The following is a 72,089-nucleotide window of genomic DNA, read 5'->3' on the forward strand; positions in this document are numbered from 1 at the left end:
CTCTGGAATGCACTGCATCTATTCTCCTCTGAAACCTCATCTTTGTTCCTAGTAATTACCATCTGTTTCTAATTTCTGACATTCTGTGTCAGTTTCGAAGTCTATTCAACCTCTGTACACAATATGAGCTAAAATAAATATATTCTCATATAGTGAGGACATACTGTAAGTAATAAATAAAATTCATCCTGTGAAGCAGAATATAACGTACCCCTGCTTGATGTCAGCTTAAACAAAATTAGGAACTGGGGGCCATTTACAGATCTTGCTTTGAGCAGCCTATACATTCTGCTTAAGGAATTGAACTTTGTTGTAAGAGCAAAATAAAGCAAAAATACCAGTATCAATACATTTTTTTTCCATTCTTGCAATTAGTTAGTGTGAATAGAATCCTAGAATAAAGGAATCAAGTTATGTTTCACTTTATGATCTTCAATATTTGGAGGAAAAAAAAAAAAAAAAAGAAGAAGGCACTCTATTAGTTCTATCAAAATTAGATTGCTAAAGGATCGCACTGTAACAGTTCTGAGACAGAAGTTTCTTTCTTCCCTGCATGTTATTTCAACTCTTGCAAGGCCTGGAACCCTGCAAAGTTTTTTTTTGAAAAATAGAATAGTGACCAACAGGTGACCTTATCCTGCTTGAGAGTTATTTGGCTTGTGTGTTTCAACCCCAGTGAAGAAAATCTGCATAACACGTCCCAAATACCATGTGACCAACTTACAATCACTTCTCGCTGATTACTAAGTAACTGACATCACCTACCAAGAAACAGATGTAAATTACCTGGACCTTTCCATATTCTGTTACATGTTGTTGCTGTGTGACATGGCAGCGGAGAGGCAGTCTGTCTACTTGATGCCTGTCATAGAACTGCGAATGAAGCCAAGGTTTGCCACCGAATTCCTCCCTGCAGAAAAAATAGCACTCACTGACATTCATTGATGCTTGCCGAAGGTTTATGGAGACCAAACAGTAGATGTGAGCACAGTAGGTGGTGCATTTCAGCAGTGGCAACAGCCACATAAAAGACAAGCCATGTTCCGGATGGCCATGCACAGCTGTCACACCACGAAATGAAGAGTGTCTCCATCTGCTCATCCACACAAATCATGGATTACAACCAGAGAACTGTGTTTGTAGCTGAATAACAATTTCAATGCACTGGGACACAATGGTGGCAACATTGGAATATTGCAAACTTTGCTCCAGGTTAGTGCCATGGATACTCACACACTGAACCCATATGAGGCTGAAGGTGACAATTTCTTGGATGAAATCATTACTGGTGATGAGACATTGTGTCACCATTGTGAGCAGGAGTCAAAACAGCAATCTATGGAGTGATGACAGGTGAACTCTCCATTGAAAAAGTTCAAGACACAGCCCTCAACGGGTATGGTGATGTGCAGTATGTTTTTGTATAGGAAGAGAGTGATCCTTCTCAATTCTCTGGAACCTGGATAAATCATCAACTCTGACTGCTATATCATGCCACTGACTAAGCTGTGGACTTGATCTTCCAGAGTCAGGCCACAGAAGAATACAGTACAGTCTTTATCTTGCAACATGATAACATCAGTTCCCATATCAGTTTGAGGACTGTGGAACATATTTCCAGTGCTGGCTTGGCTGTCCTATCATACTAACTGTATAGTTTGAATTTGATGCCTTCTGATTTCCATCTGTCCTGGCCGATGAAAGGAAAATTTCACAGGCAACATTTTCATTGCAGTGATGACACCACCATAGCTGTGAAACAGTGGGTCACCTCCTCTGGTGCAGGTTTTTATAAGCACAGCATACAGGTTCTTGTTCATCACTGGTGAAACCTCAGAGCCAACGGTGGTCACTGTGCTGAAAAATAGTGTTCTGTAGCTGATAATTTGCTCTTTCAAATAGTGTTATTGTGCTTTTTGTATCTGTTGTAGTTTTCATAGAAATAAATAGGAGGCATTGTTTTTGGAGTGATATATGTAGTTGTTTGTTTTGTTCTTTTAATTACTTACTATGAATACATCAAGAGATTAAGCACTGTGGAAGGGGAAAGGATGTTAAAGAACAATGTTGGCAGAAAGGCCATCACGCATGAACAAGCCAGGAACTTTATCTGGAAATCATAATATTTCAAATAATCAAATCAGTGCTATGCTGTAATTACTTTCCTGGAGCTATACTATGGGCAGAAATTGAAACAATTTTAAGATAAATCTGTGTACAGGGTTTCTGAAATAGTGAGGGACTCGAGTCAAAGACACAATAAGTACTTTCCAGTGCTGAATCATAAGATCGCAAATTAAACTACTGCTGCTCTACTTCTCTTCTTGAAGTAGTAGAATGGAGCAAGAAATTAATTTCATGTCTCCATAGTCAATTCTCTGTTATCTAATATGTTACAAGATTGAGTTATCCTGGATAATAGAAGTGGAACATGCTGGCCAGGCCAGATTAAGGCTGAGTCTGGCAGAAACTTGGTGAGCTTCTTGCTTCTATATACCAGATAAATTGTGACAGACCAGAGCTCAGTCCTGAAGCTCTTAGCTATTCCTGTTGAGCTTCTGAATATTCCAGGCTTTGGGGAAATTTTTTACTTATATTGGGAAAAACAGTTTGCAAAGGCATAAAACCATGACTTGAGTGTATGCACTGCCATGCTTGAAGATGCTTGGAAGCTTGATTCAAAGATCCAGCTAGCTCAACAGGACTCAGCTCCATCCTGATCAAGCTTCTTAGCTCTGGCTTAATGCCAGCCATATGAGACCCTGCTGAGTCAAAAAATGGCAGCCCACCTCTGCCTGTGTTTACCTTTTCCCCTTTTCCTTCTCTGCACACAGAGGAATTTTTTCAGATACTATGCCAAATTTGAAGATCATGAGGAATGAGTGAAGGTTTTTCAATTGATTTTTACTTTATTTATATAAATCAGTACTTTTCTCTAAGTATTTATCATCATCAGTTGAACTGTCTTACTGGATATTTTCTAAAACTATTCAGCCGAAGGTAGATAGCTGAAGAAATTTTCACATAAATAGTTTGTTTACAACATTATAAATCACTAAATATCAGAAAGTTTAGTATGCCAGACAGCCCAATAGTCCTTCCAGATCCTTAATCCCTTAGATGTTTGCTCAGTCTACATCCAAGCAGTGTTAATAAAAATTGAAAATTTTCTTTTCTTGGGAAACCTTTCTACTGTTTTTGTTTCATAGTTTTTAAGATCTTCTCTCTAAAGTAGAAAGAAAACTGTATGAAAAAATATTTCCACGGTATATTTCTGTTCATGTAAGAAGGTGTCTGGAAACTTGGAGCACCCTTGGCTATGGGACCAGATGGTAGATGCTGGAAGCATAGAAATCCCCACCTCCTCTGTATGGTAGAATTTCTTGTGAAATGTGAATCTTGGAAATTAGAGTTCCTGAACACGATCTGACAAAATAAGAAGTTTTACCAGCAGAAATCCTAGCTGATTCATTTTTATGAGCAATACAAAGCACACATCTGAAATGTCCAAGACTGCAGGTGACTGGAGATCAGTTCTCCAGTTAATTTATTTAAATCTTTAAATACATGAGATTCCAACTGAAAAGCAGATCTGCATTTCTCTCCATTGGAAAGTACATGTTTAGAGGTAATCGTCTGGAAATGCTAGGCAAAAACAGAAGCTGGATGCCTGGAGCTGGGCATTATCTTCTGAAGAAGTGAATATAGGGTCCTGTTTTGTTTAATAGCTTCATGGTTAAGCCCATCACTCAAAGGTCAGATCTGATATATTTTTGAGAGATTCAGTCTCAGAGCTCTTATTTCCCAAGGAAATAAGCTAGGCTACAATCATCATTACAGAGGAGAGGACAGATCCAGTCATTATCTAACACTAAAGGAATAAACAACTGGATGAGGAAGAGGGCAGTCTTGTACAATGAGAAGAGCAGCTGTAACTCTCTTTTGCCCCTGCTCAGCATGGCTCTCCTACATCATTTTATGCAGTCACTTCCAGCTGGGGCAAGTCAAAAACCCTGAGTGTGTTTCCAAGGCTAGCAAATGCCTGATGTAATATAAAACTGTGACTATTCAGATGTAGGTAAGCTTTAGTTGTCTTGAGTCCCAAAAGCAGATTTTAACTCCACAAAAGAACAAAATTTTGAATAAATAGGTATATTAACTAATGAAAGCCTACATTTATTTATCTGGTTAGGATGTGAATGGTGCATCTGTGAATGTAAATGACTTATCAATTAAGGCTTCTCCAACTAGGTAAATGATATGATAGTGAATCTAAAATTCTCTAAATAAACCTGTCACATTTTTATACATCTCCACCATCAGGAATTTGAATGTGTGCTTAATGCTTCATCTTTGGTAACTCATGAAAAATGATTGGTAGATGGTTAACAGTTAGAGCTGTGCCAGAATCAACATTCTTTCTTTTCCTAGAAGCTGAAGATTTAAAGATTTTCCCATCAGAAAGATTTATGCAAGGATTTATGGATCCTGCAAAAGTTGGCTTACACTACATTATTCCTTTAACTTTTGGAAATATTATTTCTGAAAACCTACTTTTTAAAGTACAAAAATAGGGAACACTTCTTCATGAAGTCCAGGAGATCACATTCTAAGTATGCTTAATACATTTTCCTTTTATTTAGCAGTTTTGCAGAGTTGTTACAATGCTTATCACTGTAAAAGCTACAAATTAACACAAACTGCTTACCATAATAATATTTCTTTGATCAGCGATGAAACTTAATTTAACAAAATACATGCTTTCAGAGCTCTGGGAATTCTTACTCAGATTAGTTTATTTCCTCTGATACGTCTTTCTGCCTTCTCCCACTTTAACAGCAATTACTTGAAAAGCACACCTCCTGATTTAGTCTGTTGTAAATGACATTAGAATGGATCAATTTATTCATAAAACAGTTATGTTTTGTTATCTCTTCCAAGACATTTGAAGGAGAGGTAAACACTGTGAAAAATTTATTAATGGTGGCAGCTTTGTCATTCAAAAATTAACTGTGGTCAGAACGGTGTTGCAAATAATATTGGTAATAAAAAGATAGGAGTTGTATAATTGATGGATATCAAGATGTTACAATCACAACATAATCAAGAGAGTTAGGTGAAGTGGACTATGATAACAAGAGAGAATAAATGGAAGGCTTACCCTTATGCTAGGCTCACCACAAAACACCAGAAGGAGGGATCTCCAGGCAAGATCCTTCCCCACTGGTAGCCAGCTCTTAAATAGGTCTAGGAGGAGTGGAGCCTGGCTCCACCCCTTCCAGCAGCACAGGTGAATTGCCTTCACCTGTGCTCCTCTGGCTGACTCATGGCTCACCTCAGGTGATCAATCAGAGGTTCAGCCTGTGACTCAGTAGTTCCCATACAGGAGTTCAACAACAAATAGGAAAAAGAAATTGAAGAACACTCATGCAACTAAGATGTTGTCAAATTAACTGTCCCTGCTGTAATTTACCTAAGGCCACTTATAAAATTGGTTAAAATAATTTCCAAGCTACTAGTAGTTGTCTTGTTAACCCACCAGGAAAATGGTGAAGTTTTGAGAGCCTGGAAAATAGTAAATACAGAGCCTATCTTCAGAAATGAGAAAAAGAAAGAGTCAGGGATTGCAGAGGAGTCATCTTAACTTCAGTTCCTGGAAAAAGTTCTGGAACAATAATCAACTGAACTATTTGTAAGCACTTGGAAGATAACAAGGAGGGGAGTAAAAGCCAACATGATTTTGTTGAGAATAAGCCTCTCCAAAATAGCTTTACTTCTACTTATGACAGATTAGAGGCCTTGTGGACGATAGCTGCCAGATATCTCTCAGCTGTAGTCAGAATTTTGACACCTTCTCATATAACATAAGCAGTTTTAAGAAATGTGGTCTTAGCGAACTATAGTAAAATCAGTGCAAGACTAAGTGGTTATTGTAAGTAGTGTTTTGATTCGGATAGATATTATTCTTTTTCACAGACACCAAAGCATGAACACCCTCAAGCACAACGGAAGGCAGTAGTACAAACCTCACAAATTGGAAACACAGTCAAAAAATTAGGATGTAGTCCAGTAGACATACTAAGGTAGGTAAAATATTCTGTGCAAATGACGTGATCAACCTGTTGAGTAGCAATTCTTCAGGAAAAACTCAGAGGGTTACAATAGTTTACAAACTGTGTATGAAACAGAAGTGCCATTTAGCTGGGGAAAAGGGCAATTACAAATAGAAATTTCATCTGTAATGTATGTCTGCTCAGTATGATAAGACCACAGGAGGAACACAGTGGTATGTTTCTGAGGTCTTTTGTTTCAAGGAATACATAAACCAGTTAGAAAAAGATACAAAGAAGAATTGCTAACGGTGTAGAAGGCATGATGAAAATGTACACTGAAGGAATTTGGCGTGTTTAGACTGGAAGAGGGGTGGCTGGTACGGGTGATAACACTCTTTAAATATGTAAAAAGTAATAAATTGTACAAACTGTCCCCTCTGTCTTTTGCATAGTTTGTTGGTGCTGTAGCTGATACCCAAGAAACAAAAGTGTCAGAAAGCAGAAGGAGGACTAGAACCACCTGTCCCAGGACACTGTGGACTCTGTCACTGGGTACTTTGAAGACCAACATTAGACAATCATAGAATGTTCTGCATATAGTTTGTCTTCTTGTGATTAAGGATTCAGTGACAACAATGTTTTCTTCCACTCTATTTTCTATGGGGTGTGGTAAATATATCAATGAAACACTGTTCTTTGGCTCTTTTCCTTGTCTTTGTGGACAATTTCTCTGAAATAAGAGATTTTCCTAATATCTTGTTGCTAAAGAAACCACATTTCAGGCAAGGAAAATGGGGCAGTTGAAAACATCCAAAATGTGCTTGATACCTGCTATGTTACACTCACAAAGAAAACAAAATGTTCCCAAACTAAAGAGTACAGCACATAGTTTGGTTAGTCACTTTGGATGTGATTTTGAATGAAAAGTCAAGAATCACATACTTAGTGGTATCTTCTTATAAACTTCTGGGTATTTATTAACCACCAGCAGTAATTGAGCTGTGTTGTTCAGGTAAACTTCTGTAGCAAGGATACATCATTCCAAGATCATACAGTGCCATAAAAGATGGTATTTGATAGGAGGGAGTAAAGAAGATGGAGCCATTTCTGTGGTTCCCAATGGGCAAAAACAGAAACACAGCTGGTTCCCTCTGAATATCAGGAAACACTTTATTGTGAAGAAGTGTGTGATTGTAATATGGAAGAATGTAGACTTTTCCAGTAATTCCTCTCCTTTTGGTCTCGATATCTGAAATACTAGCATTTGTGTTAGTCTCTACTTGGTTGTTTAGTCAGACTAATACATTTTTCAGTTAATTTGCACTATGCTATTCACCAAATGTAAGTTCCATTCTTGCAAGAACAATATTTTCCTTTTTTACGTCCATGCGATAATTTGAACGCTATTTAGTATGCTCCTCCTGCTGATTCAGAGCCATAGTCCAAGTTCTGGCATCATTTTCATCTGCTATCATGTCTCTCATTTTCCTGTGGAATGGAACACTTCTGGTTTGTTTGAGGTACCACAATAATTTTTTATCCAATAACATAACAGATGTACTCACTGACAAATGCAAAAATATACAAATATAAAAATTGGAAACACAGTGTTTACAAAAGAGGGAGAGTCATATTCTGCAACCAGCTGAACAGAAGATAATGATCTGAGTCACACAGAGGCACATAACATTCTTCATAGCGGGTGGAAAGATTTTGAACTACGTGAGTCCCTGGCTGACATATTCAGGTACTAGCTCCCCATTCATCCCTTGGATGCATTATGAAATCTGATAAGTGGCAAAGACACATCACAACATCTGCATGAGTAAAGGCATTTCTCTGAAAGGGCTGAAAGAGTTTCACAAGAACCTTGATGCATATTCAGATACGCTAAGGAGGAGTTTTCAAAAGGAGGATTGTGAGGCTCTGAAACAAGTTGCCCTGAGACGTTCCGGATACTCCGTCATGGATAATGTTTAAAGATGATTTGGAGAGACTTTGAGCAAAATGACTTAGTGAAAGACATCCTTTCTCATGGCAGGGTGTTTGGAATAGATATTTATGGGTTCTTTCCAATCCAAACCGTTCCGTAATTATTGAAGAAAATATGGAAGCAACTGATAAGTATTATGCTTGAGATGCAATGCACTAAAACCTTTCGTGGCTTTGACACAAGGAAGACGTGTTGTGTAGTGGGGATATTTGAGAATAAGGGCACTTAACCTTGGTAACAAAATCAGAATCTAAATCTGGACCCGTTATTCAAAATCTTATCCCTATGCTGTACCTATATAAATACTGTTATTGGTTTTTTTGCTTTCATATTCTAGTTTGTTTGGTATTAACACCAGATTTTCTCCTTACTGAAAAAGGTTTAAATAAGTGACCAGAGCATTGTTAAACTACAATCAGTCAAAACCTATTCAATAGCATTTAAGAATACAACAGTTCTCATATTTTTCACAAACTCATCCCCAACAATATCTACCTTTACTTTCCTGAACTTTTGTTTGTTTAACATATAATCAGAACAAATTTCACAGTTCTCCTTCATACTTCACTAGCACTATTTGCCAATTCTGCCCCAATGAAGTTATAGTATGACTGCCAAGCCTGTCAGTTACTGGCATATTTTTTAATGCACTAGACCTGACCTCACCAGTATTGTCATACAGATGCACTGACAGGATTTCTGGGAATGTTTCCTGTATTGTTATGCTGAACCACTGTTACTTTCCCAGTGAACTGTGGGAGGAGTTGGTCTGTTCTGGAAATTCTAAGAAAATTTTGTAGACTTAGCATTTGTTTAATTTAGTGCATCCACAATAGAATGCATTAACAGCTTTACCAAAACCAACAGCACTCAGCTTGGATATCTATCCTGGTCTGAGGAACAGTTTGATTTTGAGACTTGTTTATGTAGAAAAAGCAAGGTTAAAGAACACTGTTAGTGCACACTACAACATCTGCTTTGAATGCATAATGTAGAGAAAAGAAAACTCTAAAATTTTTGCCCATCATTAGATGTCATATCTTTCTCTCCTCTCTTTCTCCCCCTATCCAAATTCCTGACAAACTCCTTTTCATCCTAGAAGCCACATAATGCCATTGTTGAAACATCTTCAATCCCTTTGGATTACATCAGCCTCATGCTTTTACAAGCCATATACCTGGGAACTTTCTTTCCACCTTTCGCTTAGCTTTGGTATGTTACTTTGGCAGCAGTTTGTTAGTCAAGCTGAGGCTATGAAAAATATCAATGAATTTGTTCTGATGGTTTTCATTCGCTGCTCTTTGAAGGTGAACTACAAATGTATATCTGACTAGATGCATACACATATTCAAGCAAAAATTTTAAAAAATACATCTTTTATAGTCTGAGGTAACTGCAAAGCTATCTAGAGAATGAGAAGATAAACTGTAGCCATTAATAACTAATTGACCATAGTTCATTAACCATGCACAGAAAAATTGTGCACAGTACTTGTAGTTCCTTTTCTCTGTCTCCTAAACACAGAAATCCAGACAGCGATAAAGTCAGTGACATGCTCAGAAATGCCCATTTGCACCGTTGCAGGCTGCAACGGCCTAAAACTGGAGCATAGGAAGTTCCATATTGATATGCAGAACTTCTTTGTGGTAAGAGTGACAGGTTGCCCGGAGACTTTGTGGAGCCTCTTTCAATGGAGATATTCAAGACCTGTCTGGATGCCTACCTGTGTGTAGGGTACCTGATTCAGCAGAGGAGTTGGATTCAGTGATCTCTTGAGGTCCCTTCCAACCCCTGCAATTCTGTGATTATGGACATACCACATGATGTTAACAAAAAACAGCAGATACTTTGTGGGTATCAACTTGTAAGCAGCAGTATTTCCCATTCCAAAAATACCCTGATGCTGTTTAAAAGTTTTTCCTTAACAAAAATAAATTTTATGTAAGTCATAAAATTTTTCATTAATACCACAATGATGGCCTGAAAGCAATAATTTACTTAAATCTGGTACTCAGTTCCAGCAACAGATCTATGTTAATGACTATGAGAAACTTTCATCCATTAATGTCAGCAAGTGTGCCCACTGACTAGATCACCTGATGGGAGAGCAGCTGCAGAGCTTTCCTGTTTATTCACAGCTGCATCCAGGCTCACTGGATAAAAGCTCTGATTTATAAGAGTAGCACTCATCTATTAATTTAGTGCTAGGCTGTTATTCTAGCCAATTTGCTTTTTGAGTTCTACCAGTGTTCTACTGTTGAAGTGACATAATTCACTTAAAATACATCAGTACTAGTTGGATAAATGGATAAACTGACAGTTTTTTCTTTAGATTAACCAAAGTAAGACACACAACTTATTTAGGATATCCCCGGATAAATAAAGAAAGGGGATTATTTGTGATCATTTGTAACAAGATAAAACTGAATTCTATGACATAGCAAAACCCATTCTATTCAAAGTTACAGTGAGATAAAAATTAATGAAATTTATAAAATAGTTAAAAGGAGTGTACCTCTAAAAGGAGTTGTCAAAATTCTCAAAAAGTGTCTGAAAACTAGCATTCTATATATTCTTGCTCCATCATTACTTCTAAGTAATGTGAATATTTACAGCTTTTCAATCTTGCCACTTACAGTTCATGCATGAAACTCTTGACTTCAGCAAGGGTAGAGTTTCACTCCGTATTCTTAATGTTCTGTAAGCAAATCCAAGGTATACCACAGAGCTGTTAGGCAAAATTATTTCTATTTTCTAAATTTTCCCAAGTAAAATATTTATGTTGGTAATTTCTGAAGTTCACATAAAACTGATTAATAGAAAGAGTGCTTATTTTAAAAATCCAGCTCCAATCGGAAGATATCACTTCATAATACTTGGCTGACATTTCACAGCAAAGAGTGAGGTTTCTGCAATGGAGAAACCACGTCAAATGTGTGTTTTGTAGTCTTGTCAACAGAAATGATTTTACTAATTGTATCGTGATCAGACACTTATAGTACATTTGGGCAATGTTTTTTCCAAGTGCCAAGTTTCTTAGTCTCTAGCATAGGAGATCTGGTCTTTCAGAACACCATCCAAAATTTGAGAGCTGTTAAAATTAGAGGAAAAACCTCAAGTTGGAGACCATTTTTCAGGACACTAGCTCTTAGCAAAGACACAGAAAAATGTAGTAGATCTAAATGTCCTAATGTAGCAATACATAGAGACATCGGTTTGGAAGTCAGAAGTTGCAAAACTGTTAGGTAGCACCAAACAAAAACTAATGTGGCTGAGCAGTCTGAGAAAACTGTCCCACAAACAGAATCTTGCTCCTTCATCCTGAACCGCTGTGAGTTTAGATAGCAGAGCCAACATGAGGTGCAAGGGCACCTTTAGAGACATTGTCCAAGCCTCTGCTCACACCAGGATCAGCTACAGCATGTTGCCCAGGACTGTATTCTAAATATTTCCGAGGCTGGAGACTCCATAACCTCTCTGAACAACCTCTGACAATGCTCAGTCACCCTCACAGTGAAAGACAAAAGTTTTCAAAGTGGAATTCCCTGCATCTCAGTGCCGAATGCCTTCTCTCCAGTCAGTGGAAAATCCAGAGAAGAGCCTGTCTCCATCTTCTCCTCCACTATCACAGTGAGGAAACCCCCTTAAGCCTCCTCTTCTGCAGGCTGAACAGTCCCAGCTCTGTCAGCTCCTCAGATCTCTGCTCTGCGCAGTACTTCATAGCATATTTCTGCCCTGAAGGAGAATTTTAAAACTCCATCTTACAAGAATCTTAATTTTGAATCTACATATGTTTTTGTTGTTAGGATCCGTGTACAAGAATATCAATCCTTATTCTTAAAATATCAGAAGAACATCATGAGAACAGGAAGTAGAGGTTCAGGGCTCTTATATCTAACAGACCAATATCAGGGGTCATGCTAGAAGTTAGTGATTTCCTAAGAAATGTCTGCCTGAAGCTATGTTTTCATCCCGTACACATCTGTAGAGTCTTTAGTCCCATATGTAAATTAGACTTTCTTCTTAACTGATGTTCTGAAAAATCCTTCTCTCTCCATCCTTTTTCATTTCGTGGGCACTTTCTTCAAGACATGTCTGGCTGTGTCTTCTGGATAGACTTCAGAGACTGAGAAAAGAACCAGCTATGCTGGTTGGTTAAATCCTTACTGTTGTCCCTCCTGGTTTCAAGACCATGTTACAGAGGCCTTGAAATGCATTATATGTATACATACTGTATGTGAATGAATGAAGCTGAGTGGGCAGTTATCCAACAATGACTTTGCCTAAATGAAATTCTGACCCCAACCACTCAGCTACAATGTTGTAATAGAACAGCATCCTGCTGATGGTGTTCCAAGACTTAAAAACATAAGTCTGCCTTCAGCCCTTGTGGGATTTACAATTCATACCAAACTTTATACACTAGATGTCAGAGGACTTCTGGCAGCACTCATCCTTACTAAAATATTGTGGTTCTGTAGTTCAGCATACTGTGGGCATTTCCTATCTGCTCAGGGCCCCAAAATGAATGGGCAGAGTATGGTGGTGAGTGTTATCATTGTAAAGTTTTTTCTTTTTTTATACGAGTACATGAATAATTTAAGTGTCTTCACAGTAAGATTTCACTTTTAAACACAGTACTTAATATCATTAACTGACTAAAGAAAGTCATTGCAAATATTGAGCTTTTTGCTGCAACATGCCTCGGTAGCAGTAGCGGCTCTGGCACTGTGCACTCTGAGGCGGTTATCCTCAACCCAGAGTTTGCCTATGTTATGAGGCCTCTCTGTAGCATTGAATTCCCACTAAATTTAGCCTTGTGCCAGGACAGAAGCCTGTCCTTCGGCCTCTTCTTGATCACTAAGAGGGTCTGGTGTAACAGCCTGGCTCTAGCAGCCTTGTGGCTGACACAAGGGAGGTGTCATATGACCTTGCAAATCTCAGGCTACCCTTCAGTAGCATGTTACTTTTGCACAGAAGGCAGCTAGCACACAGCCTGTCCAGTGAATGCAGAAGGGATTGGAAACTCCTTCTAAGCTGTGAATCATGTCACCATGGGATCTCCTGGATTCTGTACTCACAATCTGTGTTTATGACTCCATCCTGATTCAGAGGTGGACACAGCCTGTTCCCTGGCACTGCAGGCACTATGCCATCCCTGAGAAAAGCTGAGTTGTTCCTTCAAAAGCTGTTCCATCCTATTCTTACAGGCAGAGGATAGTCTGCCTGTAGATCAGTAGTTTCTAATCCTCTAATCCTACTTTAGAAAGTTGATCCTTTTTCCCTTGATTGTTGTTATAATTTTATTACCATTTGGTCCTAATATTATCCTAAAATCACAGATACAATCTGTGTATGTGTTTACCATTAATATATTTTAATTGCTCAAAACATTATTAAATTTTATAGCAGTTTTGTTTCCACACATTCAAGCTTATGATCCCCCTTAAAAAAAGCTTAAACTAATATCCAGATATTCAAGCAGGATTGCCTTCTATGACATCATAACTGGCTGAATAGATAAGGGGAGAGCAGTAGATGTTATCTGTCTTGACTTCAGCAGGCCTTTTGACACTGTCTGACTGAATGGGGATCTCATCACTGTTATAAATAACTGAAGTGTGGGAGTCAAATGGATGGGGCCAGACTCATTTCAGTGTTGTGCAGCAACACAGAACAAGTGGCAGTGGGCACAAACTGGAACATAGGAAGTTCCACACATGAATCAGAAATTTACTGTGAGGGTGGCAGAGCACAGGAACAGGTTGCCCAGAAACGTTGTAGAGTCTCCTTCTCTGGAGATATTTAAGACCCATCTGGATGCTTTTCTGTGTAACCTACTGTAGGGAACTTGCTTTAGCAGGAAGTTGGACTAGATCTCCAGAGGTCAATTTCAAACCCTACAGTTCTGTGATTCTGTGATTCGTGCATTTGTTAAGGAGGAGTTGGAGCACACTATCAAATGAATTTCATATGGACAACTAAGCAAGTAGAACATTTCCCACATTTGTAAAAACTGACAGTGACTGAGGTATAGAAACTTTCAAAAGGTGTTGTCATTCTCTTATTCTGTATATATTTACACACACACAGACAGCCAGATAGCTATATGGACACAATCTATACAAACCCTCAAAGTCAGCATATGTTAAGTGTTCCTACGTTAAAACATTTGAGAATTGACTTTTTTTATATGACATTAACAAAAATAGCTAAAGAAGCTATAAATAATAGTATACAAAGAAGTACTGAGGATTTAAAATACATAAACCAGAAACTTTATAATAGACAGATATGTTTGTAAAAGTCTCTGAAATTTGGAACTGTAAATGCAGCCATAGGACCTTATGGGACTGTCATCACTGCGCATAGGCTTCCCTTCCCTCTCTAGCACATGTGTTCCTAATTGCTGTGTTGGCAAGACCATTTAACTGGATTCTTCATGAACTGGCTGTAGCATTGGCAGACATTTACTCATCCACTGCTAATAGTTTTTAATGGAAAATCTGTATCCATTCATGCTAGAAAAATGCTTATGTTAGAACAGAGGAAAATTAAGGAGATATAACCAGATATCAGTAGCTTTTCCAGCTGCCAGTAGTAAATATGCTACTACTTCATTAGCATATATTGTATGAAATTTGAGGACAAAGTAATGAAAGTGATCAGACATTAAAAAATATCTTGCAGAACTGTACATAATTTGGAACGTATCTCTGATTCTGCATATGCTACTACTTGAGTATTATACAGCACGTGATTATAAATTCAAAAATACCTGTCTGAAAGTTCACGCCGGAAGTAAATTTATTGTTGCAGAATGGCAGCTGCCACCCAGGATAGCTAAGGCACATATCCTTGGAAATGTATAAGTACTGCACTCATAGTCATTCCACATAACTTATGGCTGTTTGAGTAGTGGAATATTCAGCCTGTTAGGGGCCCTGCTTGCCTTTGCAGCAGTTCTCTTGCATTTCACAGTTCTAAACACTCTCCTGGAATTAAACACTGGCTCCATCATCCCATCTTAGACAGATATGTAAAAATAAGAGGAAGGGAAGTATGAAGTGCAATTAATAACCTTCCAGGTATACTACTGTGATGTGGGAGATCACATCCAAATCTCTAATAGCAACCTGAAGCAAAGCCTTCTAGTTTACCATTTCCATCCAAGCAATAGGATTCATCTCAGCTGTGAATCTTTCTTTCCCTCCGAACCGTCTCACCTTGCTCAAATAAAGAATTACAACTGTGACAGAGATAGATAGAGCCTGTAGCCCAGCATAAAAATAAGTAAGACTCATGCAGAAAACTTTGTTGGTGCGTGCAAATGCAAGTAGCATGTGTTAAAAAGGGAGATGGGGCTGAAAAGAATTTATGAGTGGATCTCCTGAAGGATCAGTCTCCAGCCAAAATTATTTAACATTTTTAGTATTGAACCTGGCACTTGTAAAAGTGGTCTAATTAAATGTGTTGATGACACAAGGTATCATCAAATACAGGTGAATATATACATTAATGGAAAAAGCAAATGAGTTGAAAATTGAAGTAATAGAAATGGGATTAAATTTGACAGTTGAAAATTGGGGCACAGATTTACACAGCTGAAGCAGAAGACTTTTTCCACCTTTCCAGAGCAATGGAGGAACCACTGTCAAGGTTAAAGTAAAGATTAAGGCCCATCAACAGACCAACAGGTTGTGTACAGACTCAGAACAACCATGGTTTACTATGTTGGGAAAAGCTAAGAGATTCTGAAACCCATAGATTCTCAACCTAGAGAATCATTAATGCACTTAATACATTAATGTGCAGTGGGAAAAAAAAACATATTGAAATGCGTGTGAAGAAGCAGCATTGGAATTCACGACAGAAAGAAACTTCATTTACGAAGAGAGAGTAAAAGAGATTTATATTCTAACCTAGTAAGAGCAAAGCTTAGTGTGGGTGTGATTGCTAGCTCTGGATACATCAGGTGCACCAAATCTGTGAAGAAAGAAGCTACTTAAACCAAAAGACAACACTGTCAATTGAGTGTAAAATTGTAAATTAACATCTTTATATTAATGTATAAAAAAGGCCAACTGGCAGTCGAATCAGTGAGATTCTGGAGTCTTATGGGCTAATGTGTAAAACAGCTTTAAAAGGTAGTTTAATTTTCTGGTAAAAAGATCAGAAGACACAGTTGCCAGCTATGTCAAGGTGCTCAATTAGATAACCCAGAGTCTGCAGGGCTGGGAATGTTGTGAACTTGAATCTTGGTTGCCCACATGCTCTCAAGCAACTTCTGCCATCAGGACTCAGTCACAGTATATTTGTTCCCATCACTGCTAAATGTGCAAATGCCAAGCTGTTATCTTATCCACTGATGGTCTGTAGTTGATGCTTACATATTGTGTTTTGGCATTCTCTGTCCTCTTTTATAAGATTAGATTATGCAGTCAAACTGGAAAAAATGTGCATACGTAGTGGGCTTAGACATTCAACTACTTTAAATAATCTGGCCTGAAGATAACGTGGAAAGTCATTTGCAGAGTAGGAAATCAAGTCTAAATCTAGTGGTCATCCTTCCATGGGAATTCATTAGGGACCCAGAACAACTAAGCTCAGATCTCTTTGTAAGGACACTTGTTTCTTTGATGATAAATGTTGCCCTAGGTCTGAAAATTGTTTCGACAGCATTGCCATAAATGGATTTGCTTTCCACTTTAATGAACTGTTGTTTTCCAGAAAAATACACTTTAGAGAAAATCTTCCAAACAGGTTTATTCCAAAATTCTAACCATGGGGATGTGGACTGTTTTGGAGAACAGGCAAGACCGTCTCTTGTATTTTAAATGTAATATTTCAAAAGATGTAGATTTTATTCTATGATAAAATGAAACCAAATGTTCAATTTTTTCTATTTTTTTTTTTTTTTCAATCAGCATTCTAACTTTCCACCTAGGAGCATTCCAGATTCCAGATTCCATTTGATTCACTAGGCCATTCTTAGAAGATAAAAAGAAGTGAATTAAAAAATCATGGTAAATTATTCAGTATTTCTATAGCTTTTTTTTTTTTTTTTTTTTTGTGTGTGTGTGTGTGTGTGTGAGCAAGTTTTTTCAGCACTGGTTTCCTAGCAAAGTTTAATTGTTCATTTAGGTTATAGGAAATACAGTATTTTGTACTGAATATTCTTTTAAACTCTATTACTTTAAGTATTAAGTATTAAAGTATTAGTTTAAAACTCTTCATTTTAGTCACAATTTTTTACTTTTCCGAGGATCAAATCCAAATATAAAAAGTTAGAAGCATAATAAAAGTCTTCAGAGTTCACAGAAGAAAAACTTTCTGAGTTCTCTGTCTCTCTTCAATTGTACTCCTGGCTTTTGTCTCCTTATAAATTTATTTTCAGCCATCAACTTTTTTTCCAAAAAAAAAAAAAAAAAAGAAGAGGAGAAAGCATTCTTACTAGTGAAGCAATTCCATCAGTGCTTAAGGAGAAAACTATAGAAACACCGAGTGCTTTCTTTTGTAATACTTAAACATCAATGTCTGGTGAGTCTCCAGCTGCTGAAACCCCATGGGATAAAGACAAAGATAGTTTTATTCTATTCTATGCAGTAACAGCTTTTACAGTGAGTACTGAGTTGCTAGATGGTTGTTAGAGGACCAAATTTTTGAATCATGAAGATTTCGTCCTTTGTTTATACAGACAGATCTATTCTTTAATCAAATAAGTAATTGTTGCTGTTCAGTAGTTTATTAGATAGTTAATGAATTTTCTCATTAAGATATGGCCCCTACCTGTCAACTCATCTATTAGAAATTATGCTGCAAACAATATTGCCTTTTCAATGCCTGCAATAGCATCACCTTGCCTTAATCTCAAAAACACTTTGCAATAAATTCTACATGGAAGCTATAATGTTACCTGATTATCTAACAACACATTTCTGCAATCTTGAAATATTTACTACTATTAAATTTAATTTAAATATATTCTTCATTATTAAGTTACTGCCTTTTTAATAGCATGCTTTATTTCTACATTTTTTGTGTGCATTTTACCCTCCAATATTTGATAAACACTTTCACCCCCAGTTCTGTTTCATTATTTCTATTTTCTTCCACACTACATGCTTAGGATGTTCCATGAACTTTGAGAGGGCAATAAAGGCTTTTTCCGAGAATCTGAGATTATTTGAGCAAAATAAAGTTATCATGGTCAATACTGAGGTTATGCTTTTCAAGCCAAACATTTTCTGAAGTCTGCCTAAGAAGATATTCCTATATGTTCAACACTTGATCTCTAGAGGTTCCTTCCAAACTCTACAATTCTGTGATTTTGTGATTCAACACAGAATATTGAATGACTGGCTATTATACAGGACAAAAGTGCTAGATGAGAGATGGCATCTTCTCTAGAAGCTCAGGAAGCAGTGCTGTGTCAGTGAAATGCTCTGTACAAGCACTTTAAGCCCAAAAGACAACAGCCATCTTGTCTGCTTGCTGTGGTCATCTATTTTTTGAGGGTCATAGGCGTGTATCCCCTAGCTTCTATTTCAGAAGCTTAATTCTTCAAGGGAACCAGCAGAAAAATGGTGCTTATACTGAAAGCCCATGGTAAAGTTTGGAAGTTTGAAAGATTGTAGATGATGTGCCTTGTTACATTTGAGGTTATCTCAGAAGAAGAGGGTGACCAGAGTATGCACCTCTTTGACATGTTGCTAAGTCTGGACCAGTAGGAATTATAAATGTATGTGCACCAGTAATTGGGATAACAAAATCCTACCAGAAAGGCAGCTTTTGTAGATTCATTACATACACAATATCTCCTTAAAGTACTACTGCAGAGTGATGCTGGGAATTAAAGAATCAAAACCAAAACACCTTAATTCTTATGTTCCCTGCCCACTAATGAAAAAGAAGAAGGAACCTACATACTAGCTGCCCATCTTGTTCAATCTTGGAATTGCTGCTTGGTAGTCTTCAGTGATACGCAATGTTTTGTATAACACATTTGATTATATGGATTATTATTTTTTTTCCCCTTGTAAGATTATTCTTTTATATCATTGCCTCAACGCTTGCTGGGGACATAGATGAACAAGTCCAAAGAAATCCACGCAAGTCCTGGCCAAGGGTTGTGAAATCCTTTGTCTGAGGGACACAGAAGGTCAAGGCCAGTGGCAACAAGAGAGAGTTAAGCTGCACGGTAATGGCTGGGAAGCAGTCTTTTGTGTGGGCTTATCTCAAGGAAGATGGCCATCTCAGGAGGTGATGCACATGACTGTTACCCAAGCACCCAGGGATGTCACATACACAGGAAAAAAGGACGATAAAAGAGGGACAAAAAACCACGAAGTTAGGTTTTTCTGGCAACAGATTCCTCAAGAAGAAGAAGGGTTTTTTTTGAATATGAGAAGCCTCACGTCCTGCCCCTCTTCCTCCTGGACCTACTCTGTCGCTGTACCTTCTTGCTGCCTAAGGTCAGCCATGCTGCTGCTGCTCTCCCCCAAAAGGCTTTTCTGGCAACAGATTCCTCATGAAGAAGAAGGGGGTTTTTCAGACATGAGAAGCCTCACGACCTGCCCCTCTCCCCCCCTCCTGGACTTGCTCTGTGCTCTACCTGCTTGCTTGCTGCCTGAGGTTGGCCATGCTGCTGCTACTCTCCCCTGAAAGATTTTCTGAAAACAGATTCCTTATGACCTGAGACCTGCATGCTGAAGAACAAAGGTGTCTACCATCAGATCCCTCACTACGGAATGCCTGCATGCTGATGGACTCTCCTGGTCCTGCTGCCTGAGTGCTGCTGCTTCCTCCCAGATTTATCCTGCTGATTCTTCCTGCTACCTGCTTGCTGCCCAAGGCTGGCCATGCTGCTGCTGCTGCTCTCCCCCTGCACTTTTACCTCAGATCATCAAAACGTCATGCAATGGGACCGCTGCTGATCCTGGTGGTGACTATCCCCACTTTACGTAATTTTTGATTCTTTCCTATCTTTTCTATCGCCTTCCTTCCTTTCCCCATCACCATAATTCATAATAGTTGCCATCCTTCCCTTCCCCATCTCCCTGATTAAGATTTCTAATAGACTAGTCAGACCAACATTTGAACCATTGCTTCTTAATCTCATGCCAGGTATACATATATTAAAGAACCTCCTCTCCCTCCTGTAAATTGGAGAGAAACACCCCGCTAACAGAGAAACCCCACACAGATAGAAAGCATCCTCATGGAAGAGTAAAAAAAAATAGGATTAAGAAATTGCCTTCAGTCATAACAGCTCTGATGGAAGCTTCCTAAGCCTTCTTTCTCTTCTATTTGTTTTTGTTGAAATCACCATAAGCAGAATGCTTCAAACTTAGATAAAGTACTTTCCAAAATACAGCCTGTCTGTGGAATACAATCAGTCACACTGCTAAAAAATGGGTAATGTCTGTGGTTAAGAGAGAATCTGAGTAGTTAACACCAGTCAGCTTCAACTAGGATCTAACACTTATGCCTTCTACCCTGAGAACTTGGCCTTGCAAACAGTTGGATATCTTCATCAGTGCAGTAGGGTTGTGCTGAGTAAGTTATACAATGGTTTGTTAGCACGGCCTAGTATTAAGACTTCAAACATTTCCTGTTATAAGACCTACTTGCTTATAGTTTTGCCAAACTAACTGTTTAGGTTGAAATTTTCCATGCACAGCATCTGCCTCATGAAGAAATCTTTTGGAAATTTTCAGCCAAAATGTTTCTGCTGGGAAGCAAGAGAAGATCACAATATTTTTCCTGCTAAAAAACCAATCTTGTAATCTTTACTTCAGCAGCTATTGTGCCTTTATACATTAGAGCAAAAACTTGACATCTGGCAAAAAGTCAGTCCTTGTGTCCCTGATATGCTTTTTGCTATTCATATAAGAAACTACCTAGAATGTGAATCTTCCAGTAGTTCGACTTGCATGAATTCATTGGAAGTTTGCTAAAGTGTGACCAAAAAATCCCAGAAGTTTCTGTTTTTACTTAGAACACTCAGACTTACTCCCTTTCCTGAAGCTACTTGTCTATATATAATTTCCACAAATTATTGGATAGCACTGTTTGTTCTCTTATTTGAATGGTTTGTTCATTAACCCCAGCATGGGACTGTGCTGATTTGGAGCATATTTGGAGTGTATTTGGAGGATTTTAAACTTTGCTTAACATGGTTATTTCCAGACAGGGGTAGGTTCAAACAGCAGAAGAGACAAAGAGAAGCTCTAGTCTATGAATGATCCATTAGTGACACCCAGCAAACATCAAAGGACGAGCTACATTATTTAAGGGCAGACAGAACAGGGGAAGAATATAAGACATGCAATATAAAACAAGGAACAAGTTATAGAGGCAGATACTGGTGCAGAATAGAGACTGATAGAAAAGGGAACTTGGGCTGGCCGATCAAAAAAAAACAAACCAACCAACCAAAAAAAAAAATAAATGAACAACCAACACGATAACATGGAACTACTGAAGTAAATATAGAAACAAAAAAAATTCCATATGAAATGCTGGGTAAAAGGGTCTGAATTGGATTGCTTGTGACTGCACATTAGCAGGACAAATTGAAGGATATTTGGGTCACGACACAGAAGTTTATGAATACAAAAGATTAGGTGAAAATCTTAAAAAAGACTCAGACTTCTGAAGAAAACAGCATATCTAGGTTGTCAGTAGCTCAGTGTCTGGATGGAAATCAGTGATGAGTGGGGTCCGCCAAGGGTCACTGCTGGGACCAATCTTTAATATCTTCATCCATGCATTGACAGTGGGGTCGAGTGCACCTTCTGCAAGTCTGCTGATGACACCAAGCTGTGGGGTGTGGTTGACATACAAAAGGGATGGGATGCCATCCAGAGGGACCTAGACAGGCTTGAGCAGTGGGCCCAGAACAACTTCATGAGGTTCAAAAAAGCCGAATGCAAGGTCTTGCACCTAAGTCAAGGGAACATCTACCACCAATACAAGCTGGGGGATGAAAGAATTTAGTACAGCCCTGAAGGAAAATACCTGGGTGTACTGCTGGATGGGAAGCTGGACATGAGCCAGCAGTGTGCCCTTGCAGTCCAGAAAGCCAACCCTGTCCTGGACTGCATCAAAAGAAGCATGGCCAGAAGTGTTATAGAGGTTATCCTGCCCCTCTTTGCTGGTGACTCCTCACCTGGAATACTGTGTCTAGATGTGGAGACCTCAGTACAGGAGAGACTGGAGTGCATCCGAAGGAGGGCCACAAAAACGATCCAAGGGGTGGAACACCTCTCCTATGAGAACAAGCTGAGACATTTAGGGTTGTTCAGCCTGTAGAAAAGAAGGCTCTGGGGAGACATGAGAGCAGCTTTTCAGTATCTGAACGGGAGCTACAGGAAAGAAGTGTCTGCTGTGATAGGACAAGGGGAAATCGTTTCAAGCTTAAAGAGGGTAGATTTAGGTTACATATAAGGAAAAGGTCTTTTACAGTGGTGAGGTGGTGAGGCACTGGAGGTGGTGAGGCTCTGGAACAGGTTGCTCAGAGATGTGGATGCCCCATCCCTGCTGACTTTCAAGGCAAGGCTGGATCAGGCTCTGGGCAACCTAATGTAACTGTGAATGTCCGTGTTCATTGCAGGGGAGTTGGAAAAGATAACCTATAAAGGTCACTTTGAAATCTAAGGATTCTATGATTTTATGATATCTGAGGAAAAAATATGAGAGCTACTCCAAAAGTAATACCAGCTATTTAATTATGTTGACCCACAATGGCAGAGGCAAATGTTGGTGGTATGTTGGTGGTATGGCAGTAGAGGTTGAACCTTCCCAGTAATATTCTATTACATTTTGTTGCCATGTGACAGATGGTGGCAGAGGGACAGTCTGGCAACATGACCTCTGACATGGAAGTGTGTATGAAGCAAAGGTGTGGCATTGAATTCCTCCCTGCAGAAAAAAATGGCACCCACTGACATTCATTGATTCTTGCTGAATGTTTTTGGAGACTGACCAGTGGATGTGAGCACAGTGAGATGGCAACAACAATGGGTCACCTCCACTGAAGCAGATTTCTAGAAGCGCGGCACATAGGCTTTTGTTCATTGCTTGTGAATATGCATAGCTAATGGTGGTGACTGTGTTGAAAAATAGTTCTTTGTAGCTGAGAATTTTCTCTATCAAATAGTGCTATTATGCTAATCTTGTATAAGTTGTCATTTCCATGGAAATAAATAAGAGGCATTACTTTCAGAGACACCAACATTTCTTTATGCTGATTCACCTTAAGAGCATGGAATAAGATGTCTTACAGTGATCTGTAAAGGTCACTGCCATTGTATCTTGTGTTTCTATACCTCTGGTCCCTACTTAGGTAAGCAGAGAAGAATTGCTATCCCTGTCTTCATGATCATCAACCTGAGAGGCAGATTTACAGGTGACATGGAAAAGCAAAAGTATGCTAACCACCTCTATCATTATTATTTCACTTATCCATTTGTGTCAGCGTTCTTTATGGATTAACCGAGAAAGTGATTCTATACGAAAAATAGTAAACGATGATTGAATCAGTCATCTTCTTCTGATAAATTATCATGAGCTGGGAAAATATTTAATAATTTATTTTCGCGAATTAATGATGCATAATTAATAAATAATTTAATTTCATAAGTTACAGGATTTTTTAAATTAAATGAAAATTTTAAGGCTCTTTATTAGCTTTATCTTTTCATCTCTCTATCCTAGTAATAGACCTCTAGAGTTACCAGGTTAAAAACACACATCAGAAATATTTAAAGATTAAACTGAATGCAAGACCTGACTCTGCCATATTCTGCATAAAAAGCACAATGGTGTTGTTTTTCCACTTAGCAAATATTGCTTTCAGATATTATGTGATAGTTTAATATTTCCATGGCCAAATGCACATAGAGTCTGAGGCTTTTATTTCTTTTCTTCTAGTAATTTACTTGACCTTCCTAATTATTCATTTCAACATGTACTATTCATGAATTTCTAAGAACACTCTTATCCTTCGAAATTCTTGATTTGACCCTGTAACAAAACTTCTAAAACAGCTTTGGGTGTTTTTACCTTTAATTGTTTTGTAGGATAGTAATTCTGTGTGTTTGTAAAGTGTGTTTACTCTGCAAATATTCAAGACTGAAGTGAAAAAATTTTGTAGATTCAACCAAGTTAAATATTCTTAAAAATTTACTATTCCTTTTTAATAATATATTTGGAGAGAAAAGGTGTTTTAGCATTTTAAACTTATTTTTAAAACAGTTTCTGCTTGAAGCTTACTTACTGCTTAAAGCATTTTAACAAGGTTTTTGTAAGCTAGCCTTTTGCCTGCAATAATTTTTTAATGTCCAAGCACGCAAAATTTTGAATAGTAGAAAGCCAGATGGAAATGTTACTGCATCCTAAAAAACTGCATTCACAGGGTCTCTGCTTTCTAGAATAACAGCAGTCACCACGTAAGTGCTTAAACATCACTATTTCTTAAATTGTATACTGAAATCTCATAAATTACGCCTGTATGTTCCCACTATTATGTAGACACAGAAAACCATTTCTGACTGAAATGTAAATATTTTAATACTTGGGTTGCTGCCCAAAAACACTGTAAGCAGGTGTGGCCACAAAGTATTCTGAATACAAAGCATGTGCTTCTCCATCTCCTCTTGACACCCTCAAAATTTATTTTACTTGAAATTTTAAAATAACATCAAGAAAACTGGCAGCCTCCACCTTCCTATGAACCTCTTTCCTGAAAATTTTATATACTGCTCTTTCCATATGACCTTGTTTTAATTGTTTTCAAGAGACATTTAATCTTTTACTCTCCAGAATTTAATCTCGTCATTTTTCTAGTCTGTCAGTCAGCCCACAAAGAAGAAAAGAAGGCTGTACAGCAGAGCTCATGCTTCTATCACATAGTCTGAGAAAAGAAGTGGGACATCCTACTTGGGGATAAGAAAAAGAAAGAGAAAGCTGTAGAATAATTGTGTTTAAAGCATTTCAATTTCACAGTCTTCTGAGGTAATTAACACACTGAAGGAGATGCAGAAGAATGTCTGATCTTTAGGAGTAATGACCAAAAACTTGAACATGGGAAATTCCCTACTAACGTGGGAGAACTTTATGGTAAGGACAACAGAGGCCTGGAACAGGTTGCTCAGAGAGGCTGTAGAGTGTCCTCCTGTGAGATATTCAAGACACATCTGGACGCCTACCTGTGCAACCTGCTGTAGGGTACCTGCTTTAGCAGGACAATTGGCCTCGATGATTTGTAATTCCGTGATTAAACACAAAGAGGTTTTTTTGTCTAAATTGACTTTAGAACTGTCAAAACTGAAGCCCATTTTTCATTCTGAGCGCAATAAAAACAATCTTATGGTTTATCTGCATTCTAGTCTCATCTGGTAATAAAGTGATCTAACAAAGATCTAACAAAGGCAAGAAATATGTTACTTTGAGAATGGTGAATGAATCAACGGAGATAACAGCAAAGTTTTGGTGAACTTTTTGAACTGGGGATCTGTAGTCAACCTCCGTGCATGCACTGATGTAGGAAACTTGATGTTCGTATTTACCACTGTACTTTGCTGTTGCAGTACGAGTGATAATCAGGATCTGTCTGGCAATAAGCAAAAGAGATGTGGGTATGGCTTCTGCCACAGACAACACACGTTGCCATCAATTCATCAATCTTTGCTTGGATTTTGCTGACCTTCTGTAACCTTCAGTAACAAAATGTTGCTTAAACAAAATAACACTCTAAAAGAGGTTTCACAACTTGATTACCTGCTATATCTTAGCAGATGACACTCAAAGAATTTCTCCTGCACTGTCTTTCTTATACTACCCACTCTTTCCTGTTGCTATTGCTATTGTAATTCCTGTATTTATGTAAAAACAGTGAGCCAACTCTAAGTTTGTTCTGGTTAGTAGTCCCAGTAGGAAGCATCTTGCCTATACTGACAGGTGCAGAAATCACCAGGAGCACTGAATCACTCCTACAGAGGAATAGAGCTCAAACTGTGCTGTAAACAATTTATACACAATAGCACAGGACTGGCTTTCTTGTCCCTATCCTTATTCCTCAGAGAAAGCAAGTATCAACACAACTACATGGCAATGTGTCTGAACATCTTCCAAACCAAAGGTGGCTTGCAGCCACCAGACCAACCTCTGGAAGTGCTGGCCTGTATTTCTTTCCACTGGACTGTAGCTCCTAGCTTCAGAAAAACTGGATTTTGAGTGACTGGAGAGGTAGCTGAGTTTTCTCCAGTAAATATCTATTATTCTTTGTTGCTGTATCAAGCAGCATATCAACTTACCGTTCCAGGCATCCACCTCAATGGGCATGGGTAACCAGATACAGAGCATGTATCTGTGAGTGCATAGAAAAATGTTTAACTTGTCAACAAGCAGTCATAAAAATAATTGCAGTTCAAACCCTTTTAATGAAGACATATGTGAAAAGTGATCTCACGGGTCCTTCATAATGACTTTGGCATTTTTCTTCTGTCTGAGCTTCTTGACTTTACAAATTAGATGCTATTTATATGTGGTGTTTGATGGAAAAGCCATGTGGAAGCTCTTTGCTTTTGTGTGGGCCTGTAAGGTAAAGCCATCGTCTCTCCAAGGAAATAAAAGGCCGAATGCTCACTTAGCTAGAGAAAGTGCTAGTTGCAATGGCAAGATGATGACTGGCATTAACTGGCATAACATAACTCATGTTTCCTACATTTCTAACCTACTTGGTTTCAGAAATACATGCTTTGCGCCCAGGACTGGACACACTTGGTGTTCAAGGAACCTCTTTGTTAGTTGTAATAGCCATAGGATCTCACACTGTATCTCATGGATTCTCAATAATGGGAGCAGTACTCCTCTCCTTGCACACTAAATAGAGAAAAAGTCCAGATGAAAAATAAATGTATGATAACAGTATCCAAAAGCAGCCTCTAAAAGTACATAGAGATTTAACTGAAGTTGCATAAGCAAACCTGACTCAAAACTGACTATTTTTTTGTAACTTTTTAATGCCTGACTTTGCAATGATATTCTTTTCAAGTTTTAATTTTTGAGCAGTTGGACATTTACCATGAGTCATCACAAATAGATTTCTTTTAAACCATAGAATAATCATGAGGGCTATGTGTAACTGTGTTAGTACTTAGTATATATATGTGGTTTTGCAATATTTACAGAGTAGATGCCATTGCTGTTACATAAACCAGAAACTGTTTGCATTTGTAACATGACTTGTATACATTTAATCCAACATGGTATTTAGTGGGGCTGCCTGCAAAAAGCAACCCTGTATTAAATCCATCTTTTTACATTTTGAAAAGGATTAAAATTATTTCAACAGAAGAGTGGAGTTAAATTGCTTCATGGCTTCTGAAGTAAAAATATTGCCAGCTGAAATACTTGGCAACTCAGCTAAGGTTAAAGAACCAGTACCAACCACAGGCATGCATTTCATCTTCGTCAGGCGCATTGGTGGAGAAGGAAGATTGAGGTTTCTGTTAAGAAAGGCTGTATAGAGTCTTTTCTGATGATTCATTAAAAATAATAATTACTATAGAGTGTCAGCTTTCAGAAAAGGAATTAGTTTCTCAGATGTGTTATGACTTTAGTGGCACCTAGATCATAATGTTCTATTTGTCTCCTGTTCTCCGTGGGTTAGTTTCCAGTTATCCAAAACCCACTGTGGTTTGGGCAGTACCACTTGTCTATACAGCTTCCAAATACATCTGTTGCACAGATATAGATTCTAACAGGAAGATTTCAGACAACTAAAGGAAGAAAACTGATGGAAGAAATGATGAGAGGGGTGAGTCTGGATAAGGAGGAAAACTAATTTATCATAGAAAATCCTTCAGGCTGAACAAGGAAATAAGAGGCATTTGTGGTGATACCACATCAGTCAAGATTTATGTGGGCCTTAAAAGTTGACTAGGCCAGCCATATGAGCTGACAACCGCTTTCCCTCAGTAACATATGCAGAAACGTCGCAGTCTGTACTGGCATATAACTGCTTCCGGCACATCAGATCATCCACTAGGTAGTCATTAATGGTTTGGGTGATGACGGCAAAGATCTGACCTTAGTTCAGAGCACATTCCAAACCTATGTTATGGACCTGCAGCAATGATTATAAACCCTCTGTTACACAATTACAATCTATCTATTTTTTTTCACGTGGTACATGTAAAAGCAGAGTATCTCTCTGAAGTTGCTTCATATATATTAAACAAAATGATGAATGTAACAGAAACAAACAAAATGAAAATGTAACAGAAGAAGAATTACGTCCTCATCCCTTTTCTCCAAAGTCCAAACAAAATCTTAATTACCTACAAAAGCATGATTTCCTCTAGTTCTTGTCATATTTCTGCTGAAACCACGATGGTTGTAAAATGCAGCCATGGCAGAATGTTCAGAAATCAACTGATAAAAGCTGTTGTTACTTAACTAAAACGAAAAGTGTATGCGCCATACCCTGGAGTTACAGTAATCTGTAACAATATGTTAAAAAAAAAAAAAAAACTGCATAGTTAGTTCAGTGTGTTCTTTGCATACTCCTATGTTAAGTTACAATACTGGCAAACTTTCTTCTTTTAATCTTCATGATTTATGGGGCTGTTGATGTCTGATATGCAAACTATGTCTCAAACTTGTAAGATTTGTGAATTTCCCCAAACGCTCAGTCTTTCTCTTAGACAGGTCTCCTACTGACTTTGGTAAATCTCTTCTCTGGAAAATGCTTACGAGCTTCAAGGCTAGGTAAAACCTGACCTTACTTGTTTACTGCTGGAAGTATCTCTCCCAAGAACAAATGGCATCAAAATAGGATTTTAGTCTTGCAAATCAAATCATGAATGTTTGTCTGGTGGATTTGCTACCATCTGCTGTCTGGATGGCAACATGACCCTCAGGTATATCAGCATCTCCTCCCAGTTTTGTGACATCTGCAAACATGGAGGACACATTCTGTCCCATCATTCAGGTCAAGATTAAGAAGTTAAACAGAAATAGACTCAATATTGACTCCTGGTATACACTGCTAGTCTCTGGCCTCCAAGTAGTCTTCACACAACTGATCATAACCCTCTGGTCCCACCCATTCATTCATTTTTTAATCAACCTTAAGTTGCCTTATCTAACCACCTAACTCTGCTTATCTTGCCTCCAGATTTGAACCTTGATCCTCGCAAAGGAAGTAAAGACTTTTAAAATCTTGCCTTTGCTTTCTTTACTCTTAAATGAACATTTTATCACTCATTTAAAGGAGAACTTCTCCTTTGGGGGAAATGACAAAGTTGACAAGCACCTTTAATTTGATAATTAAACATAAAGTTAGAAGAGAGAGAATTTTGGATCCCAGTTCAAAATGCATTCATGTAACAATGACCTAATCCTGCTCCTTACACAAGAAGTCCCCAGCCATTGGACTGTTTCTTAAAATTTTGACCAAAGAAAATCACTGACATATTAGTGTATCTTAGCAGAGATGCCAAGAAATTTAGTGTGTTGGAACTCAGGAAATAAAAGGAGAGGTTGAGGGAGCTGCTTTTGCTCCACTTTGGGAAGCGACACTGATATCTACAACTGTATAATGATACAAAGAAGATGGAACAATATTTTCTTCAGGGTTGCACAGAGATAGGATAAGAGATAAAATACCCAAGATGGAAAATATGCATTGAATATAAAGGAAAAAAGTCACCACAAGAGGAAGCAGATTCTGGACCAGGCTGCTTGGAGACAAATTCTTGCCTTGAAGATATTCAAAATCCATCTGAACATGGCCCTCAGCAGCCTCAGAAGAGCTTGGATGAGATGACCTCCATAGATCCCTTTCAACCATTCTGATTCTATGGTTCTGTGCAAAAAAGTAGATCTGAAAAAAAAAAAAAAAAAATCTGATGAAAAAAATGACTCACTAAGGTATTCCCAGCAAATTTTACTGAGGTATTTTTAAAGGCAGTAAATATCTTCTAACAAAATGGCAAGTATTTCTGTGGGTATAATGTGAGAGTTATATTTGCTACATATTCAGCAATAAAATTCAGAATCTCTCTATTCAGCATAATGCTTTGGATTCAGTGTTATGAAGAGCTCTATCTCTCTGAGTTTTCCTGTAATGAAAAGATCAGCTGCTTTTCAATGAGTGTGACATTGGCTATTGCAAATGAACACTCTGAACTTGATTAATCTAACATCTCAACTAAAGAGTGCTGTTAAAATGGCAAAATTCACTCCCTTTTAAATATGCCAAGAGAGTTATACAACCTACCTTACCCAGGCTGGATGCTATTCATACCTTCAACTTCTTTGAAAAATGAACTTTTTTTTTTTTTCTAAGGGAAAGTGACAAAATACTACATGGTTTGAGACCTTCACATCTAATATTCTGGCACTATGGCAGTCTTCTATGAAGCCAGGTACTTAAATGCTCTGCTGGAAGGACCGGTGCTCCTGTTACAATTAACAGGAACAACCTTCTAGCTCCCTGGTCAGCAGGTGGTTTTGAAGAAAGATTTTATATAAACATGCCATCAAATTTATTTAATTGTATTGAATGCATACATCAGAATTGCATACTCTAAATGCTTGTACAGTGACAAATACTTTCCTACACCTTAACGTAATCTGGAAGCTAAAACTGTGGACTGAGCTCTTCACTTCATTCAATCCAGCATTGTTACTGCTCAACAGTACGAAGCAATGTAGAATACTGCTTCTGCTATATTTTATATATTATAAATATATAAATTGTTCTTGATTTTTTTTCTTTTTTTTTCTTTTTTTTTTTTTTTCAGATGAACCATGAAATATGTAGGTCCTAATCAAGAATTTGTGAATTGCATATTGCACATTACTTTGGTATTTTAGGTCTGCTTTATGTCTTAGACTTTAACATTCTGTTATGTTTGTACACTCAGAATGCCCTTGAACTAAGACATTCCACAACACAGAATATATATCCTTCTTGTCTCTAACTATTTTTGCTCAAGTTGCAATGGCTGTTTCTCCATAGTCAACACAAAGCAGTGTTACTCAAAATGAAATATTTAGGACAAAGCTTTCATCAAGTATCAACAGTTTATTGAGATCAATTTGAAAGTGAACACAGAATTATGAAAAAGGTAGCATTTTTATTGCAGCATGTAAATATATTGAAGCCAACATTCCTCCACATTGGTAGAGGTGGTTTCACTCCCTACTCTTATTTTAGTAACTGATTTTTCATCCAGCAACATTAAAATAGCTCCACACCTCACAAATCCTTTCCAGCATAATTCTCACCCTACTCTTTCCTGGCAACAGTGTTAGACTGCTTTCTCTACTGAGATTGGGATATGCTTAGAAAAAAAAAGAAAAAGAGACTTTGTTCACTCTCTGAGTTTTCACTTGTATCATCCAAATGCTTATTCTGATACTGATTTATACATGCTGAAGCAGAGAAAGCAGATGTTATAATGAATGCAATCAGAGAATGCCTTAAAAACATGCACACAGCATATAAAATCAACAGTGTGTTTGTTGTACAGTAAGCCTCCCCACTGCAAGGCAGTTTGAAGGAAGGAACATGCATAATCACAGTGCAATCACAGATGTGACATAGTCTAGTTCAGTGCGATCTAAACTAGCTTTACATTTACCGGTTTGGACAGTGATAGTAGTTTAGTGATATATCACAGTATGAGTTTTATGTCACAGAGACTAGTCTCCAAAGAAGAGCTTGGGCTTCTTATTACTGGTAAAAGAATTTGCTGCCACAGGTAGAGGGTGCACATTTAGGTTATGAAGGTCAAAGAAAGATGTAATGCTTATTTTAGATCTTAAATCGAATGGTATGTTCAAAGCTCCTATTTTTTTGCTCTTATTTAAAGGAAACCGAGGATACCTAGATGTAGACATTTGCATTTAACTGGATGAACTTCAGTTTAATTTAATGTTGAATACTGTTTAAAGAGGATGCAAAAGCATAGGAAAGCAGATCACTTTTCCTCTTATAATCACGTACAGCCTAGTTGCTAAGCCAATTTCTTGAAAGGAGTTCAAAATTGTAGTAGCTCGACCTATTCTGAGGGAAGTCTAACCTTGAGCCGGTAAATAAAAGGGAAAGGACAGAATAGCAATAGATAGAGGAATTTTTATTTTCTAAATCTGCCTTCTTTGTTCTATTTAAAACATACAAAATGTTTAATCTCAGGCCAAATGCAATGTGTTGTATTGCATTAAACTATTTTTACTTCATTTTCATTTCAGCAAGGACGAGAAACAAAAAATAGTTATAGTTTGATCCAAAGGTTTTTTCCATCTTGGCTGTTAAACAGAGAAAGCATCTACTCAAACCATAAAATGTCGATATTGATCTCATACCAGACTAAATCAGGAATAACTCGAATAAACTTATCTGGGTATGTGGGTATAAAATGATGCTATATAAATGAAAACAGAATCAAGCCTTGATAACAGTCCCCCTGCAGAAGAAACATGTTGAAACTTCATTTAGACAGGAGGAAATGAGTAGCAAATCTCATAGCAATATTGTATTCCAACAGCATTTAACTGTTCCAGATAAGTTCCCATGTGAAAATAATATTTCAGAATAAAAATAGCTTTGCTCCATGTTAAAGCTAAAGCAGCTAAGCTAAGTCCTCACAGGGAGCCATTATGTAATGGTTTCTGTGAAGGAATTATTTCAGAGAGCTACCAGTCAAGGTAACACTTATCTAGTTCACATTCCCTTCCTTTTCCACTGGATGATAATTTACCTTTTCTGTTTTATCTCCTCTTCTCTATATAAATTCTCCCCCACCCTTTCTTGTTTTACCTCTTCAGCTGTCTTATGAATCTTCAACATTGAATTATGTATAACTGATTTTTATTTCATGTTCAGACCAAGTTGTGTAGCCAAGACAAAGAGATTATTTAGATATCTTAATGTATTGTGATGTTGGTGTCAAAAATATGATGCCTAGCTTGACAAAACAATGCTCTAGTTTTGGAGTATTGCACTGAGATATGATTCTTCAGGGAAAAAAATGTAGGAGGGGGGAAGGCATTAAATAGAAGATGTTTTAATGTATTTCAGATGACACAGATGGTCGTAACGCACAATACACTGTTTCTTTTAATTTTAGGCTTCATGTTTTCATCTTCTCCAGAATGAAGGCAACATGGAAAACTACAATGAATGTGAATTACTTTTTGAGATGGTCTTTGAATCCCAATTTGGAAGGAATGATGGAAACACAGATTTGTAAACATCTAAAAACTAAAGTGTTGCTGAGTGACTATCAGCTGAACAGGAATATGAGAAAGGCTGTATTGATTCAGAATAAGGGTCTATTTTACACCGTCTCTGTGATATAGGGGCATGAAGGAAGAGGAACAGAACTGGCACATATAATAGTTCCTCTTAAGGAGGAACTTAAGGAAGAATTTTTTACAATTCCTTAAGATTAATGTGGTCTATAGTAGACCTATATTTCAAGCACATGCCAGATTTCCACCTAAAACTATGCAAGCTTTTTAAATAGGCTTTCTTTCTCATAGAGGTCTCCATTCTTGACCTCAAGCCACCTCCTCTTGCTTGCTTTGACCCTGATTACTACCTAGTACTATTTCTTTCATATCACCAGGGACTTGTAACCAGTGTGCTGCATGATCAGTCACTATCAGGAATTGCCCCTATGGCTACAGATATAAAGTTTCCTTTGGATTTAATGAATTTTCAGACTTGACTTTGTAAATGCTGTTGTCAGCATTATGGGAAGTCAGATACTCCAGTGGAAATCTATTCTCTAGAACAGAAAGTTCCCTGAGTTTTGTTAATCTGCTGGGACCTGAAGAGTTTTACATTGCTGCTTCATTCCTTTGATTTTCATGTTGCCTCAGCACTCTATTACTGATACTTCCAGAATCAATACTGACTAATGGAAGACACTTCTTTCTCACAGACCCTTTTGTTATTGTTTCTGAAGCAGCACTTCTGAGAATATTTCTTGTTCCTCTTTATGATGTGAATTGGAAAAACAGTCACCTAAAGAACATTTGAAATCACTACGTTTTCTGAACATTGTCCTAACAGAATGGCACGCCTTAAAGTTTTGCTAGATGTCTTAAAATCCTTCTTAAAAACCAATACAACAAAGTTAAAGCACATAAAAGCATTAACTTACAGTATATAAAACAAGCTGCACAGTCTCAAAGTTTAAAGGAAAACTGAAGAGGAACAGAAGAAAGTAATTCATCTCTTTAACTAGCACATGGATGAGTTGGCCTCATCCTGTATGGTGGACTGCTGGGATGAAGGATGTGTCTCAGAATTCTCCACTGAAAATACATGTCCTCATGTACTCCTGTTTTTTCATGTTTATAAAATTGACTTGGGGAACCACATTTCCTTTCCTAGTCTCATATTTGAGGGTAGACACAAATTCTGTGAATTGTCTGATGATTCACTGACTCAGTTGAGAGTTGGGCTTTTCTCCCACCAGCCTACTATCCGCTGTCTCCCAGTCTGAAAATGCTAAAGTCCTATGGGAAGGAATCCACATGGTTCTCACCTGCCAAGAAAATGAGTACAGCTGGTCAACCATTGAAAAGTTGTTCACTCACTGTGAGGCACAATGCTCCTCATTGATACGTTATGCAATGTTGAAAACCCATAAAAGAGTAAACAAACAAACAAAAACCACAACAGCGTTATTTATTATATATAAATTACTTATTGAACCTACATTCTACCTCTCAATACAATTTGCTATTTGTAATATTACAGAATTAACAGTGTTGTGGACTCTAATTCTCCATGCTTGGTACAAACAAGGCATCAAATATAGCAGTGGGCAGAAGTGGCTTCCCTCCTCCTTGCATTGCAGTGATGGATACTGTGTAAAAGTGCTTTGAAGGCCATTATTGTCTACTCCTGCAAGCATGGAATAAACACAGTTGTGCTTTCCTTGCAGGAACAGTGAAGGTAGATAGTGGGGTTGCTCCTGGAAAACTTTGCAAAGATATTGCAAGATTGTATGTTTTAACATAAAAGAAAATAATAAATCATTATTAAAAATAGAACTAGTAATTAAGAAAATAGCCAAGGGAATCATAGTTTCTTCTTACACAAGAAATTGTAAATTGAAAATTTTATTTAACAGAAAGGAGAAAATCAAATATTGGCAAAAGCAAATGGGCATTGAGTATCTCTATTTCACAAGGAATCACAGAATCACAGAATCACCCGGGTTGGAAGGGACCTCAAGGATCATGTAGTTCCAACCCCCCTGCCTAGCAGGGCCACCAAACACACACATTCAGATCAGGTTGCCCAGGACCCCGTCCAACCTGGCCTTGAACACGTCCAAGGACGGGGCATCCACAACCAGGATAAGAAGAAAAAACTGATTTAGTTGTAGTTGAGAACAAGTGGAATGGTGCATGCTGTGGATGTGCCAATCCTTTATTCTTGAAGTTTGGAAGAAGTAGCTGTATTTTTACACAGTGTGTGTGTTCAGTGTATGAACATTCAGTTTCTACACATTTTTTTCAGTTGGGAAAGAGCAGTTACTCGATTCAATCATCCAATTTCCTACTCATTTTGGTATTTCCCTTATAAGATAAAATTCTAATAATTTTTTAAAAGGTCATTTCTTTGTTGTCAGAATAAAGAAAGTCATCAGAATCTTTTTCAGGTATTTAACATCAATTAAGATTTCATAATAATTAATTATAAAAAGGAAAATCACAGGAAAGCTATTGTACACACAATTTTTACTTGAAAAGAAAGTTTACAGTGTTCATACAATTTATTTCTTTATTATTATTATCTCCCAGAGCTATCAGATGATGGTAGTATATATTCTATGAGTATACTAAAATCTTACTAATTTACACCAGCTGACTAGGTGGTTGAGTGTTCTGGAAATATAATTCTGCTCATTGTTGTACGCAGGATAGATTTTTCCAGAAAAAAAATACATTTTCTTGACATTTTCTAGGCCTTCAATATAGCTAAAAATAGAGGTAAAATCACACATTGGAGTTTTATGATATTATCTGCTCTTGCAATTTTAAGAAAAATAAGTGTTTATGAATCATTCTCTTCAGTTGCCAACTTGATACTTCATCTACAAATTGCAATATAAACATACCTGATTTACCACCTAATTCTCTCCTGCTATGAAGATTTATGGATATCATTACTTCTAGGAATGTTTCTGTTACATTGTTCTGCAACTGATTTTATACTTTGCCTGCACTAGCAAGAGAAATCTTGAGTTCTTCCATATTAGCTGAGCATTTTAGGGCTTAAAGTAAGCACTGGGAAATAAGTCAAATAAGCGTTTAGACTTTCTGCTGCCTGTATAAACACAGTATTTTCAAAACCTTTTGTTTTCTACAAGAAATGTCTTCCCAGCAAATAGTCTAAGCTCATAGAGTGAAAGAAAGAGAGAACAACAACAACAACAACAAAACAACACAATCCTTTGCTTTGTCATTGTAATCTGTCTTTGGCTTTCATATAGGCTGAGTTGCTGAAAATTCAATTAAACAGCTAGAACTGTCAGAGACTAGTGTTTTCCTAATGAGTATCATCAATTCCTGTTCCAGGCTGTCAGCAGACAACCAAATAGAAGTTATCTCATGCTGGGAACAATGGTGTTTGGTAGGGGTGAGTTGCGTGTAGCCGCCCCATGATTGTGTATTCCATCACAGAACAGACAAGTGAATAACAAAAGCTTATTTAAGCAATGCATTTGTCACTTCAGTGCTCAGCAGCTCCTGTCATCGTTGACCACAGTTTCTGAGTTCAGTTCATGCTTCACTGCAGTGGATCAGCAGGCTATATGCTCACTGCCTGAAATTGTTTTAAAGTGCTTTTTAGAAACCTAAAGGGTTTTTGATGAGTTTGTCTGTAACAGAGAAAGTGTCAGTAGTGCTTTAAAAGTGGAAAATAATTGATTTCTCACATAAAAGGATTCTGGGTTTCTCAGTGAAGTAAAACAACATACTTTGCATAATGGAGTGCACTGCTAAATGAAATATTCAGAGCTTATTCCTAATTAATGTAAACAAGTTCTCATTAAATTATATAATCTCTATTATGCTGACTATATACTAACGAATAAGGTGTGCTTTATTGAATCACGAATTACAAGAGCGTTTTTCTTCACATTAGATTTTCAAAGTCAATTTAGTCAGTTTCAGACTAGTTTCTGTATGAACTAGAATGTAACAGATGTTCTGTTTGGGCTCCATGCTACTGCATCATGTTCAACGGAGTTTACAGGTGGGTTTTCCATCAAAATAACAAAAACCTAATGAAATATATGTATGTACATGGCATTTGAGAATACAGTATAATGGAATGCTTTGTGTTACTGTTTGTCACTCCTGGTTAAATTGGCAGAGCGAATTCAAGCCTCTGAGATAGTATGAGTTTGTAAACAGCCAGAAGATTTTGCTTCACTTCTGTTATCACAGAATCACAGAATTGTAGGGGTTGAAAGGGTCCTCCAGAGATCATCGTGTCCAACCCCCCTGCCAAAGCAGGTTCCCTACACCAGGTAGGGACAAGTAGGCATCCAGGCAGGTCTTGAACATCTCCAGAGAAGGAGACTCCACCACCTCCCTGGGCAGCCTGTTCCAGTGCTCCGTCACCTCACTGTAAAGCAGTTCTTGCACACATTTGTGCAGAACTTCCTATGCTGCAGTTTCCGGCCGTTTCCCCTTGTCCTGTCTCCACTCACCACTGAAAAGAGTCCGGCCTCGCCATTCTGCCCCCCACACCTTAGATATTTATAGACCTGGATCAGGTCCCCTCTCAGTCTTCTTTTCTCAAGGCTGAACAGACCCAGTTCACTCAGCCTTTCTTCATAGGAGAGATGCTCCAGGCCCTTCACCATCTTTGTGGCCCTCTGCTGGACTCTTTCCAAGAGATCCCTGTCTTTTTGGTGCTGGGGAGCCCAGAACTGGATGCAGCACTCCAGATGAGGCCTTACCAGGGCAGAGTAGAGGGGGAGGATCACCTCCCTCAACCTGCTGGCCACTCTCTTTTTAATGCATCCCAGGATGCCACTGGCCCTCTTGGCCACAAGGGCACACTGCTGGCTCATGGCCAACCTGTTGTCCACCAGGACGCCCAGGTTCCTCTCTGCAGAGCTCCCCTCCAGCAGCTTATCCCCCAACCTGTACCGGTGCATGCAATTATTCCTCCCCAGATGCAAGACTCTACACTTGCTTTTGTTAAACCACATCTGGTTTTTTCTGCCCAGCTCTCCAGCCTGTCCAGGTCTCGCTGTTCTACTGTGCCTGCGTGCCACATATAGCAGACAACTACACTTTCAAGGACATCTGAATCTTGTTTCTGGTACAACTTGTAGAGTAAGAAAGCTAAAGATCAGACAGAAAGAGTCCTCAAAAGCATGTGTCCAAGGAGTCAGCTAAACTGGAGGATTACCTAATATGAGCTGATAATATCTTTAAGAACAGGAATCGGTGATGAATGAGGAAGAAAAGGCTTCACCAGTTTCTCTTAAATATAAGTAGTGGGCAGATAACCCCTACATTTTGCTCTTCCTCCAGTCTGGTGTGCGAGTGCTTGACTGACAGACACAAAGGTTTTGCAACATGAAGTCTAACCACAAGCCAGACACAAGTGTTCCCTAGAGGCCAATGTTGTACAGTGTCTGCTGGGAAGGAATACACCCTATGCAAGCATGTAGGCAAAACTACCTCCTGGGGAACAGTCTGCACAAAAAAAGAACCCAGGCTGCTTTTCAGATGGACAATGATGGGCTGGACAAATGTGCAGACAAGAACCTCATTAGATAAATGAAAGCAAATGCAAAGTCCTGCATCTGGATCAGCAAAACCCTATGATGCCATGCAGACTGGGAGCTGTTTGGAAAACCGAAAAAAAAAAACCAACAAAAAAACAAAACAGCTTTGCAGAAGAGGCCCAGGGGGTCCTGGAAATCAACATATCAATCATTAATCACCAGTTTGCCTTTGCGATAATTAAAGCTCACATCTTGAGTTATGTTAGCTAGCAAGGAAGGAAAATTATTATTTTTCCATTTCCACCTATTAAGCCCTTGTGAGACCACGCCTGGGATCATCCAGGTTTGAAATCGCCAGTACTAGCTAGATTGACAAACTGGAGGGTCCAGGACAAGGCCACCATGGTGATTCAGAGGCACACGTCCCACATGAAGGAACTGAAACAGATTGCTTTCTACTTATTTGCGGAAGATAAGGCTGCAGAGGCGATCTTAATGCTGACCCCATCTATCTCAGGACAAGATGAATCTAGACTTCTTGAAAGCACATGGAAAAATAATGAGGGGCAAAGGCCACAAAATGCAAATTTCAAACAGCTATCAGCTGTCCAAGTAATACGAATGGTGGCTTCAGGAATCATAGTAAAGAAAATCTATCACTTTTGTTTTTAAAATATTCACATATCAACTGAATTTTCTTTTTGCTTACAAAACAGGAATATTTCTGCTTGTAATCTTGGGACTGTGACCCTGCAACATGGAGCTGTAACTATGTTATGCTTTTCTCTATTACTGAAGATACACCATGGATAGAAAAAAAATCTGTATCTCTTTCTTGTCTAAGAACGAAAACCAGAGAATTTTTAGTGTAGGGAGTTATAGTTGGAAATTTTGTGACAGTCTCTTTTCTCACATGGAAATGTAGATTCCCTGTGATACCTGGCTGCAAGTCCACTTGATGGCTGATGTGGTGAAGTCTGAAATCCAGGCTGCTTGCAGATCCCTGCTCCTTTGACATATGCCAGATTCAGTCAGACAGCCTCTAGGGCTGCCAACTGGAGAGCTGATGGTGGGTCACCCCACAGCAGGAAGGTGCAGGCATCCTGACTTACCAGCTCCAGCACTACTGAAAAGCTCACGTGGCAGACTATTTCAGGGCCAGGGAGCCTGGAGAGCACAGGGCATTTCAGAAACATGGTCCCTGTTGTGGAAACAGTGGGCTTGGCTTTTCATCCCTCCAAAATGCCTTTTCAAAATGTCGAATCTTTTTGCAGAAATGATGCTAAACGTCCTATCCACGTGCTTGACTATGCTGAAAATCCATCCAGTCCTCACTAAGTTCTTCGTCTAGTCACAGAGCGTGTGTCAGTCATGGTGTAGTGGAGGAACGTTCACCAGAAGCAGAGCTCTTTTTAGATTTTCCAAAGCAATGGGCAATGAGTGTACCAAAGACAGGTGTCAGAAAACAGTTTTCTGCTGTTTTTTAAAGAAATTGATGATTCCATAGCCCATTCCTAACTTATAAACTCATAAAAAGACAGACGACCTGAAAAAAATGATGAAGGTAAATTAATATTACAGTTGCGCTGCATACCCTGGAGAAAACATGTGTTTTTGGTGTTCTCTGCTCTGGCAAGTGTGTTTGGGGGAAGTGAGCACATTTGACTGCATATATCGGTGTCTGCACCCATTCTTTAAAATGCTTATTGCTGTTTTTTGAACAAATAGTATTTTTTTGAAATTCTGAGGCAGTATAATATATAGTACAGATGATACTCAATAAGATTAACATTTAAATCAATGCAGTCTGACAACTAGGATTATCGTAATAAGGAGATAAAAATGTGCAGTGTGTAAATCAAGTGCAAGCATCAGCCTTTTTAGATCTTGATCAGATCTAAAGAGAAACATCCACATGTGCTAGTCATTCTTCTTGGATGTAGGAATGTCTTCTGTTTTCTCAGAGGTGTGCAAACATATGTCCGTATTCAAACTGGAGTAATGATATATACTTTGCCTGTGAAAGTGCTTTATCTCATTTTATCAACAGCATTTTTTTTTTTCCTTTTTAACTTATTTTTTGTGCTCAAGTCATAAATGGCTATGCCCATAGACAGGCACTAAACAAATGGATGTAAGAGTTTCTACCCTGAAAATTTAATTCTTCAATAAGATCAAATGAAAAACAAAACAAAACAAAACAAAATCATTAATATACATTTTACATACAGGTGCTAAGCCTGAAAGATCACAAAAAGAAATTCTTCCTTTAGCATTCTCTCCTTTTCATCTCTGAAGAGGAAAAAGACATTCAAAGACCAATGCTTTTAGAGATTTGAACACACGTATTGCTGACAAAACAAAAGTATGTCAGAGAATCGCAGAACTCATTAAGTGGAACAGAAAGTGTGATAGCTAGATGCTGTTCTTCCACTTTAATTGCAAGATATTTTCTGTGTGGAGAAATTGTTCAGGACAACTACATGAGCATGAGAAAATAGAAAATCATTTCAATTAGCATACTCTAATCAGTTCCTATTACTGATCATTTAAAAACATTCATCATGCTATCCCTCATTTTTTTTTCTTTTCCTTCAGAAAATAAACTGTGATATTTTCCACATAAAGCAACAGCAGAGTGGAAGCACTGCCTGTGCTTAATCTCCTGCTCTTTGTTGACATGTAAGCTGGCCCCCAGGCTAATGATATTTCCAGACCTACCTTCTCTCCCTGTGATACTTGTTCCTCACACATCCTCAGAGCTCCCAGAGTGCGTACTGGAGATGGGGTTGCCACTCAGAGGCATACATAAAGAGTGCAAGAAGGAAGAAGAATCTGTACTCACCAATCTTTAAAGGAGGACACTGACCTCTCAATGTCCAGGACTGTCCTTTCTCATCTCAGGCATAAGTGAATCATCCTAATTTTAGCGGTGTCTTGAGCACTACTATCAAATAAACGCTACAACATATTCTGTGCCAGATTTGGACTCTGAAAAGAATGTATATTAAGACATCAGGCTGACCATGTGTCAGGAGATTTTTATACAAAGATACATCCAGAAACTCTAAATATGGGCCTCTGAGGATTTGTGAGGAGCAACAGCAGCAAAGGAGAAATCCATTTACTGTTCTGCTTTCAGAAGTTTTCAAAAAGACAGCTGATAACAAGTCTCCATTGACTCTAAGTGACTCCAACAACCTACTTCTGGAGTGTAAAGATGGAGACAGTTGGTCATTAAAAGGTGATCAAAATAAGCTGCAACATCTGAAGCTCCAATAGTTATACAAAATTCAAGGGACACTTAAGATTTGTGCCATTGACACAAATATATATTTTAGATTATATTACTTCATTCTTACTGTGGGCTTTATGTGGTTTTAACTGACTGCTGTTTTCATTTAACATGCAGCCTTACAAGAGATAATGGCATAGTGACTGCTGGTGCTTTGTTCCTTCAGCGGTTATGGGCTTTTAAAGCACTGAATAACATTACTGAATTTAGCACAACTGAATGCCACCTTATTGTATTGACATGCCAACACAAATGAAACAAATGCCTCCAAGCACCTCCAAGTCATGATCTTATGTAGATCACGTCCCATGTAGAATCCCAAACTAAGCATTTCCAGAAATAGCAAACTGAGACTCAAGCTTATGAACTGACAATGAAAGCGTGACAGAAGACCTAAATACTTCATGAACATTGGTAAATAGTTGAAGCATTCTAGCCTATTTTGCCACTTTTGTAGACATGTAGGCTATTTTTAAACTGCAAAATGCCTTGGTAACTGTCTGAAAGTCTACTTGCGTAATTCTTTACATTAACAGCACCACAAATTATATCTGACACTTCCACTGTGGCCTCTGTTGTTTTTTCCTATATGCATAAAATAGAGCCAAAATATAAAAAATGCCCAATTTTTCTTTCTAATGGGTTGTGCTCAGCTGCAGCCTCGCAACAAGTTGTTAACTACGTAGGGGTTTCTTTGCTCTAATTTTCCAATGAAAAATGGAAATGAAATGTATCCCTCCCTCATTGCTATTTATTCGAATTATTAGAACTGAAATGCTAAGATCTTTCAAAAAGACTGTAGGAAGAAAAAAGTAATAATAAAATACCCCTTAGTAACACATGTAGACTTATGCATTAATTTTCAACAAAAGTCCATCATTTTTTTCCTGATCTTCTCTGTAATCTTTTTATATATCTTCATCTCCCCTGGAATCCAACTCTCTAAAACCAAAAATAATATTCCAGTTAAAGTTATATCCATTCAGAAGATACCTATATATATAAATCTCTCTGTCTCATAAACAGTTTATGTATCTACATTCTATGGGGACATTAGAGTCTGGAGGCAGGCAGCAGCGCTTGCAATTTGACATGTACCCATATGTACATAGGTCAGATTACAAGTCAAATTACATGTAATAACCTCATGTTAGACATGAAAGGCAAATTTCCTTATTTTTGTGGCACAGATGACATATGTCTACCCTGAAAAGAAAAGGCTATACTTCATAGTTCACGGATGGTTTAGACTGCACGATTTTATCCTCAGACTCGGGGAACAGATGAGTGAGTGGATCACAGAACAAGTGAAATCTCCTTCAGTATACACTTATCAGAGTGAACATGTCAGGACTGATATGGCCATGTTTGACACTACTTCACAGAAGGAGACTGGAAGTGATAAGCCCTGAAATCTCTTCATTATTTTAATTCTCTCTTGTGATTTGGCCACAAAAGAGCTGTAATTCACATCTGATGATTCCCACTCTTTTCATACTAACTAGATTGTTCCTTTTATAAAATACCTGGGGCTATGAGATTTCCATGTTACATTAAGGGAGATGAAGTTTAGCAAAGTTGGGCCTGTCAAAAAAGTCAGGGCCACAGGTTTCTGAAGTAATATGTCTGAAAGGCAATGTAATACAGTGATGAAATCACAGAATCACAGAATCACAGAATCACAGAATTGTAGGGGTTGGAAAGGACCTCCAGAGATCATCGAGTCCAACCCCCCTGCCAAAGCAGGTTCCCTACACCAGGTTGCACAGGTAGGCATCCAGGCAGGTCTTGAACATCTCCAGAGAAGGAGACTCCACCACCTCCCGGGGCAGTGTGATGCAGTGTAGTGTGAAGCTGAAATGTGTGAAATGTAGTGTGAAGCTGAAATTATTATTGTAATTTTTTTTCCTTAAAATTTCTCACTGTACTTGAAGTGCTACAAACACAACTAGTGATCAGTGATCAGTGATCAGTGATCAGGTAGTGTTAATTTTCTTTTGTAGATGAAACTGGCTTCAACTCTGGATATATTCCAGCATGTTGATTTTCTGTGCATTTCCCATACGAGATACTTTGATTTGAGTATTTTACACACCTAAAAGAATATAAATTTAAAAACTAAATATAATCTTTATGTGCAAAGCATTCTTCTCAATCCTTTTAACACATGAAACTGGACTATCTGTGACACATGGAACCTGAAAATCAAGGAAGGCCACTGAGAGAGTCCGTTTAAGGCTTCTACTGTGATTACGGTTCTAAGGGTAGGAGATGGACATTTAGCTAATCTTTGAATGAAAGGAATGCAGTGGCACCTTCACCTGATTTTATGTGTCTACAGTTAAATTAAAATGAAGTGTGAATATTCCTACTGAGAAGAATACCTCTATATAAGTCCTCGACAAAAGCTTGTACTGGAAGGATTTGAAAGGGAAAAGGGGCGAATAAAACTATATCAGTGCTCAAAAGATTGATTCTAAAAGCTCCCAGAGACATTCACCATTCTCTTAAAAGAGCTGATGTAGAAAACCATATTTGTACCCTTGAGTTAAATTTCCCACGACCTGCTGTAAATGCCATTCCTTTGAGAGAAGAACCCTCAAGTGTGTGTCACTGGAATCCGACATTCTAGAAATGCAATGGGGGGAAGTAGAGACATCAGCAGATGGCAGCTGCTTAACCCAACCACTAGATGAAAAGCAAATGTATTAAAGACTCTGACGTCAAATGACAGGCATCTTTCCAAAAGAAATTCTGTCAGAACTTCATATAAATCAAAAGATAGATTGTGAAGATTTTTACTGGCAATTGCACTTGTTCATGAAGTAAGATAAATTAGTAAAGAGCAGAAAGGTAAGCCAAAAGGCATCTTCATTTTGCAGACTTTGCCTTGCACCTTTGGAATTTCCTGAACTGACAATTTTTAAGAAAATCCAGGGATTTTGTGTTCACCTCCACAGTTAGCTGCAAAGAAAAGAAAATTGCAATCACAAGATTTGCCTGTGAAGTAGATAGTTAGATGGAGTTTGAGGGAAAAAAAAGGTGAATTTTATCCAACTTTATCTAACCATGGTTAGAGCCAGGATCTTATGCCAAGCAAATTTTAAAACTATTCTAAACTACTTCTGCCTTTTGATGGAATTGTCTGAATATTGTGGTGGCATAAAGCTCAGCCAGGAATAGAAATTGTGATCTTGGGTTCAAAACTCTCTGGAGATGTTTCCAGACTGTCACTTCTGTGACAGCTGGAAAACAGACAAATGTATCAGCATCAACAGTTCAAGGGACAGTCTGTCCTCAAAATCACTCCCGCAAATGCATTATTGTTTGCCCCAGCCTCAATTGCTTCTCTGAAAGAGCTGACAGGATGGACACTCCAGCCAATACCTCAATAATTATCTCGAAGAAAGCACATCCTAATGCCTTTTGAGTGTCTAGTCAAAACTGGCAGCTTTAAAATACTAAAAAAAAAAAAAAAAAGCATTTTTCCTAGCACATAGATATCCCAAAGCCCACATTTTCTTCTATTCCAAAATGATTTCACTAAACAACATTCAACACAGATTGCCAACTTCAGGGCTAAGATGTGTTCGTAAATCACATATGTTAGAAGATATTAACAGGAAAAGATCAAAACATTTCTGCTTACATATCTTGCAGTGTGTACCATTGCTTTTATTGGTGAGTTACATTTGAGTAGACACTACCTCTTCTGCATCTAGTTAGTTCAGTAAAAGAACTTAAATGATTTTCTTAATCAATTTTATACAAGCAGAAGCATTTGCACAAAGTCTGCATCTTTTCCTGCTGTTGTTTTGTTGTGTTTTTTTTTTCCAGGTATTTTATTTTTGCCCTAAATTGGTAGTGAAATTAAATCCCAAATTTGAAAAAAAAAATAATCATAACATCAATAATTAAAAATTGCTCTTTTATAGTGAGATACTTGATATCCTTGATCCTTGATAAACTCAGCAACAAAGTGCTCAGAATATCCTCCCTCCCTACCTCCCTCCCTTCCTTTCCAACAGCATGTTTTCCCAAACATGAGAGATTGGTTTACCATCCTTTCTAGCCACTTACTTTGAATTAGGTTTCTTAATACAAAACAGCTGCCTGAAAGTCTGAATCTGAACTCCTCTGAACCTACAGATTATTCTCCTCTGGACTAAGAATCTTATGTGTGAAATGCAAATACAGATTTCTACAGTGAAATTTTCAAGTTACGGTTGGATAAAGCCCTGAGAAACCTGATGTGATGTCACAGATGAAGTCACTTTGAGTGGTCTGTACTTGAGATCTCCTGAAGTCCTTTCCTGCTTGAATTATCCTATGATCCTTTCATCCTAACGATTTAATCAGTCAAGAAGAGAAGCCTAAAGGAAATATGATTATCTGATAATTATTTTATTATGACTCATATCATGAATGCACAGTGATAAGTCCTATTCTCACTGACATCAATGGAAATCCTGCCTTTAGCTTGATTTCTAATAGTCTCTGACTCAGCATGAGTATGAGAAATGCAAAATATTGACTTCTGAACAATGAGGGATTGACAAAATATATGGTGGAACAGATTAGTTACTAATAAAATATGTTTAGCCCAAAATATCTTTATAGTTTTATGAAAACCATTTACATTATTTCAAAATATAACATGATTGTCCAGTTTAAGGAATATACTTAAGCCTGACAAATGTTTTGCTATTTTTCCTGAGTAACATCTCTTCTGAGGTGTATCTGTAAAGAATTAGTTGTTGCCACCACTGCTTTCACCAGAAATATTTAAATCCAACAATAGAAGTTGTGAGTAAATAACAAAATTCTGCTTGTATTTCTGCTACATTTTTTCCTTCAAATGAAATGCAGTCACTCATTGTATTTTTTCCTACTGTAATTAGTTTTAAGTATAGATGGATTTTTAAGACCTACAGCAATAGTACTTCCAGGTCACTGTTTGTTATGTTGTAATCTCTTGGAAGGTATTTACTCCCTAATTCTTGATCTGAATGTTGAAACCTTAAAAGGAAAATTGAAATGTGGATATAATCACTTACATACCAATATCCAAAACCTTCCTTTTCCTTATATGGACCATATCAGAACATACCGCACAGATGCTTAATGAAACTGGATATTTTGTTTGCATGAAATTCCTTCGTATACTCCATAAGCCTTTTCTTCTCCATGAGGAAAGAGCTGGAAGTCAGTGGCATTGCTAAACGTTACTTTGAAATTATGTAGCATGTTCTATTCTTTCAAGCCTCTGAAAGCACAATCCATTTTGAGAGAGGAAGTGTGATTCTTCTTCCTATTTCATGCTATGCATTAACAATTGCCAGAGCCATTCATCACTGTATGAATGAGCAGGCCAGAGTAAACAAAATCCTACAATCCAGCTCCTTTGTGCCTTTATGTAAATACCTGGTGTCTCGCTCCAGTTTATAAGGAGAGGAGGTTCTTTGATATCTGTATAGCTGGCATGAGATAAGAAACAACAGTTCAAGTATTGGTCTGACCAGTTTATTACAAATCTTAATCAGGGAGATAAGGAAGGGGAGGACGGACACTATTATGAATTAGAGTAATGGGGAATGGAAGGAGGGTGGTAGAAAAGATAGGAAAGAAGAAGCAAGGAGACTTTGTAGGAAGCAAGAGGGAGATAGTCACTACCATGGATCCAGCATGGTTTGTAGTTCAGTCACTGATCTTCATTAGTGGTGGGTCATCAGGCCTCGTTGTTCTGTTGAGGACGACGGTGACCACAGCGATGATGGCAACTACATTCCAATGGTAGTACCAACTTATTTATAAGTCCACAGTGTCTGAGTCAGCTCTTTTAGGAGGGACAGCTGCTGGATGTCAGCAGGAACTCCTTTTGTTCCCATCTTCTGGGCCTTGCCAGTAGATAAGAGGGAGCAGGGAGACGCCCACTTGTACCTTGCCTTCACAGGATGCAATGGTATCATCCCCCAGTCTCCCATAGCAAGCTGGATTTATTTGGTCACAGGCTAGATCTACCACCAGTAAACAGTTCTGAGCACTCTCTTCTGAAGGCAAACAGCTCCAAAAAAATTCTTTCAAACATAAAATTTTCCACACAGTGATGCTGATTGCCACATGGCATACCCATCACTCATCTCCTAAACAAGTCAGTCTTATCACAAGAAATACCTCAGGAAGCAAGCTTCGAGTTAAAAAAAAAAAAAAAAAAAAAAAAAGGATTCTCACCTGGTCATCTGCAAATGCCTCTTTTTCTATTGTAGGAAATCTGCTCTGACCATCTGCAAGCAGCAACATACAGTATTGCTGTATAAAAGGATTACTTTTCAATAATGTACATGTCACATTATTTATGATGTAGAAATTGGATTTAAATAAGCCCTAAGATTTATGAATTCTTGTTAAAGAAAGAGCGCTGCAAAGGTGTTTTTATGACTGTAATACTCCTTGTTCATATATTAAGAGAACTGCAATAAACAAGCAACAATGAAGAATTTATTTCTCCATGTAGATGTTCCTCATAGTTTAAGAGCAATCTTGTCTTTCTAACCTTAACTTGAGGCTATCATTACATTCCTGGCATTTGCAAAGATAATCTGCTTCAGAAAAATTCTGTATTGTTTTTCTACTTATCTTTGTGCTTTGGCAGAATAATATACTTTTCTAGAGGAAGGATTACCAGGGTTCAGAATGCAGGGAACACTATTTTTCTGTCAGAATTGTTTGCAACAATGCATCTGTTGCAGAGCAGTTCATAGCATTGAAATATATAACATGAGAATCAAAAAGAGATTTGAATATATATATATATATATTAGTTTTCTTATACAAAAGTTCTTAAATTTGTTTCAATTTATTTCATCTAAGGATATTTCTGAAAATATCTATGGATACCGTATATAAGATCCATTCACAACAGTCTACATCATCTGTAAGTAACACTGACTGATACTGGAAATCATATGTACTTTTCGTTTAATGAGCCCATTACTGTTGTTTGCAAGTTTCTTTAATTGTTCTTATTTTGGGTTAAAATATTCAGTATGAAATTTCACACTGGGACAGGAGCAGAACACCTAAAATGTGCTTTCAAATGCAGATTTGAACATAGTCTGTGTCCAAACAAGACCTGAAATGTAAAGTTTCCTTCATTTTAGCCATGATGATCAAGACTTTTTTTTTTTTTTCCTGCTGAAACTTCTTTGTTCCTGCTGGAAAATTTTTGTTTAACTATTTTTACTTGCCACTGTACTTCATGTCTGACTGTTCTACTTTCACGAGGGACTGGGTGCAGCCAAAATTGCTCTGCTAGAAAACCTATCCTTGAGCTTTTCCTGCCCAGAACACTTGCAGCCATCTTAAGCCTACTACTACTAAGGGAAACTAATTAAAAAAAAAAAAAGTCTTTGGCTAAGAAACAACAAAGATAATAAAAGTTCTCCTTATATAAAATGATGCTATAAAAAGAATGAAAAATAAAGCAGCAGTATCTCAACTAGATTGAAAGTCAGATTTTCTCTTGCTGCTTAACATTTATATCACTGAATACAAACAGCAATGTTGGATGTCTAACTATTTTCCAGAAAGAGCACATGTATTTTTAAGTACATTTGAAAGAAACAGTATATGCTGGCTCAAAGGAAATAGAGCAGTGCCAACATTCCTCTTACTCTGTGAGAGAAGTCATGTCTCTGGAAGACTAGAAGTGCCAATTTAGCAAAGATCAGAATGATGCAGACCTGTGGTATTCCCAATAATCTTCTTGCTCATCATTAATTAAGACACTCATGTTTGTCATCATAAAGAGACAAAAAAATTATATTTAACACAAATGTAAGGAACTTAAGATAGACCTTGACCTACAGATTTTTGCTTTTTACTTTACCAACAGAATCAGACTATTTAAAACCTATAAAATTTAAAGATATTTCAACCAAATGTTTGTTTTGGATCTAAATTTCTGTTCTTATATTTATTATACAGTTCTTTACAATTTATTTTGAACATTCCCAGCTAGTAATGCATTTAATACTCCCCTCAATTGTTCTGTTGCTAATCATTCTTTTTGTTGGCAGTTTTTGTTGGTTTCTTTTGTTTGTTTGTTTCACCTTCCCTGATCTGCTATGCAGATGGTAAAAAAAAAAAATTCAAACTGCTGGCCTAAAATCTGCTGAACATTCAGTGATATAAGGCAATCTGGATAACAATGCGTGTTCTTTCAAACTGTCAGTTTACTTCTTTGAAAAACGTCAGGAGAAAATCAGTGGCATAGTCTAATAGAAACAGAAAACATATATTTTTCAAAAGGTATCATAGAATGCAATCACAGAATCATTTGAGTTGGAAAAGACCGACAAAGTTATAAAGTCCAACCACTATAGAATCCAGGAAATAAGTTTTATGAGATCTTTCAGTCACACTGCATATAGCAGCATTTATATTTTTGTCATTCCAAATAGTTAACATACTCTCTAGAACCCCTACAACTGTGGATGTTCCTCAGTTTCTTAAGCATTTCAAGACTTACACGTCCTCTTTGGAGTAAGAAATTATCCTAATAATTATACAGATTTTCCCAGCTGTGGAAATGGGCACACTGTTTCATTCCTCTTTCTCAAAGCTTATGCATTTAGAAGTTACTAAATGTTTTCTTTTCTCCTTCATTTTTCAGCCTGTATATTTTAATTTCTTTTTTTTTTTTTCTTGCTTCTCTATAGTCTTTAGTTGATATACATCTTTTTTGCAAGACACTCAAAACTAGCCATAGTTGAAGCCTTACTGTTGTTGATAAAATAGGAGTATATTTACTCTTGCAAGCTACACCTCTACAGCATATCCATGAACAATATTAGATGGCATAGTGCAATGATGTTCAGACTGAGATCTGCTCTAACTGCCAAATTTCTTGAAGAGCAGCTACTTAAGCAATTGTTCCCCAATTGTTTTGGGATTGTATTTGCATCAATTATTGCCTTGTATCTGTCATATAAAGCAGTATCCCCAGTAAACTGAATTTATAACAGTTACATCAGACTCCTCATCTTATCTTTGCTCTCTGAGGACATACATGAGACTTAAAGAAATATAATTCTGACTTGTTAATGAAGAGGTACCTTCTATGATAGGCAAGAGAAAAAAAAACACAAAATATTGAAGTATTTATTATGGAATCCTGAAGTTCTAGAGGTTATTCATTTCGGTTTATCCAAAAGCGTAAGAGTAATATCTTGATTTACGTCTATGTCTGTAGTTAAGCAGCATTGGTCTACACTTCCAGTGTTGGATGTTTCTTTCTAACTCTTGCCATTGATAATTCAATAATAAAATACTACTGTGAACTCTCTAAATGGTTATACTTACATTCTGTTATCTGAAGGTTGGACATACTTCTGTTAAGTAGAATCTTATTTTGGATTTGCAGCAGGACCCTGACTTCCGCTGCCTGTTTTTTGGTTTCTAATTGGAATTTAAAATGAGACCAATGGAAGAAGTGGACAATTGCTTAAAATTAAAAGAAAGAAAAGATTTGTTGTTTTTCAGAAAAATCACAGAATCTCAGGGATTGGAAGGGACCTCAAGAGATCATGTCCAAACCCTGTGGTAAAGCAGGTACCCTACAATAGGTTGCACAGGTAGGTGTCCAGGCTGGTGTTGAATATCAACATAAACAGGCTTGTAGGTCTTTCAGAGCCAGATCTTTTTATACAATAGCACCGGATATCTTCCTAATAGGATTTCTGACAGATGAAAAGCTGCACATGTCTCTTGCACATCAGAGTCTCCAACACATTTGAGCTATTTAGTTTGATCAAGTTTCTCAGAGAGTATAGGTTGCAGACTGTGAGCTAGCTGAATCTCAACCTAGCCAAGACCAAGTAGAAGGAATGGTAGGATGCTCAAGGCATATTTTAGTGTTATGCATGATCTCTTAAACCTTCAGTTGCAAAGTTGCTCACTTTCCATTGTATCTGGGAAGAAAACAGAATTTGGAAAAACATTAAGGGTCAGAAAACTTTAATCTAAATTCCAAAGATACCAAGTGCTACTTCAAAAAGTTGGATTTTCACATTTTTTCTTTTCAATGAGAATGTGAGTACAGCGTATATGATCCCTTGATGAATCTCAGGAACCTCTGTGAGATATGGAGTACCAAAATTTCTTTAAAAAAAGATCATTCTTTCTACAAGTTTTTTAGAGAAGATTCTAATAGAAACAGACACAAATATATAACATGCAATAAACTCTCTGCTTATGAAACATACAGAAAATGTTTAATTGTATCTGGTTTTAACTCAGCATCCTTAACTGCACACTAAACCCATGGATTACATTATGTATCTGTGCCATTTTGGCCACCATATATTTTGCCTCCTTCTCATGAACTGCTGCAGGAATAAAGTTGGGATATTGCTGGTTCTTTTTCCTAATCCTTTTAATGTTCAAGAGCTGCACTCAATTTCTATAAGACCTTGTCCCTTTTACTGATCTAGCAGGGTTAACAGGAAAGTCTCTGGAAAAAACAGAATTCACTGCTGTGTAATCAAAGAATATTAAGATGTTATAATTACAAAATAAACAAGAGAGTTTGGCAAAGCAGATAACGATAACAACAAGAGAATAGATAGAAAGCTTACCCCTATCCTGGGTCACTTACGAAACCCCAACAGAGCAGATCTCCAGAAGAAATCCTTCCCTACTGGTAGCCGGCTCTTAAAAGGTCTAGGAGGGGTAAAGCCAGGCTCCACCCCTTCCAGCAGCACAGGTGAATTGCCTTCACCTGTGCTCCTCTGGCTGACTCATGGCTCGCCTCAGGTGATCAATCAGAGGTTCAGGCCATGACTCAGCAGTTCCCATACAACAGCCTAGAATAGAAGTAGCAAATCTACATTTTATAAGAGCATCCTTACAACTTCTTCCAAATTCAAAACTCAATGGTACATGTATTAAAGAACTAGAATAAAGCTTTACTTGTTTTTTTGTTTATTTTATTTAAAAAAGCACAGAAGAATATCTTGAAAATGGTGTTTCTTAACAGCTACAAAGCATTCTTTTGAAAGAATAATATTGACTGTTTTATTGCTGTCATCCTCTCATTTTCACATGCTCAATTTTAGTCTGCTATATTATACAGCAATATAATATCTTAAGACATATGAATTAGGATGTTCCTATCTCTCTCCATTAATCTTCTCATATTAAAGGCTAGACTTCAGTGAGATGAATTAGTTCTACCATAGTGACAATATCCAGTAGCAACTGGAAATGAGATGGAGTTCAAAATCCTTAACGTTCTTCATTGCAGTTTATCTTGATCAAGTCTGCATAGTTATCCATTGTTCCATTTTTTTAATCATTTTTTTCATAGCACAAAATAAAAATGTTTACAGAGACCTCCAAGACACTCTAGAATCTTGCCTAACATACTTCCTTTGCTTTTAAATACTTGTTAAAAATTCTCATGCATGCTACAAGAAAGAAAAATAAATTGGTTATATTAAGAGTATCTTATTTCCAGATTCTAATAAGGACCAGCAAAGGAAATTGCAAAAACATATGGCCAAAAGGCGATTCCAACAAAAGTCAGTCTTTGTGCAGCGTGTTTATGTGAAATTCATCAGGAACTTTACACAGCAGCAGCAAAGGATCAGTCCTGTCTGTGCTCTGTCCTAATCAGCCTGAACCACACACAAAAGCTTGTTTCCTCCAGTGTCTCATGTCCTCCAGCATGAAAGAAATCAATAGAGTGGTCTTGTCTACAGTTGGTAAGATTGTTCCTTTCACCGAATGGTGATTAAGCACAAAGGAGATTCTCTTTCCGAAAGGAACACTTTTGCCTTTTCAAAAAAATATCTCATGAGATTCATAATGTGATCTTTTTTTTCATATAAAAGACCAGTCTGTGAGACAAATGAGTTCTGTTTACTTGACCAGAAGTCAAGAGGCCAGAAAAAAAATCAGCAGGAGAAGATCCCCTTCTTTTCTGCAAGGGGGAGTAAGGAGTGGAGGGGAAGAGTGAGAGGGGGAAGAAGCTTCTCATTTTCCCCTCTCTTGCTCTGATGCTTTGCAAACTATCAACTGCTAGGTGCTGAACAGCTGAAACCCTGTGCACAGATTGGGAAAAGAAACTGGGAGTATTCTGAAGAGGTTTTCAACATATGCTCTTGCTGTTAAGTCTGTCACATGCTCATAAAAGTGGATCCATATAAAAGAGAAAACTGCAATTGATGCTGGCTGAGTCTAGTGCAGAGCCAGGATGATGTTTCAGATGGTTTGTTTATCTCCACCTCGCAGTGTTACAAGCCTCTGACATTTCAACAGATATTTTCCAGCACGGCAGGAATGAGTTAGTGGACATCCCATGCTAGTGTGGTTTTTCAGCATGAAGCTCCTGTCTTGCAGCTCTTTTCAGTGTAGTACTTTGTTCCAGTTTGCAGATAAAACACTCTACAAGATACTGGTTAACAGTGAGTTTTCCTTAAATATAACAGGTGAATGAAGCAAAATAGAGATAACAAAGTGTAATGTGATTTTCCATCTAAGCACATGTAGAGTTTGGACCTGCTACTGAGCGTCCAACTGAACTGAACACTGAATTTCTGTAAACAGTGAGTGCTTTTTTTTTTATGTTTCAAGGCCTGTGAAGAGAAGATATGTAGTGGATGTATTTCCACTAGCTACAGGAGTTTATGAGAATCACTGTTTCTATAAGTCCAATTTACTATGCTTGCACATATTAAAAGGCTGGAAATTTCTAATGCTATCCAGGCAAAACTTTTGGAGAAGGTACTGGAAATTAGTTTGGAAGGTATTCTATGGTTTGGAAACAAATAGAGATTTTAATTGTCATGTATAAAAACACACACACACACACATATATATAAGGAAAATAGGCAAAAAAGAAAAAAAAAAAAAAAAGCACATCTACCTCTTGTAACTATGCATAATTCAGTACTAAAATAAGATTTATTTCAGGGGGTTATTTGTTATTTGCAACATCTTTCTTTAGGCAGCTAGGTTAAGAGATGGGGCTCCCTCTATGGTCAACATAGAGAAACATACCTCTTCAAAGATGATTCAAATCAGCTATTTGAAACCTAGCTTTTTTACTCTGATTTGTCCTCATCAGGCACTGATCCGTTTACACTGGCAGACGAGATAGCTGATTTTGTCTATACAAGAAGAGTTTATTTCCTATTTATGATGGACAATAACAGAACAAAACAGAAACAAACAAATGAAAAATCAATGTTGTAAGGAATAAGACATTGGTTACCTAGAGTATCTTGAAGACAGCACCTTCCATGAGGCATATACACAACACTTTGTATATTTCAAGGCCAGGTTGGATGTGGCTTTGAGGAATGATATCTGGTGAAAATTGTCCCTGCCCACGGCAGAGTAGTTGGAAACATAATCTTTAAGGACCTTTCCAACCCAAACCATTCTGTGATTTTATATTTAGTCCTTTGTTTCTTGTCCTCCAAGACATGCCTTCTGCCATGTGTAGAGCTCCTGTAAAGAAAACAGGAAAGAATCAAGCATATGCTCCTTATTTTGTTTTTTGCCTGCGAATTTTAAGTATCTGAGAAATGATTCATGCCTGACAGTGTTTACAGACATATTTTGATTCAAATTAATACCTTCTTTTTTTTTTTTTTTTTTTTTTTTTTTGTAATTTGATCATATTTTCTAGAGTTAATACAGAAAAAAAAAGCGTTTGATTCTCTGCAATTCTACTGCATGTTGATTAATCTGATGGATGGCAATTCTGGTTATAGAAACAAATAAAGACAGATTTCCCACTGTGCACAAAACTTCATTAAGAAGTACCAACAGGATCCACTGCCACAGATGGTGCACGAATGTAGTTCTACACAAGCCCCAGGCTGCTTGAGTCAAGGTCCTGTTTCAGCCTTGCTTTTAGAAAGGTAGTTATAAAATTAATTGCAGAGTACTTACATGATCTTGCAAGTAATTTATTTTATAATCTAAGCCTTAAATAGCTTTTGGTTGTTATTGTTTTGTTTTGTTTTTTAAGTTTCATAAATATAAACTGATACCTGTAAGGGAAGCACATAGATGTCACCTTCATATGCCACATTTCTATTAAAGGAATCATAAAGTATTTTGACTCATTATGATGGTGACTCTCTAATGCCCATATGCCATTATGAAAATTACTCTTAAATCACTAAGGGAAATATGGAAGTTATATTTTCTAAAGCAGTAGTAGATACAGAATCTGTAGTTTCAGAAAATTAATTGATTAAGTGGCAGTTCAGCTGGTCCCCATCAATCTCTTTATCCTTAATCACTCCTTCTGATCGAAATTCAAATCTGTCTAAGCCTCGGTTTGTTATCTGATTTTGCAAATATCTCAATTATCTCCATAAAGTACTTTAGTAGAATTGAAAATGCAACCCAATGTTTAGGACTGTAAAACTATTCTGTTGTGGAAACACCGTTTTTCCTAATAAAATATGAGGGTATAAAAGAAACTACTGCAAATCCTTTTTTTCATCATATTGTCTGATGTCAGTTAATTTAACTATTTTACTAAGCGCAACCAAAATTATAATAGCAAAATACAAATTCTGAGTTATTGACTACAGCTTGTTGGTTTCAGAGGTCTCAGTATATGAAAATAATATTTCTTTATATTTGACTATTCCTGTAAAGGAATGAAAGGAAAATAATAAAAACAGCTGAAACATTGCAAGACAGTCTTTATTTGGAACCAAGATGGATTACATAGAAGAGAAAAAATGTGTACAGACAGCAGAGGTCAGTGAAACCTATCTTGTCAGCAGGGATTGAGTCAAAGAGTAGGACAAAGGTGCAATGTTAACCCGCATCTGAAATTCATTATATTTCCAAATGTAAATTCCAACATGTGGGGAATTTGGGATCTGAGTCTGTATGATATTCTGTACTTATACAGACCCCTCACCTACAAGGTATATATTATTTTTGAGTGCTTTCTTTACTTAATTGTGACCTTTCCATCACAATGATGTTCATTCAAACTATTTAGGTGTTATGTAACAGCTAAACAGCATTAGCAGCACTTATTCTAATAAAAGTGTTAAAAACCCATGACACTAATTCTTAGCTTGAAAACGCAAAAACTATTAAATGGGAGTGGATCACAAACTATATAATATATTTTTTGCTGTACATAGAAGGACATTCACAATTTTTGTAGAGTTCTTTTTGACAGAATTATGCCCCATCCAGTTAGAGCTGATCACAAAGCCAATCAAAGTCACAGAGAGATGGAATGGCTGGAATGTCAGTCTGATTCAGAAGAATTAAGAATAGGTTTCTGAAGGTGTTATGCAAAGTTCTTAATGTCCTTTTTTCCCTCCAATTGTCATTCCCTTTTTTTGTCCATTTGTTCCCCATTCTTACTTTTACTAGATTTTTTAATAAGAAAAACAAATCAAAGAGCTCTTAATTTGAGTCTAGCCTTAAAAGCTCCAAAGCCTAATTGAATGTGAGATCAGAAAAAATTAATAAAACCCAGCCTCAAAAGGAATCATTTATGATAGTCCTCATTTAAGTTTCTCAATGCTTTCCTGCTTATGAATACAGCTGCCATCTTTCATCTTCTCTCTTTATCTAGACTCTAGAATTTTATCTTTAGATGATGCAAATCATTATAGCTCCACCGAAAGTGACTGAATTACACTAACTTAGAGTAGCTGATAAATTTTATGTCCTCTGCTCTGTAATTCTTTGGCAATAAGAAGTCTTTATTACTTCTTTGTATTTTTGATGCTTGGACATTTTCTCCACATTCATTTTGCCAAATTGATTTTGTTTTTCATTCAGGATTTCTTTTAACTTTCTTGCAGCTCAAAGGTATACTCCCTGTCCTCTTCTGTTTTTCTATGCTGAACATTTTCTTTTGGAACATCCTGTAACTCTATAGCCCAGCCTCTTCCTTTGGGATAAACCAGGACTCTGTAATAGTTATTATGTCCTAACTACAATTTGTCATGCCTGTGTCCACCACCATTGACCTTCTTTCTCTGTTTATATTTAGTTAAAAGCTCTTAATTTATTTTCCAGTTTCTTCAAAAACAATCACAATGAAGTTTCTGTGTTTTTCCTAGTGTTAACTCTGAATTCCTTTCTGTGTTTTCTATAATTGAAATATTATAATTCTTCATATGAATAATTCTATCTTGGTGTTAAATTACAGTTGTTTTCCTCTGTCCTTACCAGAGATAATTAATTTTGACTTAATGTGTTTAGTTTTCTTTAACTTTCATTAATTTCTGTCATCCTCATATATGCAGGTGGGCCTCTTAAGTTTTTTATCTACTGATCAGTTCAAACAATAATAATATTCTCAAAACGTTGCTATAGGTAAAATAGAACATGACATTTATAAGAGTATCTGAATTTACTGACAATCAAACTCATTTTTATCAGCCAAATAATACAAATTATCAGTTAATACACAAAGCCTTTTAATAATGCAGTTTAAATTGTTGCAGAAAACCACCACAGCTTTTACCCTTTCCTCTGATGTTATATTCTACATTATCCCTCTGAATCCCAAGGCTGACAATTTCTGTCTTCCTTGAAAAAAACAAAAAGAAAAAGAAAAGAAGAAGAAAAAAAAAGAAACGAAGAAAAGAAAAAAAGAAAAAAAAAAAACAGCATGGGACTTTTAAAAAAGTTGTCAACATCCTGATGTCTTCATCAGGAGGAGTGTGATGCTTGTTAAGAGCTTTTATTTCTTCTCAGGAAGTGTACAATATCAGTAGTGATACTGTTTTCCTCCTTTTCATTGAGGTCTGTTTGTTTTTTACACGTTTTTAGCATAATCTGCTTGCGTGCTTTTTCTTATTTGCTACCAATTTTACAGTTTTTCCACTTTTGTCATCTCAAACGTATTTTCTTTTTCTTTTTTCTTTTTTTTTTTTTTCCCCTGACTCACAAGGTCACATTCCTGCAGTGAGTATTGATTGACATATCCAATTTGCAGTGTCATCTAGAGCCCATGTTCTTCAACACCAGATTTTATTTTAGTCATAAATGGTTCAATCCATACAGAGTAATCACCTATTTCAGTGTAAACTGAAATCAAACAGTCTTAGGCCTTGTTTACCTGACTTCTTGAGAGAGAGTAGAGGCAGTTGCATGCATAATCAGATAGCAAAAGGAGTTCAGATTTGTATCTTTTCAACTATAAAGCCAGTACTTATTCTTAAACAGTGATGCTGGGCTCCTCTCATACAAACACATTTATGGAGAAAGTTCTTCTTTATTCAGTCATCTGCATTCAGATGAAATGAATGACATCTAACTTTAGTGCTGTTACGTTGTTAAATGTAAGGGGGATGAAGACAGCTATCTCAGACGTTGATATTGGCAGAGTAAAAATTGGTGTTTGGTCAGCAATTTCCACATACAGTGCCCAGAAAAAGGGCATTGAATTTTGACTTCTATTTGGAACAAATTATTCCTTAAAAATAATCTTTTTTATTTAGTGAAATTACCTGAAATTTCTAGCCAAATTTAATATTTCTGCCTCTATTAGAACAGACTAATGAAAGCCAGTCATGGAGAAAAATGAAATAAATGCTTCTTTGCATCATCATTGTAGGGAAACATCTGCTTAAACTTTTGTTCTCACTGAGAAACAAAGCTCCATGAGCAAAAGCCCCTTTGTGACACAGTAGATTAGAGGATGGAAAAAAAATCCAGTACTTTCCCCTTATAAAACCAGAATTTAGCTATTCTGAGATGCCAGGAAAATGGATCATGAAACCAGAAAGTTTTGAAAAGGGTACTTGAATAACTCCAGAATGTTTGGTATACTGGCAGCAAAATTTCTTTTCCACCAGAATTTCTGCCACGGATCACCACACTTGTTAAGAAATACAGAGTACTTGAAGCCACATGAAAGTAGGTTTGAATTCCAGTGTAGAACTTTAAGCAGTAGAAAACAAATGAAGCAACAATAAATTTTTACTATTTTATGTCAAAGGAAAGGTATTAGTTGGTCAAAGGAAAGGTATTAGTTGGTCAAGAGTCCCACTTTGTTCTTCATATACACAAATCAATGCCTTGTTCCTACTCAATGAAGAACTGTAATTCCACTCTTCAGAAACTCTTGTTCTGCTCAACAACAAATTACCTCACTCACCTCAAGTGAGATTTATATACTTTACCTGCAACACTTCCTGTATAACGTTCAGGCAAGTTCTGAAAGTTCTACAAGATTTCATATCCTCTCCTGCAACAGAGCCACATCTTTCTTAGGTGCACAGTCACCTGGAAAATATGGGTAACCTTAAGTCAAAAATGATGCATTAAAGCAAAGTCTTCTCACACCTTCAGTAATCTCTCCACTGAAAAAGTTCATTTCAGTGCTGAAGCAGAGAACATCACCAAGTCTTTCTCACTGTTTGTGTCTTATTACCACCAGAGCTATTAACAGGGAAATTATGGTATGATTTTAATGCCACTGAGACTGCACTAACATACTCATACAGTGGAGTTAACTCCTTCATTTTTACAACTCTACAGAAGAACGCTTGGTTTTGACTTCAGAAAAACAGTTGCCTAATTAAGAATGACATTTCCATTCATTAGCTAAAATGGGTTTTAATGTCTCAGACCAGTAGTTTCCTACTGGTTCTTTTGAAGTAACAAAAGAATAAGAACTTCATAAGAAAATTGTTCTAATTTCTGTAGAAGTACATTGCCTGAAAATACTGCGGTCACTGAAATCACTTTAATTAGAGAATGATGCTCTCTAAAATTACCTTTGAGGACTACTTTATTTTTATTTGCTGAACAAAATAAAATTGTTGTAACTGAATTCCAAAAAATTAAGCTCATATTATTTCTCTTCATAAATCATTAGTCATAATCATTCTCAGCAAGTAAATCTCCTGACATAAAGAGATAGAAATGCACACACTAGCCCTCACTAGCTACTGCTGCTGTCTACTGCTACTGCTTGGCTTAACTGCTGCTTACTACTGAGCACTCAATTTTATTGCAAAATTTTATATTAAAAAACTGGTAAATGATCACATTTTTGTAGTTTTTCAGACTGTGCTAAAATTCATATTCAGAATTAGCATGACTTCTTCCCTCAGCAGCTTTCTAAAATATCTTCTCTTTCTTCATATGTTCCAGAGTGAAACAGTATTTGTTAATTTTCTTTGATTAAGGTTGATTTCTGCAGTCACAGTTATAAAATTTTAAGTTTATCTTATTCTACAGATAAATCAAAAATGTTTTGATCAGTGATAACCCAGTAACAACAGAAATTTGAAATTCCATTTGAAACATTTCCAAGAAGTTTATGATCTCATCTCAATTGCTACGTTATCTCAGTATCACATAATAATTTGTTTTGCTTTTCATGGTCCTTGCTTTCAACCTTGCTTGTTCTGAGTTTTATTATTTTATTCAGAGTCTGCTCCTGGTAAGTTAAATGAGCTGTTAAAATCACAGCCAGTTCCCAAATCACCTGTTAAAATCCAATCTGCCCTCCTTCCTGATAATGCTGTTTCCTCTCTGAGAATCTGTGCCAGGTATTCTCAGCTGGGAAGCTAATGCTGCCTTCCTTGGCCTACTCAGCCTGGGAAGTTCACAACTTTGAGGGTTGAGCAAAGGATATTGATCTCTGCTGGCTGCTCACCACAGCTCCTATTCCCTTCCTTCATCCCATGTTCACCTTCAGAAATAGCTGGTGCCTAGATGGTGTGGTGTTTCTGACATTTTTCACTGGGCAACTACATGTTTTGAGAGGTATTATTACACAAAATATTCTAAAGAAGGAGAAAAGTCTTTTTTAATGCTTATATTCAACACTTTGCATAATAAATATAAGCATGCATATTGTTGTGTGTAACTTTTCTGACTGCAAACAGTTTGGATTACTGTGATCATTCCATACAATGCAAATCAAGTAGTACTGATATTTTTTTTCATTCTTGAAATCTGCAGGACCCACAGTTAAGGTGTATACTGGAAGCAAATAAATGGTTTTACATTACTAAAGGTACATAACATGGTTGCTAGCCACACGCTGTGTCTTACACAGGGAAGAGTCCAGGACTTAGTATGCATGTATCCGAATTATTGCAGCCAAGACACTTGCAGGTGTTAATTTTTAATGAAAGTATAATATTACTCATTATTACCTACGTTAGCAGTCATTAAAAAATTCAATATTTGTGTAAGTGCTTTCAATTACAGAAATAAAATTCATTGTATTCTATTGCAGTCTGTTAGCACTCCTGTAAGGTTTTATTGATGCTGTCATTTTTTCATCTCTGATTCCAAGTATGGTAACTGAAAATGGCATATTTCTCCTCCTCCATGAGTTACTGCTGTCACTCATGAGGTCTCTTGGATCTGTGTATCTAAATAGTTCACATAGAGAAAAACAGTAATGTTTTGACATTTTGTTTTTTGAATGTGCATTGGTATTAACTAGTAGCAGAATGCTGTGTTAGGCAATAAAGCAAAGCATTTTTTTCCATAAGTGGAATGTCATGTATTATCAAACTGAGTTCTCTCTGTTTCTAATAGTTTTCCCATGTGTTTATTTAAAGGGTCTTACTGAATCACAGCTTGAATATTTTGATCTTAATTTATCTTGAGCCTTTTATTATATTTGGGTGAGCTGTACACTTGAATCATTGTTATTATTTATTAGTATGATGCTATGTATAGGGAATAGAATATTAAATGTTTAAGCTGTTTAGATGACATTTACCAGAATAGGCACCACAGATTAGTCACACGAGAAGTTATCTTGTGATATTTTGCTTATTTAAACTCCAAGAATCTTCAGAATCAAAAGTCTGACATTTATTCTTATCTTTATATCATTCTTCATTTATATCGTCATTTAATATTTCAACATCTTCATCAGAGATGTATGGAATATTGTATTACAATCCATATTTATCTTACATTTTATACAAATGCAGCTCAAGACATTAAACTCTATGAACTTTAGGTAAAGTTTTTTTGCTCACCAAGTAAACATCGTTACACAGCATGCTCAGGATTAATGTCCCAGTCTTTGATGTTTTAAGATGCAGATTATTTTTTCAAAGTGCTGTTGATTCTATTTGTTTCCCAATAAATCTTTAGAAATCCTCAAGTCAAAACAGAAAACTTTACCTTTCTTATTACAGTTAACAGCTACTATGCAATAAAGTTTCTAATCTCATTTATCTCTTGCTGACCAGAAAACTACCACCCTAATTCCAGAACATGTTTGGATGGGTTATCTCCTAGTTTGGAAACAGTGTGCACACACATTTAGGAAACTGCTGTCTTGATTGTTTATATTTACATTTTGCTCATAGTTTTATAGAGCTCCGTGAAAAATAAAGGAGAAAAACTTCAAAGCAGATGCAAACATGCACATCTGTAGCATAACTTGTTGGAATCCTTTCAAGGCTACTATGTCTTTAAATTCTTTCAGCCTTACTGTAGTTTAAATAAATTGGAACTGAGATAGAAATTAAGACAGCAAATGTGACAACTGTATTTACAGGGAACATACACTCTAATTCCACGGTCTGCTTAAATGAATAATGTCTCTTCTGTATTCTAGTTCAAGAGTTATCTTCAGAGATCACCTCTTTTCTTTTTTTCAATTTATTTGAAGACTTTTTAAAACTAAGGTCCCTTTTGCTTTTGTTTAAGATATAAATATTCAATTTTTCAGGAAATCATTTCAGAAGAAAATATTCATGAGGGCTAATCTTTTCCCCAGCTTCTTTAGGCAAAAAGACAACGTGGCAAAGAAACAAAGTCTCCTAGAGAATGACTAAGGAATGGAGCTTAATTTAGACTAGCCTCTGTGTTTAAAATTAGTGATTGGGAATAAGCCTTGTTTATCCAAACCACTAGTTCTAGGATAATAACAATGATAATAAAAACAATGATAATAAAAACAATTCTAAGGAAAAGGAACCAAATGGCAGCATTTGTGTCTTGCTATGTGACATAGATTGTTTCTTATAGAGTAGTAACACTAGTTAAGCCTTTACGTTTAGAAAGTAATTGAGTTTCCACATTAGCACGCAAACTATGGAAAATATTTTTCCTGTGGTTAAGGTTTTACAAATAAGTTTGTAAAAGACACCATGCACTGGATTAGTGAAATTGTTGATCAATAATCACAAAGAGACAATTTATTCTACTATCTTTAGAAAGTTAGATTAATGCATGTCTTTATTTGTCACTCTTTTAATTTCATCTGTAAGTAATATGCTGCTGATTTGCCAATTAACAATCAGAACTGATATATTGTAAAATACTAATTGGTGATGGTAGAACAAATAGGAAAGCTTTCAGCCACTTCTCTTTATTTCTTGAGGTCTTTCTCCCAGTTTCTTAGACAGATATGAATCAAGCTTGTAGTTCTATTTTATGAGGTTGCTTTTTTTTCAGTTGGCTTTCTCTCTTTCTATGATAAACTTTGCCTTAGACTCAGTTGTTTAACCCACTGCCTGTAAACAAGGAACATGTGCTCTTCCTTAATCATCACGAAAATCCAATGTAGTGCTCCAGAGGGATGTGATCTGAAATAAGCTGCGGAAGTGCTTCATGAAAGAAGTTAGGTTCAAAGTGGCCTTTGCTGGAAAACCCAGAAGGCAATGATTGGCTTGTAGAAGGGAACATAACATTATTAGTGAGGTCAGTCTTGCAACCGGATAGTGGTGTCGGTCAGCAGAGCTTAATGAAGTTGTCGCAACACATAACGGACAAAAGATGTGGCAAGGAACAGACAACAATAGATCAGCTTTAAGAGAGAAAGAATAAAATGGGAAATCTATAAGAAAACATTTGGCCTAACACAGTCATGTAGACAAGGAAGAAAATGCTAAAAATGGACTATTTCTTTTTTTAGGAAGGTTTCATAAAAGATTCTTAAAAATGCAATTTTACACAATGCTTCATACAGAGGTTGTGCTCAAGTCAAATCTTATTCTCTTGTATGCTCTTTTTTGATAATCATCTGATGCAAATATTTCACAGCATATGGTATTCCCAAAAATGATGTTTTGGATCTAATAAAGAAAACCACTTGCTGTTCTTGAAATGCCATTCTAAACAAAGCAATTCCAACTCAATAGTTCACCAGGCATCAAAGGCTGCTTATTTGGGAATTAGTATTTCAATCTTTGCAGTCCTTATGTAAGTTGGACTGTTATTATCCTAGTTTCCAAAGAGACTATACTGAGATAATCTGGAGGGCAATGTAACTTTCCTTTATAGGAATGTTCCTGCAAGCATTCCTTTCCATTGTGCACCCTCATCTTCTCAGTACTTCGTTTAGCTAGAAAGGGAGGGATCTTCCCATTTACTTTCTTCAGAATTCTAGCTTTCGACAACTTTAAAATCAGTTTTAATGATTTTCTTGTGTTCAGTAACCTTGTTTTTAAAACCACAGCCCCATCAGAACACTACCCTCCAGTGAATTGTACTCACTTTGAAACAGCTATTTATAGATGAAATCATTGCAGAGTCATAAGTACAAACTTCTGTTTTGTATATTCTCAAACAATGTTTCACATAAGAAAATTTCACTTTTTCCACAAACACAGAGAAAGAGAGGTGTGGGACTTTCAGAAGCCACCTATAAAATCTAGATGCCAAGTTTCCATGAATTTTAATGCACATTTGGCCCTCTGACCCCTGAGGCACATTTGAATACTTTCTCTTTATAATACAAATTGCAGACAACTTACAAACATTTTCCACTGGATCTTTCAAAAATTATTTTTCATAGTGAAATCATTTATTTCTCACTTTATTAATGACACTTAGAAAATGCTTGTTTAGACTGCAAAGTTGAAGTCACTCAGAGAAGCATATTTCAACAAAATAGTTACATTTGTAAGACTTTGAAAAATATGGATGTTTCCTAGAGGCATTTCAATTTTATCCAGCAGATGATGGATGTGTAAGAGCACTCCAGGCTGCCATCACTACCCTCTCATTTATTTTTATTATATATTTGTTTCCATTTGACCAGTGACCAGCTCTTCTGACAGGAAGATTTGACTTAGAGCAGGGCCCAGAGCCACCCCAAATCCCAAACCTAACTTTTCAGGATTTCACTTGTTTTTCTCACAATAAATTATTCTGGGAGAAAGTTTAACTGATTGAAGTTAATATCATTCTACCAACAGGTATCATTGAACCAACTTTTTCTATGGTTGTAAAAAACGTCACAGCAATACAAGTCTCTTTCGTACAGTTACTTATAGGCAGTGGGATTCTCCTTCACAGCTAAGCAGTTAAGTAGTATGCATACTGACAGCAGTTAAACTTGTGTAGTCTACTTACAAACACAGAGAAGCTCATGAAACACATATATAGCAATGGGCATGATCCTTTCTATGTTCTTGTACACAACAGTGGACTGGAGACTGGCAAATATGACACCCATCTTCAAAAAGGGCCAGAAAGATGCTCCTGGTAGCTACAGACCTATCAGTCTCACCTTGGTTTCAGGGAAGGTTATGGAATGGATAATCTTGGGAGCCATCTTGGACCAGTTAAAGGTCAATGAAAGGGTCAGGCCCAGTCAGCATGGGTTTACAAATGGTAAATCCTGTCTGACAAACCTGATTTCATTCTATGTCAAAGTGATCTGCTTACTGGATGAGGGTAAGGTTATGTAGTCTACCTGGACTTCAGTAAAGCCTTTGACACTGTCCCCCACAGCATTCCTGTGGAGAAGCTGGCTGCCCACTTTTTGAATGGGCGTATGCTCTGCTGGGTGAAACACTGGCTGGATGGCCAGGCCTGAAGAGTTGTGGTCAGTGGAGTTAAAGCCAGTTGGCAGCCGGTCACAAGAGGTGTCCCCCAGGGCTCAGTACTGGGGCTGCTTCTATTTAACATCTTTATTAACACTCTTGATGAGGAGATTGAGTAAGTTTGCAGATGACACCAAGTTGGGAAGAAGTGTTTATCTGCCTGAGGTGAGAAAGGCACTACAGAGGGACCTGGATAGACTGGATCAATGGGCCAAGGTTAACTGTATGAGTTTCAATAGGACCAAGAATTGGGTCATGCATTTTGATCACAACAACCCTAGGCAACCCTACAGGCTTGGGGAAGTGTGGTTTGAAAACTGCCTGATGGAAAAGAACCTTGGTGTACTGATGGACAGTCGGCTGAATATGAGCCAGCAGTGTGCTCATGTGGCCAATAAGACCAATGACATCCTGGCTTGTATCAGGGGTGGTGTGGTGAGCAGGACTAGGGAAGTCATCCTGTCTCTGTACTCAGTGTTGGTGAGTCCTCAACTTGAGTACTGTGTTCAGTTTTGGGCACCTCAGTACAGAAAGGACGTTGAGGTGCTGGAGCAGGTCCAAAGAAGGGCAACAAGGCTTGTGAAGGGCTTGGAGAGTATGGCCTATGAGGAGAGACTGAAGGAATTGGGACTGTTTAGTCTGAGGAAAAGGAGGCTGAGAGGAGTTAAAACCTTATTGTTTTCTTCCAATACCTCAAAGGTGACTGCAGTGAGAGTAGGGTTGGTCTCTTCTCACTGGTGACAGGTGACAGGACAAGGAGAAATGGCCTCAAGTTTCACCAGGGTAAGTTTAGATTGGATATCAGGAAAAACCTCTTTACAGAAAGTGTTGTTAAGCACTGGAATAAGGTCCCAGGGGGATGGTTGAGTCACCATCCCTGGATGTGTTTAAAAACCGTTTGGATGTGGTGCTCAGGGACATGATTTAGAGGAGGTTTGTTAGAGTTAGGGTAGTTTGGTTAGGTCATGGTTGGGCTCGATGATATTTAGGGTCTTTTCCAACCTGAGCAATTCTATGATTCTATGATTCTGTGAGTCTATGATTCTATGATTCAACGGTTTGTGGACCTTCTACTAACTAAAACAAATCTTTACTCTTGCCTGTATTTAAGGGCAGCTGCTCTGGTTTGGCTCTGTTATAGCAAGTGCTGTGTCATGTATGTCAGATCATGTAAAAGGCTTCAATAAAACTTAGGAAAGCTGCCAATAAAACCAAGTGAAATTTACAGCCATTCCCAAAGTGATACTGCTGGCGTGACCCGTACAAATCGTAACTCTCCTTCACCTCTCAGTTTGATTTTAATATTGTATCCCAGCTGAGCAAATTTTGTGTGTCCTGACACTGCACTCCTACAGGAAAACTCCTACAGTTTTCCTACAGAAACTCCTCTGGTTTTCATACCATATGTGGCTCTGGGTTCATTACCAGCGCTCAGACAACTGATGTTCTGCTGACTCAGTGTACTTAGGGGGACATTATGACAACTTTCAAGCTGTCATATGCAAGATGAAGTAGATTTTTTGTAGATTTAGGAGAGGAAGAGACATAGTTTGCCAGAGCTCTATGGCTGTTCAGTGGTATTTTAATAGAACCATTGCACTGCTGGCTCTTTGTCTCTCAGATTGAACTCAGTTAGCTCTTGGCCTCACCTTGGACCTCAGAGGTGAAGCTGGATACATTATTATAACTTGGTGAAAGTTTGTATCAATTGCACTACTGAGTATTATTCCTTGCTACCTCATACTTAGACACATGGTCAGCCTAAAACCCACATGTTCAGGACATACAAAGGTCTTCCATTTTTTTTGGCTTTTTTGCCGTGTGTCAGTGGCAGTCTAGGAAAAGAGGTAATGGCCATAAGTTACACTAGGGGAGGTTCAGGTCAGATATTTGGAAAAATTTCTTCTCAAAAAGAGTGGTGAGGCATTGGAACAGGCTGCCCAGGGAAGGGGGGGATGGTCGTTGTACTTGTGGGTGTTCAAGAATTGTGTGGATGTGGCACTGAGGAACATGGATTAGTTGGCATAGTGGGAATGTGTCGACGGTAAGACTAGGTGATCTTAGAGGTCTTTTCCAACCTTAGTTATTAATAATTCTCTTTGTTATCTTCTGCACCTCACACCAATTGCCTGTAGAAAGGGAGTGGAATGGGGGAGAAGGCTAATGTGGCATACCAGTTGTCTGCTGAAGTTGTCTACACAGTGTTACTTACATGGTGGCTATATCTGCAGCTCAAGCCTAAAGGATGCTAAGTTGGATGCAGATTACAGTTAAATCAATGGAAAGACTCACTTTGACTTCAGTCAACTTTCAATCAAGCCTGTAAAGTATAAAATAAAACGTTACTTTTTCACAGACACAATAAGGACTGTGTAGATCACTTGGCCAGCATGTTTCTTATGCTTCATATTTCTTATGTTCACTTTTAAGATGAGTTTGTAATTCTGCAGGTACATAAATATTACTCCAAAATATTTCTACAACTTGGAAATCTATGTCAAGGTCATGTGATATGGGACCATTTTGCTTGTTTGAAAGAGATCTTAAGGTAAATTGCTTAAGATGTATCTGAAAAGACACTCCTATGCAAAAAGGAGCAACTGAAGTCTTTCACTCACTGTTCTTTATTCACAATTTGTTTGGCTACAACTATAAAAGCAGAAGTTTAAATTATTCTTAGTGACCTCATAAACAAGAACTAGCCCCACAAAAAAAATGTACCTATAATAAGAATGTACATTTTCCTGCAGGCTCTGTTTCATTCCCTTCACCTGTGATTCAGAAAGGAAACAAAGTGTGCTAATTTCTTCAGTGTTTGTTTTCTCCTTTGTGCTTGCTCATACACTCCTTCTGCTGGCATAAAAGCTGTCTAAATCCTGGCTTCTGACTCTCTCTGCTACCCAGATTTGTGCCAAAATAAATGCAGTGTTATTCACTAAGTGTAGCTAATGAACACTTCAGAAAGAATTCAATGGCTTTCAAACTGAGCTTAAAATATGCCAACTGACTATAGCAGAAAACCTGTTCCTTCATTCAGGTTTTCCTTGGGAAGGCTTTCATTACACTTCATTCATTTTCATGCTAGCTGAATGAATCCATGCTTCTGGGTACTGCTGTGTTCACGTGGCATCCATTACATTAAAGGCAGTGTATAGAAAATCCCGCTTTATGAGCAGGAAGTAAGCAGTAGAAGCCACAGTATGCAATTTAGTAAAATCAGGAGTAAGTGAAATTGAATTTCTGGCAGGCCAGTACTGTAATAACATAAAGTACATGGGTTAAAAAACTTGTGGAGATATAAATAAGTTGCGATGAGAAAATACAGATGAACATCCTGCAAATTATTTCCACAATCAGAATGACAGCAACCTTCTTTTGATGTGACCTTTCTCTCTTCTCTTCATATCAAAAGGCCATTGTTCTTATTCTCTCCAGAGTAATTAATTACTTTGAAGTCTAAACTGAGCAAATGAGACTGTTCCCTGGCTGCTTGGTGTGGATGGGCACTTCGGCAGTGCCCTGGCTGCATGTCAGAATGCAGTGTGGGTGTCCAGCATTCACACACACATGCCAGTTTCTACTAGAAAGAAATACTGGCACACTGCCAGGGAGACATAAAGCACTGCCACAGGTCTATCAGGATAGATTAGAAGGGACCGCAGGTATGCTGCTTAAACAGACCTGCCTGCAGTACTGACAGAACATTCTTCTCTTCATTTGTTCCCAGGAGAATAAGATTAAAAGTAACATTAGCATTGTGATGATAAGAAATAGTATTCTACTGAAAGTACTTGTACGACACCCCGACACCCACAATTCTCAGATGGAATGCTGTTTAACAAAGGTGAGAATGGTATGCTGAAAAAAAAAAAAAAAAGGGGGGGGGGGGGGGGGGGGAGAGAGAAAGAAATGGTAAATAAAAAAAAAAAAAAAAAGCAAATAGATTGTGATTTAGGAATATCCATTGAATGAAAGGAGGATATCCCAGCTGTAGAAGTTGTCACATGTCCACAGACTGAGGAGTTGCTCAAACTATTAATTAAATAGGTAATTAAAACCTCTTATTGGTAATAAGATAATTTTACAGGAATCTGCAAATCTTATGCTGTCTCAGATGCCAATATAATTAATAAGAGGGGGATTTTTGCTTTCAGCTAGTCTGATTTTTTTTAAGTAGTATGCACAGGCTGAATATTCAGGAGATATTAAAGCAGAGGTGTTGAACATGCCTGTTGGTTTGCAGATTGGTGCAAATACCTACACAGAAGTTATAAATATGTGCCAAAAACAGGATGGACAACTGACTCGTATATATTTTAACATGTTCCCCAGCCCACATGAACATATACACAAAAATAATTCACAGTTGAGTAAAGGAGAGCATCTGTGCAAATTCGTTAAACACCTAATTCCAACTCAATATGCTTTTGCTTACTTTGCAGCTGTCTCAAATACTGTTTCTCAGCCTGTTTTCAATCAGATCTAAGACAGTTTGAATTGGAAATAAAAAGTAATTAGTCAAAGAAATGTTACTACAAATATTTAACCTCAGATACAGGCAAATATTGAGTTTATCCTCCTAATTCAGAAATTCTATATTTAAAATATAAAGTACAATCAGCTGTGTCTCTTCATCATCGTATTCTGCTTATTTCTTGTGGTTTTTACTTTCTGGAAGTTAAAAACAGGTGGTGCTCTTGACTACTTTTTTTTTCCTTGTTCAAGACATTTATCAGAAGACATGTCTCTTCAGTCTTATCTCTGGATTGCATTCTGTCTTCCATGTCAAAAGCTAGCAGACCCAATACTCCTTTCATTTCTGGCCAGGCTCATCAACTGATTTCTAACAAGAAAAAGAGCTTTTCTGAAACTAATTTCTTTTTTATTTCCCCAAAGGACTTCCAAAATATCAAGAGAAATGTATTAGAATAAAGTGTGGTATGTATGTCAGTGTAACCTAAATCTTTTATTCTCTTGCAGATTAAACCAGATTCTGTTTAACGCAGCTGTCCTTCACCAAACAGTGATATACTTGCAGACTCACTGCAGTTTTTGCCTCTGCTAGCATCTTCCTCTCAAAAGTATTGCTTACATCATCTAATGTGATTTTGTTAACGTTAGATTCTGAAT

This window comes from Centrocercus urophasianus, unplaced genomic scaffold, assembly GCF_019232065.1.
Source record: "Centrocercus urophasianus isolate 14NV4802_14NV808 unplaced genomic scaffold, USGS_Curo_1.0 seq_10, whole genome shotgun sequence".
NCBI classification, from domain to species: domain Eukaryota; kingdom Metazoa; phylum Chordata; class Aves; order Galliformes; family Phasianidae; genus Centrocercus; species Centrocercus urophasianus.